The sequence below is a fragment of the Pagrus major genome, chromosome 9 (assembly GCF_040436345.1).
Source record: "Pagrus major chromosome 9, Pma_NU_1.0".
Lineage (NCBI taxonomy): Eukaryota > Metazoa > Chordata > Actinopteri > Spariformes > Sparidae > Pagrus > Pagrus major.
The window spans coordinates 6,183,043-6,255,131 of NC_133223.1; the positions used below are offsets into that span (position 1 = coordinate 6,183,043).

General features: G+C 42.0%; 5 protein-coding genes and 1 long non-coding RNA gene across 6 annotated transcripts; 3 read left to right on the plus strand and 3 right to left on the minus strand.

Moving 5' to 3' along the window:
* Nucleotides 1–10,002: 10,002 nt before the first annotated feature.
* Nucleotides 10,003–11,211, plus strand: LOC141002453 (trace amine-associated receptor 13c-like). The gene is made up of 2 exons (XM_073473793.1): nt 10,003–10,178; nt 10,395–11,211. The coding sequence occupies exons 1-2, from the start codon at nt 10,003–10,005 to the stop codon at nt 11,209–11,211; spliced, it is 993 nt and encodes a 330-aa protein (XP_073329894.1).
* Nucleotides 11,212–19,927: 8,716 nt separating this feature from the next.
* Nucleotides 19,928–21,422, plus strand: LOC141002455 (trace amine-associated receptor 13c-like). The gene is made up of 2 exons (XM_073473796.1): nt 19,928–20,100; nt 20,603–21,422. Exons 1-2 carry the CDS (start codon nt 19,928–19,930, stop codon nt 21,420–21,422), a joined length of 993 nt encoding a protein of 330 aa, XP_073329897.1.
* Nucleotides 21,423–31,612: 10,190 nt separating this feature from the next.
* Nucleotides 31,613–33,076, plus strand: LOC141002454 (trace amine-associated receptor 13c-like). Its single transcript, XM_073473794.1, has 2 exons — nt 31,613–31,785; nt 32,257–33,076. Exons 1-2 carry the CDS (start codon nt 31,613–31,615, stop codon nt 33,074–33,076), a joined length of 993 nt encoding a protein of 330 aa, XP_073329895.1.
* A 6,228-nt stretch (nt 33,077–39,304) lies between these two features.
* LOC141002587 (trace amine-associated receptor 13c-like) lies at nt 39,305–40,746 on the minus strand. Its single transcript, XM_073473943.1, has 2 exons — nt 40,586–40,746; nt 39,305–40,124 (listed from the first exon to the last, which is right to left on the minus strand). Exons 1-2 carry the CDS (start codon nt 40,744–40,746, stop codon nt 39,305–39,307), a joined length of 981 nt encoding a protein of 326 aa, XP_073330044.1.
* Nucleotides 40,747–52,045: 11,299 nt separating this feature from the next.
* Nucleotides 52,046–53,255, minus strand: LOC141002470 (uncharacterized). The gene is made up of 3 exons (XR_012179631.1): nt 53,167–53,255; nt 52,999–53,079; nt 52,046–52,254 (listed from the first exon to the last, which is right to left on the minus strand). It is a non-coding gene; the product is annotated as an uncharacterized lncRNA (long non-coding RNA).
* Nucleotides 53,256–55,909: 2,654 nt separating this feature from the next.
* On the minus strand, nt 55,910–57,177 carry LOC141002458 (trace amine-associated receptor 13c-like). The gene is made up of 2 exons (XM_073473798.1): nt 57,008–57,177; nt 55,910–56,729 (listed from the first exon to the last, which is right to left on the minus strand). Exons 1-2 carry the CDS (start codon nt 57,175–57,177, stop codon nt 55,910–55,912), a joined length of 990 nt encoding a protein of 329 aa, XP_073329899.1.
* Nucleotides 57,178–72,089: the final 14,912 nt, after the last annotated feature.

Here is a 72,089-nt window from a genome sequence, read left to right on the forward strand (position 1 = left end):
AACCCCTGATGATAGGCCTGACACCCAGAGGCCTGCATGAATGGGCCAGGATTCCAGTTGGACCTATAAATGCTCCAGTGGCCTTTCAACGTTGCATGGATGAGTGTTTAGAGGCAAGATCTGTATCCCATATTTGGATGATGTAAAGAAAGTATTGCAGAGACTGAGGCAGTATGGAATCAAACTAAAGTCAAGTAAATGTGAGTTATTCAAAACCTAAATATGCTACCTTGGGAGAATAGTATCAACAGAAGGAAAGAAAATGGACTGCACTGACCCTCCTGAAAGAAAAAAAACAGTTTGTGAGTTGAGACTATTAAGTAACTATTAAGCTACTATCGCTAATACATAAAGGACTTTTCTTGCATTGCCAGCCCCCTTTATGAGCTCATGAAGGCACCTGTTCGCAAAGCTCACAGCCACCAGGAAGTAAGTCACACAAAGCAGGAAATTGAAAAGTGCTACCATCTCACACAAAGATTAAGTGGACTGACTCACACCAACAGATTCTTGAGCAACTCATAGACTGTCTAATTCAACCACCTGGCCTGGCATTCCCAGATTTTCCCCAGCCGTTTTTGTCCTTCATACAGACACTTTTAACATGGGGCTAAGAGCTGGGCTGCATCAGAAACAAAGTGAAAAGCGTACAGAAAAAAACACCTTCACTTTGAAGTGGAATTCCTTGCTCTCAAGTGGGAAAATACAGAAAGATTCCATGACTATTTGTATTACGCCCCCCTTTTTTACAGTTAACAGTGACAAAAGTCCCTTAACTTACATGCTGTCCACTGCTAAGTTTAACGCCATGGGTAGGACATGGGTAGCAGAAATAGCCGACTTTAATTTTATGATAAAATACAGCCCTGGCAAAGACTACATAGAAACTGATAGTTTGTCTAGAATGCCAGTTGACATTGAGAAGTTGATGGGTGTGTGCATGGAGGATATGTCTTATGATGCAGTGGGAACGACTGCCCAGGCAGTGGAAACACAGCCAGAGTCAAATGCCTCATGGTCTATGGCCATATATGTTAAAAGTCTGCTTGATGCCTGAAATACCTCAGTCGCCCCTTTAAAGCCAGTACAAATACAGCAGGTTTAGAAAGACTACTCATATATTGGCCCAGTTTTACAGTGTAAGTAGTCTGGAGTAAGATCCCTATGCCACAAACTGAAAAAATTCAGTGCACGGAGCCGTTGTCTCCTCCGGGAATGGGATAAATTGGAGATGGGTTAAAGTGGAGCCCTTGGGGAAAGACAAACTCAAACCCACAGCTTTAAAGGAGCTACACAATCAGATGGGGCACCAAGGCACTGACAGGACAGTATCACTGATTAAAGACTGTTTTTTTCTGGCCTTACATGCAGCGTGAAATAGAGCAGTATGTATTGAGCTGTACTGATCTGAAATAGAAAAAACCCAGCCATGAGACAAGGGCCCCTATTACAAACATTGTGACAACCCAGCCTTTCGAAACTTGTGTCAGTGGACTTCAGTCCACCTTGATAAGTGCAAAGATGGCTATGAGTATATTCTGGTCATTGTAGGTCATTTCACACTTTTTGCTCAGTTGTACCCTACAACATCAAAGTCTAGAATAACAGTAGCCGATGAAATATTCAATGACTATGCCCTGAAATTTGGATTTCCTTAGCGCATTCACCACAATCAGGAAGTTGAGTTTCGAGAATGAGCTATTCTAGCAACTGAGAAAACATTGCATTGTGGCTGGATCGAGGACTACCCCTTACCATCCGCAGGGGAAGAGCCAAGTGGAACGCTTCAATCAAAACATTGATGCAGATGCTTAAGACTCTAACGGAAGACAAGATGTCTTGGAATGTTTGCTTATAACTGCACATGTACAGAAGTCCCTGTTGTGGTTGAGGAGTTGGTTCTCAGGTAGGGTCTGGTCACACTGGAAGATTAGGAAGGCAAGGTTAATGTGCTGGCGAGTGAACACAAGAAGGCTTTCTAAATACATGAACTCAAGAGATACTGAGAGCGATCAATTACCACTGGAGCTGGCAACATAACCTGCCACCGTGCAGAGAGAAGATCTGGGTATAAGTGCAGTTGCGATTATACTCAATGCGCTGCAGGTGTGTGGACCGGCACAGCTCCGACCAGCAACAAAGTCACACCCAGCCTCACCAAGCACCTCTGAAACAAAAAGCACAAAACACAGACCACAAACAAGCCACCACAAAGTCCAAATCATAACAGTCACAGGCTTTTCCCCATTTTTACCTACTGTATGACTGCTCTCCAAGACTACACATTGATATACACTTCAACTTACCCAATGAACCTAGAAGTTGCAGTCAGCGTGACTATGTTGAAAAGTGGTACCAAGGAATGCAAGATGCTTATGTTAATGCAAAAGAGAATGCCCACAAATCTGCTCACAGAAACATGAGGAATTATGATAGCAAGTTACCTAGGCGACTGGGTGTTAGTCCGAAACATGACCCCACGGGGTGGACCTGGAAAATTGTGAAATCAAGGAGAAGACATCATTTATACTGAGGTTCAACAAGTAGGAGAGGATATCCCCATCTACGAGTTGAGACCTGAACATGATAAAGGAAAGTCCAGGATCCTGCATTGAAACCTCCTTTTACCATGCAGTCATCTGATACTGGAAGCCGAGTTGCACCTACCTGTGAAAACAAAAAGGAAAACTGCTGTTACAGAAAAGGGAGAGCGGATTCAGAGGAAGAGGATGATGAGGTTGATTACTGTCTTGTGCCACCTCAGCTCATGGTTCCACCATCGGAACCAGTAGTAGAGACCTCTGTAATGGCAAATGTGATTGAACCAGACACAAACAAACCTACAATAGAACCACCTCAAATGTAAAACAGTGATGATGACTTACCGGAAATCCAGGATGCTGAAGAGGACTCCACACCTGATACTGAGGAGGAGACATCGCTTGCCTCAGTGGATGACACACAGGAAGATGAGCTGGAGACCTCAACTGCCTTAGAGACAGGGTAGGCCAACAAAAATCCTCAGGTATGACAAAATCAGAACTCCATTCTGCTACAGTCTTGCTGTATGTAAGGCCTTAAACATGGACACAGCCAGTGCAGACATACTATAACCAGCACCTTTATTTGTATGTAATGTGAACTGAACTGGACAGTTGAAATGGACTGAGACAAACCTGAATGCATCAAAAGAGTTCCAGTCTGTAACAGGGGTTTCAAACATGTTTAACTGCATTTCAGTGCTTAAGGTTAAAAGGTCATGATGTTGAGGACACCATCTAATTTCTAAGAAAGTGACAGAATAACACACATTATGTTGACTGATAGTTACAGCAGAGTGCAGTATTTTTGTTTTTCATGTGTTTTTTCATGTGTCATGTGCAAATGTCATTCTAATACCACTAGCAGTAAATGGAGCTGTAGCATGTATACGCAGTCTTGAGACTATTTATCTTCCAGTTTGGTTAAGTTTTGTGTGTATTATGTAGGCTACAGTATAACGTATCTTGTGTTTAGTGTAATGCTAGCCTTCCTGAGATGTTACATGAAGCACATAAGAAATGCACATAAGAAATACACTGGCTCAGTATGCATCAAGTATTAACAACACTTTATTGGTTTTGTTTGGTTTAGCGTAGTGCAAAAATAGTGCAAAACAATGCAAAAACAGTCGAGTTTAGGGGTCACAAAGTTCTTTCTTTGGCTTCAATTAGCAACTAAACAGCCCTTTTCAGCTGATAAAAGTGCTCCACTGCTAAAAGAGACTGCTCCAGAGACTACTTGCACACTGTGCACACCTTAGAGGAACACATCATTGTATGCGGCTTTCTGAGAAAGTATTACAATGCCTTTTCATAAGGGAAGGCCTCAGGATGTGGTCCTCCTAAGACCCGGCAATTCATTTTTGTCCTCTGTGGGGGACATGAGTCTGAGACCTCTAATTCAAGTATCATTAATATAATCTATCTGAATGCTACTGTCCCTTTAAGAGCAGGTCAATGGGCTCTCATTTAATGGCCCAGTTGTGGGGGAGGGGGCCAACACAACACAGCCATTGTCTTTTCAAAATGGCGGGAATTTCATCTTCCACATTTTATGGCAACAAGAGAGGTAAGTCATCACTTTTTTACAGATATAATGTTTCTGTTGCCAAAAATCAAGTTGTTTCTTTAAAATAAATGTATTGTCTTCCATTTAGTAAGATTTTTAAAAAGTCACATTAATTTTAACCCTTTCAAAACACAACTTTTATTCAATGTCCTCTGTAGTGGACATCAGGACTTACTAACGTCCATTTGTGATACAGCAGGGAGCAGAGGGCTAAGTGAGGCAGAGAGGATTTTGTTAAGAATTGTGGAAAGAGATTCTGATCTAGAGCTGTCTGAAGATGAGGTGGAGCAGGGCCAAAGAGAGGAGGAAGATGAAAGTTCAGAGGAGGATACTGCAACTGTTGAGGAAGATGAGCCTGAGCCAGGGAAAAGTGATGATACACATCGTGTGTTATGGATCAAGAGCAATGTGTAAGCTAGAGTATTGAAGTTTATTGCTATTACAGTGTGTAGAAAGGGAAATGAAAGCAGTTCTAGTTCACACTGTTGATCACACGCGCACGCACACACACACACACACACACACACACACACACACACAGTTAAAATCTTGGCTTGGCAAATTATTGACCCTGTTGATACACATCTGCTACAAGTACATTCAACTTATACCTCTCCTTTCTTTATCACTCCAGTTTCAACCCCATTGTCGAAGAGAGTAATTGTAATGGAAATGCCGGACCCAACCATCAGAATTGGAAGCCCACTGACTACTTCCAACAATACATTGATGACCAAGTTTTCAAAGACATGTCAGAATACACAAACGACCGCGAGGTGTTCATCACTGGAGGAAGTCTAAAGACCACACCAGAGGAGCTGAAAACATTCTTTGGCATGTCTATGTACATGGCATGCCTGGGATACCCTCGGGTCCGGATGTACTGGGCAACAAAGACAAGGGTCCCAGTTATACCTGATGCAATGAGTCGTGACAGATTCTTTAAAATAAGACAGTCACTCAAAGTAACCAATGACCTTGATGTCTCTGATGAGGAGAAGAAGAGTGACCCCCTCTGGAAGGTGAGGCCACTCTTAAACAGAGTGCAGCAAGGCTGCCTCAATCTGCCCAGGCCAGAAACGGCCTGTGTAGACGAACAGATGATTCCATTCACAGGCCGGTGTCCTGTGCGGCAGTTTGTCCCAGGGAAGCCAAACCCCACAGGACTCAAAGTATTTGTCCTTGCCAGTCCCAATGGTCTGGTACTGGATTTTGAAGTGTACAAGGGCAAGAACACCTTCAGTGACCAGCAACTTGGTATCGGAGGAAATGCAGTCATTCGGATGACACAGTCTCTTCCAAGAGGAAAACGCCTGTACTTTGACAGGTATTTCACCTCCATCAAGCTACTGGATGGCTTGAAAGCAAATGGTCTCCTGGGAACAGGGACCATTATGAAGAATAGAATCCCTGCACCATGCAAATCGAAGATCACAAATGACAGAAAACTACAAAATCAGGGAAGAGGTAAATCTGAAATGGTTGTCAGAAAACCATCTGAGGTTGCTGTGACAAAATGGCAGGATAATAAAGCAGTCCTGATGGCCTCCACTGTCCATGGGATAGAGCTGTCCTGTCCTGGCTGCCTTGAGTGTGGTGGTACAATTGGCACTGTTTCTGAAGTATAAGTGAAGCTCCTGAAGGTGGTCTCTGAAAGTGGCCACATACCTGGCGTCTAGTAGTAATAAGTTATCTGCATTAAACTAAATCTTAATTACACGTATAGATTACTTTTCACAAATTAGCACTTACTCTGCATATGCTTGTTGTTGACATCCGTTGAAACAGCTGAACAGGGACAGATGACAGGCCGTCTGCAGTGAATGTTGACAATTTCACTGATGCATGGGTTCAACCGCAGAGGCTGTCAATCAGTCTCACACTACGTGATACATGAAAACTTGACAGAAGTTCCCCAAACTTGAAAATATTATTTGAAGATCAAGTTCTGGCAACTTAGAATCATAATAGTCATAACAACGTAATGTTTCAAGTCCCTTTGATGACATTTTTTTTTGTTGACACAACATTATGTGCATGACACAACATTAAATTTTATGTATTGTTGACAAAAATTTAAAATCCCTTTTTACAGTGTGGCCAGGTGACCTTTACCTTCAATTTCTTCTTATTATTAATTGCACCCTAAAAGCTCAGCCGGGCATACAGGTGACATGTGCACACCACAGCCTATATGTGACCTATTGCCATTTCCATCGTCATTTTTTCTGATTTTGGGAGAGAGTGACTGGGGAAGACATGCAGCATAGAGCCACCACATGGTTCTTCATCCTGGGCCAATGACAAGGACATAGTCCCTGCTTGAACAACACAGGCAGAGCCATGCAATACATCCTTATGCTGCACACCAACAACATCGGATTCCACAACAGAGCTACACTAGGCTCATCAGTGGGCCCACCATGCAACAGCCACCAGTGTGCTTGAACTGCCAGAAAACCCTTGAAAAACCTACTAATGAGCGGCTGGGTGGAGAGATAGTGTCAATACAATAGAGAACTACAGATGTTACTCTCCTTCAGGTTGTGATTAGGGGTTGTGATTCCCTCTTCTTTGGGGAATTTATTGTTTTTCTTCGTTGCATGTAATTTTAGTATGTAATTTACATGCATGTAAAAACTGTTCATAAAACTGCCATTGTGTATTGTTAATATCATTGTGTGAGATAAATGGAATGCCAGATTGTGATTTAATCTTATAATTGGTCCTGTTGCTTTTTCTTTTTATCAGCTGACTTGCTCAAAATTGAAATAGGTCTATGTGGTAAACATGAAGGCTCTAGAAATTCTTTCACAAGCATTCCAAGCTGGTGTTTGACAGTTTTCTTGTGTTTAAGTGGATGGTTGAGTGTCATGTTTCTTTTGCGATGATTAATAGGAGATAACGCATCCACTCACATTTGCTTCAAAAGTCTTCCATAACAAAATTGGTGAAACATCTAAAAACAAAAAAAATAAATAAATTTCATCTGAGTCAACAAAAATGTTTTCTTGTGAGCAATTAGGATCAAGCCTCCAGTTTTCTTTCTTTCCTCAAGCAGCATCAGTGAAACAATGACAATGGGAAATGGTTAGAGAGCATAATGTTGTGTTTTTTGGCATTATGCACTCAAGACACAAGTTTTCCATCCAGTGTATATATTGTCAACTTTAGAATGAAATGAGTACTTTCTCCCTGCATTTGAAATTCTCCACACATCAAACAATTTTGTATTGTTGATATGTGATTTCAGGAAATTGGAAGCATTAGATGCTGCCACTCTTTTAGTAAATGATCTAAATAAGTAACCAGGACTACAATTCAATCAATTTATTACATTTATAGTAGTAAAATGGAGGATTGAGGTAAAGATTTTCCTAAATAAATTGTGGTTCATCCCAGTTTGGCCCATAAATGTCCAGCAATGTAATTGGTGTGGGTTGTATATCACCTGTAACCAAAAATATATCTCCCCTATATCCCTGTATATCTGCAAGCCTAGTTTTTGTTTCACACTTTGAATGGTGCATCTGACTTATGCATATGGCTGTAATTTTACCATGTTTAAAATTTTTCAAGCCCCAAAGTTCATGTCTACGAGGTCCTTGAAAAGTCTCCAGCTTGTGTAAATTGTCATACTGTAAGTTTTCATACTTTCTATTTGAATGTCCACATCTGATTGTTATTCAAGGTCAGGGGTCTGCCTATAACAAAGAAGCTAACACTGAATCAAAGAATTAATGTCACATTTCTCAAAATTTCATGTCTTTTGATATTTATAGAATCTAAAAAAATTCTGCAGGAAAAAAAACTTGAAAATAAGAAAAAAAAGAAAATCATTGAATTATGGTTTAGTTTGCTGATTTTTTTCAAAAGATTTTTTTTTTAATTTGCCTGTGTAAAAATGAATGGGCTATAGCTATAAGGAAAAAAAACAAAAAACTTTCTAATCACTCTTCGTGGCTATTTGAGTAGAGATTTCTGAGTTCATGAGGTGCACTTGAATGCACAATGACGTCCCTGTCTGCACCCATGTGCCTCTCCATACAAAGCCATGTAGTTTACGATATGCACATAAATGCATCTTGTCATGTCCTGGCACGTCCGTTTGTGAGTGTGGTAGCCCCAACACACACAGAGGTGCAAGGGCCCCAAGGGTTTGCAGTTTAAATTAACATTATATTTTACTTTATGTACAAATTAAAAAAGGATATTTCCTGTTTTTGTTGCCACAAACAAGGCTGGAAATTGAACGGCGGTCTGAAACACCCAAGTTTTTGCTTTCAAGTTTATAGAAAATTTGTTTTGTAAATACTTGTCTTAGTCTTGTGGTCAAAAACATTGATCTGAAGCAAAATTCTGAGGCCTTTCTGTAAATAGTGTTGTAAATATAGCAATTTATGATCCCATATCAATTTCAGGCTTAAATCAACAACGGAAACGAATACAGATTATTTGGTTCGCCTGAACACAAACAGATAATGGTGTACTTGCTCATCCCTAGTTTGCAGAGACTGACTCAATCAACAGCTGCCATGAAGATGACCCAGAAAACACTGTCCTCAGTGCTGTCTGAAGTGCTGGACTCCCACACCTTGTACTGGCCTTTTATAGGGAGTTATGAGGGGAGTGTTGGAGGCATGGGTACCCCCTGTCTGCAAGGATAAAGTGCCCTGACCCAGCACTCTTGCGTCAAGTGAGACCAGTTTTCTCTCAGCAGCAGGTGATAGTTTGCGTTTTCTTCCTGATGATTGCAGTGACACAAGAGGCCATGCTACAAAGCAAATTTGAATCACACAACTTTCTATAATCACCTCAATTGATCGTTCAGGTTGCTGTATGTATATTTTTGAGCCAGCAGATTTGGTCACCTTTTCAGAAGACCTATAATTAATTTAGATATGAAGCAAACTTCATGAATGTTTTTTGTGACAAGTAGTATGTGTTCCACTCATTCCATCACCGAAAATTGAGAGCTGTAGAATCCATTGGAAGTCAAGACTGACATGTTCTTTACAAGTGGACGTAAACTTTTCACCATGACTGTATGCCAGGTGAGCAATTCTCATTTGATTAAATAAGCACCATCTTTGGGTTCTTTCTATCTACTATCTAGTTCTATGATATTTATTCACAATATCTTCTTCTTTGTCTTGTTTTATTGTGTCCTATCTCCATATGCTCTTACCATAGTTTCATCATCTGTTATATTCTTCATATGCATTCTCCATACTGTGACATATGTTCCACAATGGTTTGGGACAAATACATGTCCTGTTACACTCCTAATATTCAGATCATTCTTTTTAATGCAGTAATTCAAGTTAGGCAATTTAAATGCTAAACAAATAAATCAAATTCAGTTTCAAAGTCGGACAGGCACCTGGTTTAGCTCAGTTGATCATGGCTCAGAAATAGCTTCGGCTGAGACAGTTTGGCTTGGCAAATTCAGACCAAGCAATTACTTTTGACGCCGCTGTTACTTCAGAGTGTATACACATGCAGCTCATGGGCCAAAGTTGAGGCTTTTTAGCTTTCATTAGCCTCATTTCATGAAATAGGCCTCCTTCCAAAGTTGTGAAAATTTTAGGCAAGTTTTTATCAATTTTACAATTTTGGGCAGGAGTTTTCAGAAACAGGGCTGTCAGCACTCAAACACATTTACAAGAGCAGGAGATTCTTCATCTATCATTTTCCTGATGGTATGCAGAGGCCACACCTTTCCACAGCCTTTTTTTCTGTGGGTGATACTGTAGAGGAGGGTGGACTGAAAATGAAACGATAGCTGTAGTTGAGGGAAAAAAGGGGGTGAGGGGGAGAAGAGATAAATCAGTTGTTTGACAGAACATACAGCCAGAGGTCAGCAGCCTCTCCTCTCATCCTTTTTCTTCAATGATGGAAACACTGGAAGAAACTGAACTCTGCTTTCCACAACTCCTCAACACATCCTGTAGGAGGGCAAAGCGCCCACACACTGAGGCTGTGCTGATTTACATTCTGCTGTCCTTCATCTCTCTGCTGACTGCAACTCTCAACCTGCTGGTCATCATCTCTATCTCCCACTTCAAGTAGCAAATTATTTAATCAATTCATGAAAGTGACAGACATATAAATTAAAGGTTCACAGAAAGAGAATATAAAGTGTCAGATCTGGCTATGTGTTGATTCATGATTATAAACTCTGCTTTTACATTTTACTCATGGATTATGTCTGATAATATTATAATGGAATAGAAATTGATACTACAAAAAATAATACATATGATGCCCCTCTTTCAATACAGGCAGCTCCACACCCCAACCAACCTCCTCCTCCTCTCTCTGGCTGTCGCAGATTGCTCAATGGGTCTCCTCATGTCTTTCCAGATCCTTCTCACAGACGGCTGCTGGTTTCTTGGTGACCTCATGTGTGCTTTGTTCTGTGTTTTAGACTTCATTATTACCTCTGCTTCAGTAGGAACCATGGTGCTCATATCAGCTGACCGCTATGTGGCTATTTGTGACCCTCTGCATTACTCCACTAAAATCCCTGTGAGAGTAGTGACACTCTGTACTTGCCTTTGTTGGGTCTGCTCTGTTCTATACAACAGCCTAATAATGATGGATAACTTAAAAAAACAAGGCAGGTATAATTCCTGTGCTGGAGAGTGTGTGATTGTCATTCACTACATTGCAGGAGTTGTTGACCTTATTTTGACCTTTTTTGGTCCTGTCACTGTCATTGTAGTTCTGTATATGAGAGTTTTTGTGGTGGCTGTGTCTCAGGCTCGTGCCATGCGGTCCTACATTACAGCTGTCACACTTCAGAGCTCAGAGACTGTTTCTGCCAAGAAATCAGAGTTGAAAGCAGCCAGGACTCTTGGTGTTGTTGTAGTTGTGTTTCTGTCATGCCATTGTCCATATTACTGTTCCTCTCTCGTAGGTCAGAACACCTTGTTTAGTGTTACATCTGTGCCCTTAGAGACGTGGCTCTTCTATTTCAACTCTTGCCTAAACCCAGTGATCTATGCTTTTTGCTATCCGTGGTTTCGAAAATCCATTAAGTTTATTGTAACATTAAAGATACTTCAGTCTGACTCCTGTGAAGCCAACTTACTGTAGAGACTGTGTAAGCAGTGCGATGTATAAATGTCTACCACTTCTATTGTATGTATATGTATTTAATGAAGAACATGTTACATAAATCTACTGAAAGTGTGATTATGTCATCTTATTTCTCTTAATTTGTTTTTATATACAGTAACCTCAATATCATGTACTACCTTTGACTGGTCCCCGTGTTAATGGAGCCTGTGTAATATGCAAAAATACAGTTTATTGTTGGAGAGTCAGAGTGTTCAGTTTTAACTGAAGAAAAAGCCTTCACATTTACACTGAAGAAAGGATAATTGCAACAATTATTGTGCTCAATGTGACTCTCTCTCAATGTGAGTCATGTGACTCTGATGGAGACACATCACATTGAATCACACTGAATAAACCTATATTGTCTTAATCCATGTGCTCCAGTATACTTTGGACTTGTTCCTGCCCTCTTACATTCCAGACTATATATCTATTGATTTATACTTTGCTGATGTTTTTCCTGATTTGAATACCCTTCTCTGAGAGTACCAGACACGCATTCAGCTTAATGTGCAGTGGCTGGAGTGCATTTTTAAAAAAATAGTTTGTGAATATATATAGTTTTGAATTGATCAGCATTTGTTCAAAACACATTATTTACAATGTCCTAGCCATTCTTCTTAGGTACAACCAAACAACAAACAATGATTAGGGTTCTATGTACTGGGTAGGAGGAGCTTGGGTGGGAGAAATACTTTCTCCAATGTTTTTTCCCACATTGAATTTTAAAATCATAGTTGCTGATATAATCAAAAATGTCTATATAAAGTTGACTATAACTATCTAGTTCAACCAAAGATAGTCTGGCTAAAGGAGCCAATGGAATCTGAAGCTGTATGGTTGGCTCTTTCATGGTGCAATACAGAGCTGAAGCCTTCCAGTTTCCCTCATCGGACCATATTTCATAAAAAAATATTTATGGTAGTGAATGGAGTCAGACAAATAATTGTATAATCCCGCCTGAATTGTGCCATGAATACATGTATGATGTTTGTCAACTTAAAAGATATTTTTTTCAACTTGAGGAAGTCTATCAAAAAGTCATAAAACTAATGAAATTTAAGAATGTGAAAATACATAAATTTAAAGACTTCATATCCAACAATCATGTTAGTCACATTGTCTTGTTTAAAGGTCACATTGATAACGTTTTTGTGTAGACAAATATTTTTTTCATAATAACACATCTACAGAGATTGTGGAAAGCTGCAGAATAGAAGTATCCCTTTCCTTAAAAACATTATTATGACTGTGAATTAATAATTTTGTGTTGTTGGGTCCAAAATGATTGTTTTGTTTATCTCTGTGTAAGAATTCTGACAGTTGGTTCAACCCTCTAACAAGGTTGATCAGCAAATAGTATAATGCCGTTGGAATCACATGGTATCTGTGTTTTATCAGTTTGTGGAGGAAAACAAGTTAAAAATGGCTGATTTCTACAAGATGCACTCAGCATACCTTACTTCCATGTTAGCTAGCTAGCGTTAGCGACATTAACGTTAGATAGGGTTAACGTGCACGATGTAAGTGTTTGCAACCAGTGACGTCAGCTAGTTAGCATTAGCAATTTTAGCATTAGCAATTTTAGCTACAACAAACTGGCAACTACTTAAGGGGGCAGATGAGTCAAACAATAGCGGTGTTGTGAAGTGAATGGAAGTGTCTTTTTGCTGTCTGTCTGTGGTCAGCGTGATGCTGTCACAGCTGTGCAAGATGCAATCAGGAAACTTTACAGTTGTGTATTTGACATAAAAATGAAGGCTGGGTAACACTTTACAATAAGGTACAAAAAATGTGAGTAGTTGGGAATGACCTGAGTTAATGAACCATTAATGAGTAATTCTGAAATAACTGTGATTTCAGGAGTATATAGCAGATAATGATGAGTTACTGGAGCACAGACTGGGAGATAATATATTAATGAATCATTAGGTAATGATTAGTTCATAAATATCCGTAACTCTTGATTCACTTTCAACCAGCCCCTGAGTGAAATGAACTAGTGACGACTCATTATTCCTAATTACTGAATCATGACTTACTCTTTTTGTGTACCCTCAAGTAAAGTAAACCATCATACTGAGTAATAAACCAATAAAGACTCATTAGTTATTAATTACTTAATTCATATATGCCTTTACCCACTTAGTCATTATTATTTTATTTTTTAGAATCCTACTATCTCTGGTCTGTTATTAAAGAACTAAATGAGAACTCCCAGGAAATACTCAGTACCTAATCATTAAGTAATGAGAGACTAGTCAGTAACTTCTCGGTATTAAGTATCATTTTAAATGAAGGTACACAAAAAGAAAAGAAACATGATGATATGTGATCAGGAATTAGTAAGTAACTCAGCCATTAACTCATCATTATCTACTTTATAGTCCTGAAATAACAGTTATTGAGGAATTACTCATTAACTATCAAGTCATTCCTGATTCATTCTTTACTCGCTCCACCGTAACTACTAACTTTTTTGTGTAACTTACTGTAAAGTGTTACCGAGTGTAAACATGTTGACAGCCTACTGGTGTGATCGCATTATGGTCTCTGGTTTAAAATATCATCATTTTAAAACTTATTAAAGTAATTATATTAGTAGTCAACATTACTGGTCCTCGTTTTTTTCCCCCACATGCTGTCCCATGTCAACATGTGTTTTCATGTCTGGCAAGAGTTAGCTGGCTCAATGACTGCTGGTAGATTTCAGCAGGGACTTTCTCAACGACCTGACTGTACAATAAGTATCACGATGTCTCCTTGGTTCGCTTGGCTAGCAAAACCATAAAAAGGCACACCAAAGACTGTCCCGATATTTATAGTACATGTTGAAAAGAACCCTTCCCAGTACCTGCAGGCCATTATAGAGATAACTCCGAAAACAGCCCAAACTCATTTGGGGCATGCAGAGTCCCCTTACACCATGATGCCCTCAACACCAACCAAAAACAACAAGTATCCCAATCTTAACTCAATCTACTGTCAAAGTTTGGGTCAAATGTTTTTCTTCCTGCACTCTGAAACATGAAATCCAGGCACTGACCAGTCCTTCCTGACACACATGTGAAGCTCAATTACAAAGGATTGTGGAAAACAAGGACTGTTCATCCTACTGAGTAAAAATTAGCTTAAAGCACCCATGAAAATAGTGTGTCTTTTCTGAATCTGACTGGAATTCGGACTTCATGTGTATTTGCATGTGCTGCTACCTGCAAGGGAGCTTGTGCGTGACACGATGTGTTGTAACTCTCTAAAGCTCTTTTTTTGTGCTTAGTTTGTGACTGGTTTGCCACACCTGGGCTTTTCATGTGTCAGAGATCTTCCCTGGAGGTAAAAGTCATCAGTGACAATTCGAATAGAACTGTCAAACTCTTTCCAGCCCTCCTACATTCCAGACGACGTCTCTTGATTTGAATTGAACATTTGAGGTTAAAGATTTTTTCTTTTGTGTTGTGCAATTTGATTGACACACCACATGTCCAACCAGTTATCAAACACTCACACGAAATGTGTTTTTAAAAAGTAAATATAGACACAACACAGACTCTCTATTCAGAACCAAACCAATGATGACTCATTTGACCTTAAACCCAAACAGTATCTATAAATACTAATTAATATGTTGGCAGATCTTTACAATGACGCCATGCCAGTACTGTATTTTCTATGCTGTATTATACATTATATGTTTTAAGACTTACATTCAATATTAGGCACTTTAAGCTCAATTTCTTCATGACGAGTTACATAAAACAGTTTAGTTTAGATTCTCACACATGCTAAATAAATAAGCGTAATAATATCTCATAATGGCAGTAATTAGGCACCTGACATTGTCAAGTTGTACTCACATCCTGCATCGGCAGCTGTCACTTAATTACAGAGTATTTGTTAACTGGAATGTCCCCTGACAGAAGCTACTTTGGGATGACAAAAGGCCAAAAGAATCCGTGAGAATTTCTTTGTTCTGCTGGGGAGTAAACAAGATTGAGGACATGTATAAAGAGAGAGTCGGGGGACAAGGACACAGAGAGACTAGGTGGACAAATCAGTGATAGTGCAGACGCATCCAGTGAAACTTCTCCTCAAACATAGAGCTGCTTGGCATCCTTGGTTAAATGTCAACATATGCTCAGTGTTGGTTTGGAAAATTACAGGCAACAGGCTGTATATTTTTTCAAAAACCTACAGTGTCAGTATGATGTTTGGACTCACTTTTACAAGGTTACAGAGTAAATTTATTGTCATTTCTTAAAACACAAGGGTTTAAAAGTCCTAAGAGTCTTTTGCGCTACATCTATTTTGGATAAAGGAGTGTTGGTAATCAATTGGAGAGTCTCACAGCCTGGGGAATGAAGCTGCTCTGTAGTCTGGTGGTATGACAACAGAGACTTCTGTACCTTTTTCCAGATGGCAGCAGGGTGAACAGACTGTGGCTGGGGTGGGTGATATCATTGATGCTCTGTAGATGGTACCAGTGATGTTCTGGTGGTTTTAATCAGCCGCTGTAGAGCCTTCCTGTCCTGGGCTGTGATGAACCATGCCAGTTTGTGATGTTTCCAGTCAGGATGCTTTCTATTGCTCGTCTTTAAAAGTTGACCAGAATCTGGTTCCAGCCTTTTTTGTGCTTTTTTAACCAGGGTGGTGATGTGTGATCACATGGATGGAGGTAAGAGACGTAAAGGGAGAGACAGACAGGAGGAATAACCCAAAACAGGACAGATGTGACAATTTAGCTTTCATCTACAGTGAAATATTTTATCTCTGTTAAGCATTAAAGTTGCAGCAGAGTTGAGGCGGGTACATGGGTCATTGATAACCATTAAGCATCTGTGTGACTGCACGTATTTATTCACAATGGAAATCTATACATTTTAATATTCAGGTAAAAATATTAATTAAATTAATATAAATTTTAAACTCTTGTTTTAAAAAATGAATACATTGGCTGTGTAAGTACAATTACTTAGTACTGTACTTAAGTACAATTTGAGATACTTACTTACTTGAGTATTTCTGTTATTTGCTACTTCTTACTTCCATTCCATTTATTTGATAACTTTAGTCATGAGTTACTTTGCGGATTGTATGCTACACCAAAGTAGTGCAATTTTAAATTAATTTATTCAGATAAAATATTCAGATATTCAGACAAAAAAAACACAGATCCCGATAATAAGAGAAAGCTAAATATCAAATAATCAGTCAATCTGTAGTATGCAGTGTATACATATAAGTAAAATTTACATTTACTCATACTTTTGGTAAATTCATTGCCAGAAAATTACTTCTGATACTTAAGTACATTCAATATCAGATATTTAAAGACTTTGACTCAAGTACTATTCACTCATAACATTTTAACATGAGAGCTTTACTTTTACTTTTACTTTTAAGTATGACCTTTGAGTACTTCTTACAACACTGCCTAACAACATGTACGTATTCATGCCATAATATAGCCTCCAAAAAAGACAGTCATGTTACACAATTTAAAATATGATGTAACATTTGTATACATACATACATGTATGTATACAAACTTGTCACATGTGACAAGCAGTGACACAGAAGTGGTTTAGAAAAGACAAAAAAATGTTTTGAAATGACTACTGAAATTAAAGTAACATTAAAATAATGATTTCAAGTGACAACTTCAGACTGGATGGATTAATTAATCAATTCATTATTTAATGTAATAAACCTTTTTAAGTTTAAACTTTTCTGGCTTATACCAGGGGTACTCAATTAGAAACTCAAAAGGTCCACTCACCAAATTTCCAATCTGTCCAGGGTCCGGAACAGTGACGGTGTAATTCCAAAATTAGAACTCCGAACAAAAAAAAGCAGTAAATCCACAAAGAACATTTGAACTATGCACAAAGGATGATGTGTTCTGTCCACATCAGTGTGAAAAGTGACACTTGTTTTGTGCCACCAGTTCTTTAAACTTGGGCACAAAAGGTGTGAGGGCCAGGCTTAAACACTGGTGTAAGTGTTCATTAGTGAGTGTACTCCTGTATTTGTTCTTCACCGTAGTCATCATTGAAAAGGCTGACTCACAAGAGTATGTTGAAGGGAAGATGGTGAGAATGTTCAGGGCCATTTTCTGCAAGACGGGGACACCTGCTGCAGGGACCATCTTCATCCAAAAGGTTGCAGGGTCACAAAGAGATTCCCGCAGTGCAAGGTTTTCCTGAAGCTCAATCAGCTCTGATTGAAGAGAAGCAGCACTAGCCCATGGTCAGACCTTCAGGGCTTCAATCGAGAATTCTGTGATATTTTTCACCAGGAATGGATTTTCAATGCACAGTAAGACCTGTTTTCCCAGAGGGAAATCTCCAAACCGGGTTTCAAAATTTTAAATTAGTTTGTCCAGGAATTCCACATAACTGTGATGCTGTGTTCCTGAAGCTTGACTTTTCAGTTTTGGGAAGTGAAGCAGGCCCTCCTCCTGTATGTCATTTTTGAATATTTCCAGTTTCCTTTGAAAGGCACGGATAGCTGACATGAGGTTACACACTGTGTTATTTTTGCCCTGAAGTTTCAAATTCAGATCATTGAGATGGCAAGTAATGTCTGATAGAAATGCAGCAATTTCCATTTTTTCCTTGTTTTGCAGGAATTCCAGAAATGGTTTTGCTTTTGGACTCTTCTGATTCAACAGAAACGTTTCTAGGTCTTTCTGTAGTGTCCAAAATCGCTCCAGTACTTTGCCTTTACTGAGCCACCTGACATTGTTGTGTAGAAGCAAATCATCAAATTCTGCATTAACCTCTGTGAGGAATGTGCGCAGCAAGCAATGCTGCAGAGCAGATGATGCCCTCAACAAATTGACGAGTCTCATTACTGTTGTCATGATTTCTGAGTACTCCTTTCCAAGGCTGGCACACAAAACCATCTGATGAATGACACAGTGGCATGCTATGAGGTCAGAGTGATGAACCTTTAAGCGGGACACTAATCCCCTCTCTCTCCCAGTCATACTTGGGGCTCCATCAGTAGCAATGGAAACAACATGCTTCAGGTCTATCTCTCGGTCTCTCAACATCTCCATCACTGCTTCATAAATGTCATCCCCTCTTGTATGCCCATGAAGGTTTGTGAGGCCTAACACATCTTCGAAGAATTCCCCCTTCTCTTCATCAAAAAATCTGACAAACACCAGAAGTTGGGCATTACCTGTGTTGTCTGTGGATTCATCCAAAGCCAATGAAATGCATTTAGCCTTTTTAACAGCAGATTTCATTTGGTCCAATAAATCATCAGCAAGGATTTCAGTTCGTCTTACTGCAGTGGAATCAGAGGGGTATTTGATTTATTTTTTGAATGATGTCATCTTTTTGAGTTCCCTCAAACAGAGCGATTGCTACTTCATTCATGCACTCCTTCACGATTTCCGCGTCAGTGAATGTTTTTTTGTGCTTGCCCAAGACCCATGCCACTCGCAGTGAGGCTTCAGTTCCACGCTCCTGTTGTGTGGCTGACCTGACTATCATAGTGCGTGTTGCTTAGTATGATGCTTACATTTGGCTTATTTTTCTGGTCCTTACCTTGGAGTTTTGTGGGTAATTCTGCTCGAAGTGGCCATGCTTTGTTTCATAATGACGTTTTACGTTTCCACTTTTGACCAGGGCAACTGTCTCATTACAGATTAAACACATTGGTTTCACAAATGCATATTTGTCGGTCCACTCTGTCTTAAATTCACAATTTTCGGAATCCACCTTTCGCTTTTTGTCAAGTTTGGAGCACGGCATGATTTTTGCTTTACTAAAGAAACAGGTACCGTTAGCAAATCTGACCGTGTTGTTGTAGCTTATGATGACCTGTGTGACCGCGGTGAAGTTAGTTTTAAGTTGGATATTCGATAGGTTTACCCGGAGCGAAGAAGACGGTCAAATATCCAACTTAAAACTAACTTCACTGCGGTACTGCGGAGGAGTACTGCAGTGACGGAAGGAAAAAAAAGCACTCACGGCCACAATGAGTTGTCATAGTGATGTTAAACAACAGCTGATAGGACATTTGGATTGGGCACGGGGTAGATACGTGATTGGAAACACATCCAGAAATCACACGGCAATGAAATCTTGCTTGGATCGCTATGAAAAAAATTGGATATTTATTTATGTCTCAGTCCGAATTTCATTGCGTTTGGGTCCGGATCCGGACCGGAGTCCACCAATTGAGTACCCCTGGCTTAGGTGGTCCACGCTGTGGAGCTCTCTAGGGACCAGATGGGATTGACTGCAAAGATATCCACCTCCAACCACACACTGTCTGTCCACAGTGTGGCAACACTGCACAAATCCACGTGAGAGGTGCACACAAATTAAAGTCTAAATGTGATCAATAAGCTGTGATAAAATTGTTGATCCCCTTCCCGACATATATTACTCCACATGTTTAATAGAGTAATGCCAGTTGGAATGGCAGCTTTCTCTGTTGCAAATAAGGCAGAGAGGACATCAAAGGGCCTGAACACCCACACAGGTGTTTTCAGTTATTCTATATATCTATATATATATTATAACTATATCTAATTATTGCATCACAGAATCAAAGCAATGACCTTTGGTTATGGGAAAAGGAGGAGGGGTGAGATAAATCAGCTTTATTATGGAGAAAACTGGTCAGAAAGCTGGCAGAGCTCATCAGCCTCTCTTCTCCTTTTCTCTCTCTGATAATGGAGACGCTGGAACGACCTGATCTCTGCTTTCCACTGCAACTTAACGCCTCCTGCAAGAAGCCAACACAGCATCATGCTGACACCATTTTCAGTTACATCCTGCTGTCTTGCATCTCTGTACTCACTATCGCTTTAAACCTGCTGGTCATCATCTCTATCTCCCACTTCAGGCATAAAGACAAACTCATAATCTGAAATATTTTTACTTAGTATCAGCACAGGATTTTACACAAGTTGTTTCTGGGACAATAGGGATATTGTTATATTATGGTATTTTATGAAACACAACATTTTGAGTTTTGAACAGCTTACATGTATTGCATTTAGCATTTAACATACTTGTATAGTATTACTAGTACTCCTCCTACAACAACTACTAATAACTCTGCAACCCTGACTGCACTGATGACATGAACGTTGGAATCCAGTTTGACTGCATATTCTCTGACCGTCATCTCCCCACACATACAGTAGAAGCAAATAGCAAAACTGTTATTGAATCTATTGTCATGTCAGGGATGTTGTTGAGCACATGCTAACTATTTAAAAGTGATACTTAATGTTCTATTCTGTGTTGTAACTGGAAATATTCATACTGTGACAGACAGGAATATTTTTATGACTTCCAAAACTGCTACATACACGTTCATTGACGGTCATCTTTTTCTCCAGGCAGCTCCACACCACCACCAACTTCCTCCTCCTCTCCCTGGCTGTCTCAGACTTCCTTGTCGGCCTCCTGTTGATGCCTGTTCACATCCTTCTTATAGGGGGCTGCTGGTTTTTGGGGAGCTTTGTATGTGGACTGTTTTACTATGCCTCTTTTCTCCTTACATCTGCCTCAGTAGGAAACATGGTGCTCATATCTGTTGACCGTTATGTGGCCATATGTGACCCTTTGTGTTACCTTACCAAAGTCACTCAGAAAAGAGTTCAAATCTGTGTTTGTCTGTGTTGGGCCTGTTCTGCATTGTATAATGGTCTGATATTGATGGACTACCTTGAACAGCCAGAAAGATATAATTCCTGCTATGGAGAGTGCATAGTTGTAATTAGCTCTATAACAGGAGCTGTAGATGTCATGTTGACGTTTGTTGGCCCAATTGTTGTCATCATAGTTCTGTATATGAGAGTATTTGTGGTGGCTGTGTCTCAGGCTCGAGCCATGCGGTCTCATATTGCAGTTGTCAAACTGCAGGGTTTAGTTAGTGCAACCGCTAAGAAGTCTGAGATGAAAGCAGCCAGGACTCTTGGTGTTGTCGTGGTTGTGTTTCTTATATGTTTCTGTCCGTATTTTATTCCATCCATTGCAGGCCAGGACATGTCAACCAGTGTGGCATTTCAAATGTATGGGGTCTGGCTACTTAATTCTAACTCCTGTCTAAATCCAGTGGTCTATGCTTTTTTCTACCCCTGGTTTAGAAAATCTATCAAACTCATTGTTTCATTTCAGATACTGCAGCCTGACTCCTGTAATGCCAACATACTGTAGCGATATCTTCAAACATGTCTGTAGTATATCTGTTCTAAGATGACCTCCAGCTATCTTAGTGCTCAAGGAACAAAGAATAAAAAGTGGAAAAAAACAACAACTTGGTGAAACTAAGCGATTGAAGAGTGTGCTCATAATTAGTCTGTGTTTTAGTACAAAACTTTTTCTTTAACAGATAAGAGCAGATTCTTCCAGCATTTCTTCACCAGCATGTTTTTCATATGCAACAGTTTTTTATAAAAGTGGAAATTGTTCTTGTAATTGGGTCACTAAAATGTCACAACTTTAAAAGGTCCACTTTGTAATAAAGTTGATTTGATTTGAGTCTCATTCCCATCTTGTCAAATACTGATGCTTTGGGAGGACGACTGATCCGACCTTCTATCCCAAAGTGTCAGTATTTGACGAGTTGGAAATGAGAATCAAAAATCATCTTTATTATGAAATAGAGCTCTTAATCAGCTGCCTAACAACAAAAAAAAGCTAAAATACCCTAAACTCGTATGTTTTTTATGCAGTTAATGTATTCCAAGTATGTGAACTTCAATTAAAATTGTTTGCACTTCCTGTTGTTGAAGTTGCCACCATTGTTTTATAATATATATTAAGTTATAATATCATTTGGAATACTTACTTTGTTAAAATATTAATATGTCCACGTCATTAAAAATTGTTAATTACACTATTACCCACAACCCAAATGAGTTTCCACTGTGTCCGTATTTTGGTTGATTAAATATTGTATGAATACACTTTTTAAACAGCTACTCAGATAATTTCTGTTATATTATATTGTTATATATACATAATAAACCACAAATGCCAACACATTCTGACCAATCACCATGAATCACCAGGACTATTTAAGAGTAATATCAATAGCCGGTGCTGTCCAAGAGAACTGTAATTAGTGCTGCTATTTATACTGCGATCGATTTTTGTCAGATTGGAATAAAGTCTCTCATTTCCTTCGCGTTATACGTTACATGATAAAATTGGCCAGATATTTGCTTAAATGCAGGTGTGATGTGATCACAAGCAGCAGATTTAAATTACACAATGCAACAAAAACAAAACAAAATTATAGAGTCGTAAATGTTGAAATGTCAGTTGGTTCATGAAAGTATGCCCACCTTCAACCTGAGCAGGGTTATTTAACTTTTTGGTAACACTTTACATTAATGTACGCAACAATGTGAGTAGTGACTGAGGAGCAAGTAAGGAATGAATCAGGAACAACTTGATAGTTAATTCATCGTTAATGAGTAATTCCTCAATTACTGTGATTGGAGGACTAAATTGTAGATAATGATAAGTTACTGGAGAACAGACAGATAATATAATAATGAATCAATAGGTAATGATTAGTTCATAAATATCTGTGAATCGACATACTGACCTTAGTTGGGTACACTGGTAGGCAGGTTTGGTTATTAGCAATTAATAATTACTAAAAGTAATTATCAAAAAAAGAGTAATACAAATTATTAATATAAATTAATACTTATGGAGCACCACCCTGGAATCAGGGACCAATAACCAAATGGGAAAACATTCTCAAATGAAGGATGTTTACTTTAAATTTAAAGGAACAGTGAAGGAAATGAATCCGAGCACTGACCGTCACAAACAACTGTGACCAAAATACACAAATAATCACAGACAACTGCTCTGTACAATAGAATGTATTTATTAATAGCAAAGTAGATCAATAATCTGTCAAACTTCAATTAATTAATATCTATTATCCAACTACAGCTACAGTAACTATAAAACCAAACACTAAAGCAACTCAAGCAACAAACACACAAGCATCTGATGTGTGTGTGTGGGAGATAACATCACACAAGTGTTCAAGATGGCGGACATGGGTAGGTGACGCCAGGGGCTGGTCAGTGGAGGCGACCGCACAGGGTTTGAACAAAATAATGGTGGAATGGCGCCTGCCCACCTTACACGTGCCTTTAACCATGGTGTGGTTTGGACAGAGCTGAACTCTGAGGTTCTGAATACGGTGTACGTGCTACCACAACACGAGTGTCTGAGTGAACAATGGTTTGGAGACACAGTTAACTCCAAGCGATCTCGTCACCGGAGGTGTCTGTGGATGTGTGTACGTGTGTGTGTGTGTGTTTGTGCAGGTTAGTAGAGAGGAGAAAGGGGGAGAAGAAAAAAAGCTAACGCTTGGAGTGTAGCAAGGAGGAGGAACCTACTGTGGAGAGACACAATACTCACCTTTCTATCACTTAGCCGATGAGCAAAGTCGGGCTTCATCACCTTCCATTGGTCATTGTCTCAGATATAAAATGTGCCTCATTGTGCGCTCAAATGGCGGTAAAGCTTACACTTGGTTCTGCAAAGTGGAAAAGCGCCAATCAACTCAGGGTGACTACAAAGAAAAGGCAAACAGCAATCACAATGTTTTACAGTGTAAAACAGCAGCAAATCGGACTCGACGGTCCACAAAATCCACAAATAATTGCAGCTTAAAGTATACAATACATGCTATAAATTTCTAGGATCTGCCCAGACGCTAAATTACACCTCACTTGTGATTGCATGGGTGGTGATTCGCGTGTGTCTAATGCCTCTTGTTCCTCAGCGTGAAGAAATGGCATGTTCCGCTGTCGTGTCCAACCAGCGGGCTGACAGTGGCTGTTCTCTGCATCGTAGCAGAGGAAACACAGAGTTGTCGCAGGAAAAAAGTGGGGTTCAGCAGCGGTCCACTTCTTTCTGGGTGAGATTCTCCTCACTTCTTCAGGGTTTGAAGGCTGGATTAAGCAGCATCTCCCCCTCCGATCTAAAACGTGTTTGTTAAGCACAAAGCAGTCTGTAGCTTGTCCAGCGAGGTTGAGGCCTGCAGCCTAGGCAAGGTAAGATCTGCATGTTTGGGCGCACCCTTTCAGTAGCCCCATTCGCACTGCCCTTTGCATGCAGGAATCATGCGCTGATTCTTTGTGAAAGTTTCAGATGCGGAGAGGGGGGACAGTTAGGCTGCGGCTCTGATGCGCCCCCGGAGGTAGTATCAGAGCCACAACAGTGGCGAGCTGGCGTCTAAGTGAATGGATAAGCTGGAGGCGCGGAGTGGGGCCGTGTCGATCTGATGGTGTTCTCAGTCTGACAGCTAAACAGATCCTTCACTCATCAAATAAAAGAGAAATGACCCGCAAAGCAACATTGCAGGACCAATCAACAGTAAAGTGGGAACTGGTAGTGTCTTCGGCAACGTACATGAGGAAAAAACCCGTACATGCTTTCTGCCCTAATGTATCAAAATATTCAAGCTAAAATTAAATCACACTCATTGCTATAGCCCGATGAAGAAAACCAGCGACCAAATATGCACACAGAAAAATAGACAAACTACTGATGACAGAGGGTGAGAGAACTGCTCGGTGACATTTTGAAGCAAAAAAGCTTGACTCCCCGGGTATGAAAATACCTGGATCTTCCTTGTTGTGCGCCCCATAGAGTGTGCACACTACAGACTTCTGCTGAACAGGCCGCATAACTTGAATGGGGATGAAATAATTTAATTGTGCAGCTCTTCTAGATTTTCTAAATTTTATTGGACCGAAGGGCTCCATTTATGACCAGTTGTGATACTCAAAAAAAATTATTCAGCGTTTTACAGGTCGTGTCTTTCACAATGTAAGCTTGTTGGAAGGTGTCTTTTTGCAATAGTATGTGGCTGCAAACCCGGAGACCTGCACAATCAGACCCCCACACTTGTGGACCCACACGTTCAGACCCCTTATGCTTTTTCGACAGTGCCACCTAGTGGTTGACTTTAAAATTGCAACTGCACAGCCTTGACCCGCACTGTGGTTTTTTGACAGGGCAAAATCCAAACAAAACGCCAAGATCTAATTGTTTGTGAAGCTTGGAACACTTTTAAACTTTTTTTGGAAGACTTTTAAAAGGGTTAGGGTTATATTGTCCATATATCTGTAACTATTAGCATACAAGACAGGTGGCGCTGTAGCAAAAGACCAAGGGGTCTGAATGTGCGGGTCCACATGTGCGGGGGTCTGACTGTGCAGGTCTCCGGGTCTGCAGACATATGCTTCTCTCTTTTTGGGCTGCAGTGCATCATGTGACGATGTAATTACATGGTTTGGCCACTGCAAAAAACTGGTTTCAAAGCCTGGCACTCCTCCTGGGGCCTTGAGTCAAATAAGTAATCTGATATGAAACATTTTCAGAAAGATGACAGACTGATATGGACACACCTCTAATGTTATTGTCTTCATTTGATTGGACAGAGCTAGACGTGGGGGCTCACACCTAACTTGTGGTCGTATGAGATGGGAATGGCATGAAATGATGAAAAAGAGGGAACGCAAAAGTAGTCTTTCTAGCCATGAGAACTGAGCCCACTGAGAGCATATGCAGGATTTTATTTCATATCTGCACTTCTTTTGACTTTGCTGTTTCCCCTCCCTTGCTCTTTTTAATAATTATGATTTACTTTATTTTTTCAGCTGAATGACTAGCAGCTGGTCTTTGCTTTGTCGTTTGAGATTGGAATAGCTGAAGAGGGTATCTCAGGAGATTCTGCTCCAATGTCATGTCATTGAGAGAAATTTGTATCAGAACCAAGTGTCACCAACAGTGATAGTAGTAATGTGTTAGGCTGGATTCAGACCAAATCCAGTGGTGCATCAAAAATGTAGGTCTTCCCATTTATTTTAATCAGGGTAGTCCATTTTGGCTGCCATGGTGGTGGGGGGCATCAGTGAAAAACCCTGAAACCGACTATTTTTTCGAGAAACAGCCAATCGCATAGGCTGTCCATTAGTCTTGCTGCATGAATGACTGAGTTTAACGTCATGTGTCATGTATATTTACTCAGTCTGGCTTTGTATACACTTTTTTAAATCTGTGGATGCAGACAATCACTGTAGGACTGGCGTTACGCTCAGTTGGTAGAGTGTTGACCCAAAAGCGGACAATGAGGCAGGGAGTTGAGTACAAAGTAATTTATTGACTTCACAAGGAATTAGCCTGGGACTCTCCACATCTTCAACTGCTGAGTCCCCATCTGGGAGTGTGTGAGGTGTGGAGAGCTGGATGGCTGGAGCTGGAAACACTGGTAGTAGGAGTGCAGGTGAACACAGTGAGCAACACAAAAATACTAGTCTTGCTGAACAGCGATCTAGCTGGAGCCATGTACTGTATTCTAAGTGACAAATCATCTGGCAACAGGTAGCGTGAAAAGCAGGGCTTATCAGCAGGCGCTGATTGCCAACCTGCTGCAGATGAGCGTGTGTCAGCAGCTCTGGTAAGTGGACAGCTCAACCCAGCCTCTCAATGCACCTCTGCAAGCACAAAAGAAAAAGAAATCACAGATCAAAGAGATCACAGGAAGAGACGGGCTTGAGCTGTGAGACGTGAAAAGTGGGATGCTCAGGTAAGGAGGAGGGCATCTTGAGATGGAAGGCAGCGGGGTTGATTGATTTCTCCACCTTAAATGGACCAACGAAATGTGGAGTCAGCTTGTAGGACTCCACCTGAAGAGGAAGATCCCGGGTATTGATATTGGGGAGCAGGGATACGGTGACGATCCACAATAGTGAGAATGGCGGTGTGTCCATGAGAGAGAGGAAGATCAGTGACAAAATCCATTGCTATGTGTGACCAGGGACGACTGGGGACAGGCAGAGGCCTGAGGAGACCAGTGGGGGGACGAGATGATTTGCTCTGGGCGTACACAACACATGCAGCCACAAACTCACCCACTTCCTTAGCTTAGACCACCAGAAGTGCTGACGAAGAAACCGCAATGTCCGCTGGGCTCCGGGGTGGCAGGTAAACCTACATGAATGGCCCCACTGTAATACTTGGGATTGGACCTCCTCCGTCACGAAGAGGTGATTTGGTGGACCTGTACCAGGGTTGGGGTGATTGCGTTGGGCCTCTCGCACTGTGGTTTCTACCAGGTAGCGGCTCCAATGATCAGGGGAAAAGGCATGATGGGCTCAGGGTCAGCAGGAGGTGTGTCAGAGGAGAAAAGGTGAGAAAGGGCATTAGGTCTGCCATTCCTGGAGCCGGGACGGTATGAAAGGGTGTAGTTAAAATGGCTTAGGAATAGTGATCAGCAGGTCTGGTGGGAATTTAGTCTCCTGGCAGAGCACAGGTAAGCAAGTTTCTTGTGGTCTGTCCAAATGAGGAATGGCTCCAGGGTCCCCTCCAGCCAGTGTCGCCACTCCTGTATCGCCGAAACTACAGCCAGGAAATCTCTATTTCCCACGTCATAGTTTCTTTCCACAGGGGAGAGACGTTGGGAGAAAAAGACACAGGGATGAGCTTGTGTAGAAACATTGCGCTGGGAGAGAATGGCCCCTACACCTGAATCTGAGGCGTCCACCTCCACCACAAACTGGAGAGCCAGATCGGGATGTTGAAGGACCGGAGCGTGAGTGAACAGGGCCTTTAGCTTCTTGAAGGCTGTGTCAGCACTGGGAGACCAGGTGAAAGGTGAAACAGTGGAGGTAAGCTGAGTGAGGGAGCCGCGACTCAGCTGTAGTCACGGCTGAATCGCCGGTAAAAGTTGGCAAATCCCAGGAAAAGTTGTAGCTGTTTTCGGGTGGAAGGTGTGGGCCGCTCCTAAATGGGCCGGATCTTGGCGGGGTCTGGCTGAAGCCTCCCCTGAGCTATGATGAAGCCCAAAAAGCTGACTTCAGCAGAGTGGAACTCACACTTCTCCGGTTTTACATAAAGTTTATTGTCCAAGAGTTGTTGGAGCACCAGCCTCACCTGCTCGATGTGTTCATCTAGTGTCCTGGAGAATATTAGGATATCGTCCAAGTAGACAAACACAAAATGATTTAACATGTCGCGAAGAATGTCATTTATGGGAGCCTGGAACACAGCTGGGGCATTTGAGAGACTGAAAGGCATCACCTGATGCTCAAAGTGTCCGATGGGGGTGTTGAATGCCGTCTTCCACTCATCCCTCTCCCGAATGCGAACCAGGTGGTAGGCATTCTGAAGGTCCAGTTTGTTGAAAATCCAGGCGTGACAGGATGGGTCGATCAGGGGTAGTGGATATTTATTTTTAACTGTGATGTCAGTTAGTCCTTGGTAACCGATACAGGGCAAAGACTCCCATCCTTCTTCCCCACAAAGAAGAAGCCAGCCCCGAGGGGGGACGAGGAGGACCGGATTAATCCAGAAGCCAGATAATTGTTTACGTACTCCTCCACTGACTCTCTCTCGGTGCGTGACAGGTTGTTCAGGCGGTTGGAAGGAAGAGGAAAATCAGGGAGCAGATCAATGGCACAGTCACATGGGCGGTGAGGTGGCAGAGACAAGGCTCGTTTTTTGCTGAACACTGTGGCTAGATCGTGGTAAACCGGTGTCAAAAAATGCTCCAGCTGGAAATGGAGGCGGAACACCAGTTTATGTGGGGGTTGTGTAATCGTAACCAGGGGAGACCCAGGATGACTGGAGAGGAGGGAGACGAGATGACGTAGAGCTGGAGACACTCCCGATGATTTCCCGAAATGATGAGGGTTATGGGTGCAGTGCAATGAATGACGGTAGCCAGGTGCCGCCCATCTAGTGCATTCACAGTCTTGGGGAGGTTGAGGGTTTCAATGGGGATTAGTGACTGTTCAACCAGGGAGGAGTCAATGAAACTGTCATCCGCGCCGGAGTCCACAAAAACATGAGTGGGTAGTGACTCACGTGACCTCTGGAGAGATGCTGGGAGGTTGATACGTGCTAAAGGGATGGGAATGGAGGTTGTCTGGCTCACCAATATGCCATTGTTCACTGGCGAGCCGGAGGCGAGGTAATGTCCGGGCTGTCCACAGTAAATGCAGAGTTGTCTGTTGACCCTGCGTTGACCTTCCTCTAGCTAGCTAGTCTGAGGCTAGCGGACGCCCTCTCTCTCTCTGTCTCTCCCTCAGCCGATCATCTAGGCGGATAACAAGCGATATGAGCTGTTCGAGGGATGCTGGTTTCTCTCTAGATGCTAGCTCGTACTGTAAACTCTCTGAAAGTCCTCTCTTAAATACGTTTACGATCAAAAACCCTCCTCATCTCAGTAACAAATGTGACATGAGACTTGAAGGCCACTGAACCCGCCTCCCACAATGCTGTTTCCCACTGTGCTGCCTTTCCTCTCAATAAATTCATTGTATAAGCGATCTTAGCCTTATCTGAGGTACAACTGGTAGGTTGTAAATTGAAAATGTGAGCACTGAAGCAAAAAACTACCACGTGAACCTAGATCTCCAGAGTAATGTTCTGGTGGGGGAACGGGTCTTTGGCCAGGGGAGAAAAGGGTCGGGCTGAGCTCGTAGCAGGAGGATCACTCACAGTCGCAGGTGTAGTAGGTGAAGAGGCAGGCGGTTGGGAGGTGAGCAGGTTGACTTGATGACCAATCTGGGAAACGTTGGCGTTTAAGGTTTGGAGTGATATCCATGATTCTGTTACACTCGGTTGAGAGAGTATAGACCCAAAAGCGGACAATGAGGAAGGGAGTTGAGTACAAAGTAATTTATTGACTTCACAAGGAATTGGCAGGTGAAGATGTGGAGAGTCCCAGGCCGAGTCCCCGTCTGGGAGTGTGTGGGTGGAGGAGAGGTAGCTCACGGTGGCGCTGGTGGAAGCGCGGTGAGCTGAGGCTCCGGTGAGCACAGGGTAATTCTGTTGGCTGCCGAGGTGCGGAGAGCTGGATGGCTGGAGCTGGAAACACTGGTAGTAGGAGTGCAGGTGAACACTGGATGCAGAGAAAACACAAGAAATATTAGATCTCCAGGAGAGCAACACGAAAATACTAGAAGTCTTACTGAACAACGATCTATCCGGAGTCATGTACTGCATCTAAGTGACGAAATCATCTGGCAGCAGGTAGCGTGAAAAGCAGGGCTTATCAGCAGGCACTGATTGCCAACCTGCTGCAGGTGAGTGTGTGACAGCAGCTCCAGTAAGTGGACAGCCACGCCCAGCCTCTCAATGCACCTCTGCAAGCACAACAGAAAAAGAAACTTGTTTCTGGGCTGTCTTCATAAAAGGTGTCGGCGTGTAGTTTGGTGATAAAAGAATCTGCGGAGGCCAGGCTGGGTGGAATGATAAAGCAATCTTTATTGAAACAGATTTCAAGCCTGCGTCCGAACCAGTGCGGCCACACCCGCTGTTCCCAATGTCTGACAAAGTTCTGCCTAAAGCTTTGCCCTCTGCTCTACCAGAAATCCTCTCGAACCTTCGATCTAGGAAATCTACAAGTAACCACCTAACTTTCTCTGTACGCGCGGGCCTTTTTAGATCTCTTTCGCCTGCACCTACCTACTTCTTCTAATTGGTCACTTTGGTGGATTGAGGGTCCATCTATCCAATAGGCAAAAGAGGAGTTGATCTGCCTCCGGCCCCTTTGGAATGTCTCATCTTCTATAAGTTACCACTTTGTTAATGTTTTTATTTCAGTTGTTTCTATTTTGTCATATTTTAGGGCACAGTTTCTTTCTACACCAGATGTTATTTTGGCATTGTTCAGTTGACAAGGTGTTGCAGCTGTGGATGCATTTGCGTGCATTTGTTAAGCAGTCAACACTGTTGTGCATTTTATGCTGAGTGTTTTGCATTACCAAGTCTGCAGTAGCCTAGGATATGCCCTTTCTTGTTCCAGTATGCATTTTTTAAATGACCCTTTTACTTGCCGGGCAGATTGTTTTTTCATAAAAAAAAGTGTATAAACTGAACATATTATATTGAAACTTGGGTGAGATCTGATTTGAAAAGCAAAAAAAAAAAAAAAAAAAGCAGGCTTCACGACTCACATGTGCTACTCATGCAGGTGGCCCATGCTTTAGGTATACAGGAAGTGGGTTCTCTTCTGTGATGGCACAATCACACTGTTGCTAATTTAAAGGGCTCCATATCAGTTGATAACATAATAACATGTCTATTTTCTTTCTTTATTTAATTTAAGAAACATTACATTTTTTTCCTGCTTTGGATTTTGTTATAGTATTATAGTCCACAAATTTAATCCACAAGGTTCAACTCTCCATAAAGCCATAGTAACTATATCTAATTATTGCATCACAGAATCAAAGCAATGTCCGTTGGTTATGGGAAAAGGAGGAGGAGTGAGATAAATCAGCTTTATTATGGAGAAAACTTTGGTCAGAAAGCTGCCAGAGCTCATCAGCCTCCCTTCTCCTTTTCTCTCTCTGATAATGGAGATGCTGGAACGACCTGATCTCTGCTTTCCACAGCAACTTAACGCCTCCTGCAAGAAGCCAATTCAGCATCGTGCTGACACCATTTTCCTTTACATCCTGCTGTCTTGCATCTCTGTACTCACTGTAGCTCTAAACCTGCTGGTCATCATCTCTATCTCCCACTTCAGGCATGAAGACAAACTCATAATCTGAAATATTTTTTTTAGGGATATTGTTACATTATGGCATTTTATGAAACACAACATTTTGAGTTTTGAACAGTTAACATGTATTGCATTTAGCATTTAACATACTTGTATAGTATTACTAGTACTCCTCCTAGAACAACTACTAATAACTCTGCAACCCTGAATGCATTGATGACATGAATGTTGGAATCCAATTTGACTGCATATTCTCTGACCGTCATCTCCTCTACTATAGACACACATACAGTAGAATGCAGAACTGTTATTGAATCTATTGTTATGTCAGGGATATTTTTGAGCACATGCTACCTATTTGAAAATTATACTTAATGTTCTATACTGTGTTGTAACTGGAAATATTTGACTATTCATATTGTGACAGACAGGAATATTTTTTTGACTTCCAAAACTGCTACATACACGTTCATTGACAATCTTCTTTTTCTCCAGGCAGCTCCACACCACCACCAACTTCCTCCTCCTCTCCCTGGCTGTCTCAGACTTCCTTGTCGGCCTCCTGTTGATGCCTGTTCAAATCCTTCTTATAGGAGGCTGCTGGTTTTTGGGGAGCTTTGTATGTGGACTGTTTTACTATGCCTCTTTTCTCCTTACATCTGCCTCAGTAGGAAACATGGTGCTCATATCCGTTGACCGTTATGTGGCCATATGTGACCCTTTGTGTTACCTTACCAAAGTCACTCAGAAAAGAGTTCAAATCTGTGTTTGTCTGTGTTGGGCCTGTTCTGCGTTGTATAATGGTCTGATATTGATTGACTTCCTTGAAAAGCCAGAAAGATATAATTCCTGCTATGGAGAGTGCATAGTTGTAATTGGCTCTATAACAGGAGCTGTAGATGTCATGTTGACGTTTGTTGGCCCCATTGTTGTCATCATAGTTCTGTATATGAGAGTATTTGTGGTGGCTGTGTCTCAGGCTCGAGCCATGCGGTCTCATATTGCAGTTGTCAAACTGCAGGGTTCAGTTAGTGCAACTGCTAAGAAGTCTGAGATGAAAGCAGCCATGACTCTTGGTGTTGTCGTGGTTGTGTTTCTTATATGTTTCTGTCCGTATTTTTATCCGTCCCTTGCAGGCCAGGACATGTCAACCAGTGTGGCATTTTCAATTTTTGGGGTCTGGCTACTTTATTGTAACTCCTGTCTAAATCCAGTGGTCTATGCTTTTTTCTACCCCTGGTTTAGAAAATCTATCAAACTCATTGTTTCATTTCAGATACTGCAGCCTGACTCCTGTAATGCGAACATACTGTAGCGATATCTTCAAACATGTCTGTAGTATATCTGTGCTAAAATGACTAATGACCAGCTATCTTAGTACTAAAGGAACAAACACACTTTTTAAACAGCTACTCAGCTAGTTTCTGTTATATTATATTGCTATATATATAGCAAATACCAACACATTCTGAGCCATCACCATGATTCAACGGACTATTTAGGAGTAATATGAACAGCCGGTGCTGTCCAAGAGAACTGTAATTAATGCTGCTATTTATACTGCCATCAGTTTTTTTCAGATTGGAATAAAGTCTCTCATTTTCTGCCATGGCAGTCCTTCGTGTTATATGTTACATGATAAAATTGGCCAGATATTTGCTTAAATGCAGTGTGATCACAAGCAGCAGATTTAAATTACACAATGCAACACATTCCCAATTCGGGTGAAGACAGGGAGTTAAAAAACAAAAATATAGAGACGTAAATGTTGAAATGCCAATTGGTTCATGAAGTCTGCCCACCTTCAACCTGAGCAAGGTTATTTAACTTTTTGGTAACACTTTACATTAATGTACGCAAAAATGTGAGTAGTGACTGAGGAGCAAGTAAGGACTGAATCAGGAACAACTTGATAGTTATTTAATTGTTAATGAGTAATTCCTCAATTACTGTGATTGGAGGACTAAATTGTAGGTAATGATAAGTTACTGGAGAACGGACAGATAATATAATAATGAATCAATAGGTAATGATTAGTTCATAAATATCTGTGAATCGACATACTGACCTTAGTTGGGTACACTGGTAGGCAGGTTTGGTTATTAGCAATTAATAATTACTAAAAGTAATTATCAAAAATATTAATTCAAATTATTAATATAAATGAATACTTATGGAGCACCACCCTGGAATTAGGGACCAATAACCAAACAGGAAAACAGTCTCAAATTAAGAATGTTTACATTACATTTAAAGGAACAGTAAAGGAAATGACAACTGAAACAACTGTTACCACAATACACAAATAATCACAGACAACTGCTCTGTACAATATAATATAATTTATGTATAATTAGCAAAGTAGATCAATAATCAGTAAAACTTCAATTAATAAATATCTATTATCCAACTACAGCTACAGTAACTATGAAACCAAACACTAACGCAATTCAAGCAACAAACACGCAAGCATGTGATGTGTGTGTGGGAGATAACGTCACGTGTGTGTAAGTGTTCAAGATGGCGGACATGGGTAGGTGACACCAGGGGCTGGTCAGTGGAGGCGACCGCACAAGGTTTGAACAAAACAATGACGGAACGGCACCTCTTGACCTAACACATGCCTTTAACCACGGTGTGGTTTGGACAGAGCTGAACTCAGAGGTTCTGAATATGGTGTACGTGCTACCACAACACGAGTGTCTGAGTGAACAATGTTTTGGAGACGCCATTAACTCCAAGCGATCTGTTCACCAGAGGTGTCTGTGGATGTGTGTAATCATGAGCCCATTCTCAGCATCATCATCTGTGTGGAAGTTTCAGATGCGGAGAGGGGGGACAGTTTCGCTGCGGCTCTGATGTGTTCTGATGGATAAGCTGGAGGTGCGGCTCTGATGGTGTTCACAGTCTGACAGCTAAACTGATATTTCACTCATCAAATAAAAGGGAAATGATCCGCAAAGCAACGTCACAAGACCAAACAACAGTAATGTGGTAACTGGCAGTGTCTTTGGCAACTTTATATGAGGAAATAAAATACTGCAGTTATACGTGGAAAAAAAGCCTCTGTCATCCTATCTGTCCTACTGACTCTTTGTCACACTTCTGCCCAAAAAACAGCGCCTGTGTCACGGTCCTACTTTGGCAGTCAGGGTTTTTGTTGTTTTTTGTGCTTTCCCCATCTGTCCTCCCTCCTCCCTTCCCTCTGCTCCTTTTTCCCTGTGTGTGTGTGTGTCTGTACCTGTGGGCGTGGCAGCAGTGTCGGCAGCAGCGGAGAGGCGCACCTGCAAGTCATCATCCTCTGCTATATAACCCTGGTCTCATCTCCACTCTGACGCCAGATTGTCCCCCCTGCCACCCAAGGGGGTAAGAAGAAGCGACGTGCCACCTAGTGTGCTGTCCTCGTAGGGGGCTGTCAGGCCCAGTCAGACGCCTGCTTCCTTCACCCCCTCTGAAAGATGTTCTGTTCCCGTCAAGTTCACAGAGGTTGTTCCGGGCCCCTCAAGAGGCGTGCAGAGGCCGTGCCAGCACTCGCAGTTCACAGCCAGGTGAAGAGGAGGAAGGTCAGACTTAGCACCGCGGCTGCACGACCCACTGCCCAGCGGGGCAAAGCAGCGAGACCACCGTTAGGTCTGCTAGCAGAGCTGGCTCAACAGTGGCATGCATGTGTCGAACTGGGTGTGGAAAATCAGAGGTTACAGGCTCCAGTTCGCGTCCACCCCACCCAGATTCAACATGGTTTTGCAATTGAGGGCGCAAGGGGAAAAAGCTTGTATTTTGCAGGAGGAAATCAACTCTCTGCAGAACAAATGAGCTATCCCAATAGTACCGCCAGAAGAGAGACAGTGCGATTTCTATTCAAGGTATTTTCTGGTCCCAAAGAAAGGCAGGGGTCTGCGACCCATATTGGACCTGTGTGCTCTGAACAAATACATGAGACAGTACAAGTTCAGGATGTTGACGCACACAGCTCTGATACGATTTGTGCGCCCAGGCGATTGGTTTATATCCATGGACCTGAAGGACGCATATTTTCACATCCCTATTTATCCCCTGCACAGAAAATATCTTCGATTTGCCTTCCAGGGCATAACATACGAGTATATGGTGCTCCCGTTTGGCCTTTCATTAAGTCCACAGGTGTTTGTAAAATGCACCGAGGCTACCATTGCCCTCCTAAGAGTGGGCGGAATGCGCTTAGCGACATACATAGACGATTGGCTTCTAGCCTCACAATCTCCGGAACAAATTCAGGCTCACACTAGACTGCTCACGTTACATCTGGCCGCCCTGGGTTTCACAGTGAACTGGAAAAAGAGTATTTTGATCCCAACTCAGAACATCACATTCATCGGTCTGTCTCTGGACCGCATTCAGAGCGCGTCTGTCAGCGGAGAGGGTGGGAGCCTTTCAGGCTCGTCTGACACTTTTTCGCAGAGGGATGAGGCTATAGTTCAGAATTTGTCTCAGACTGCTGGGGCTAATGGCATCAACCTTGACAGTCATTCCGCTTGGCCAATTGCACATGAGACCTTTTCAGCGGTGGGTGGCGTCGCTCAATCTAAACCCGACGCGCCACAGACATCGCCAGGTCTCAATCCCCATGCCATGCGTCCATGCTTTGCGCCCTTGGAGACGCACAACTTTTCTGACGGCAGGAGTTACCATGGGAACGATCCCGTCCAGAAAGGTTATTACTACAGATGCCTCTTGAACGGGCTGGGGAGCCACTTACAAGGGCAGGATAATAACATCCTATAATAATAATAACTTACAAGGGCAGGATAATAACAGGAACCTTTTTGAGAGGGGAGCATGTTCTGGTCAGAACGGACAATACCACGGTAGTGGCATATATCAACAGACAGGGAGGGCTGCGTTCACATCATCTGCACATGCTGGCACACAGATTGATAATGTGGAGAAGCTCACACCTATTATCACTGAGAGCCACCCACATGCCGGGAGTATTGAACCTGGGGGCGGACTTACTGTCCAGGGGCAACCCTCGCTACAAGGATTGGAAACTCCACAGCGAGGTGGTGGCTCAGATTTGGGAGAGATACGGCCAAGCAAAGGTAGATCTCTTTGCGTCAGAAGAGAACGCTCAGTGCCGTCTGTTTTACTCCCTCACAGGCCAGAGCACTCCGATGTGGTTTGATGCCTTGGCGCACGAGTGGCCTCGTGTCCTTCTGCATTATGCGCCTATGTTGACAAGATGGCTGGATTCAGGAAATCAGAGCAGCTATTTGTGTCATGGGCTACGTTACACTTGGGGAAGCCTCTTATGAAACAGCGTTTGTCACACTGGATTGTGGAGGCTATTGCCTTGGCCTATGATAGCAAGGGGTTGCGACCCCCTGCAGGGCTGCGTGCTCGTTCCACTCGTGGTATGGCTGCGTCGTGGGCACTGTTTCAGGGTGTTTCTATTGAAGAGAGATGTGTGGCTGCCAGCTGGGCTACGCCTCACACTTTCTCTTGATTCTATAAATTGGATGTTACTTCACCCACACTGTCTCACACAGTTTTGCGTGTGGGATTTGGCGGTGTATTAATGACTGGTCTTCGAGGTAAGCTTGTCTGGCAATACGGGAGTCTCTATATCCCATAGTGAGATACCGAAAACGAATGTTGAAAGAGAACTTTAGGTTAAGAAATTAACCCCAGTTCTCTGAAACATGAGTGAGTTATCTCACCAGACCACCCTCCTTGCCTGGATCGAGGAAGAGGTGTGCTTGCTCAGACTGAATAGATGACGTTACGCCCAGTTTTTATAAGGAGGAGGAAGTCCCTCCTCCAGGGAGCAAACATCACGTCTGTCTGCCATTCAGGACTGGCGTAGTGGAAAATAGCTTCTGGGGACAAGCACAGGGAGCGTGTCCCATAGTGAGATACCTCACTCATGTTTCAGAGAACCGGGGTTATTTTCTTAACCTAAAGATATATGTTGGGTCAGGATCTCAATCACAACACATTATAACTGCATCCATATGATTATTAACAGTCGGCCAATACATGTTTAGATTAACAGGTGGACACCAGGGGGGAAAACGCTGAAAAAAAAACACACAGATGTCAACATCGAGACTTCCTGAATGAATGACACACTGGTGCGGCTTTATGCCGGAGCTGCTTGGTTCAGTGTGAACAAACAAATGCAGAGAAATGGTGAGCCTTCGCTGCGGAGATAATGCAGAGTCTCTGTGTGAAAAGGGCTAATAACTGCTGCACAGTTTAAAGCTACTGCTTCCAACAATGCATTACATGGGTCTGCCGTGAGTTGTAGACATGCAGCTGTACTTAAACTCTGCAGATATCATGGTTGTTGCACCAGAAGTGTGGTGTGTTCAGGTTCACTTTCAGCCAATGGTAGAAGAGAGCTTTGAATCTGGAGAAATGTAACAACCAGGTGTGACTTACTGGACCACTAGAGTTGGCACACTTTCCATTGTTTACATGCAGGCCTCTCCATTGTCAGGACCATGTGGTGAGGTCCCAACACAAGTTTCTTCATGAGTTGTTCCTTAACTATTAACCAGCCACTGAGTGGTGTGAAGTTCTGTATTTTCAGGATTAAGGATTAGTAATGAAGATTTTATTCTTATTGCGACTCATATTGACTTGCTTATTGATCCAATATTTTATGACACACTTTTTTGTGTCAGAGAGGAGGATGCTGTCCAAGTTACATGTCATCTTGGACAATGGCTCTCATCCACTCCATGATGTGGTGGTCAGCGACAGGAGTACATTCAGCACTAGATTGATCCCACCAAGATGCACCACAGAGCGCAACAGGAAATCATTCCTGCCTGTGGCTATCAAGCTGTTTAATTCCTCGCTCTGAGTGTGGCATTATTGCTCTGTATATATGTACATTTCTTGTATTTTTGTTTTGTTTTTGTTGATATTGATATTATTATTTCTGCATATTCTGAACTTTGAATGGGAGCAGCTGTAACACAAACAGTTACCCCTCGGGGATAATAAAGTATTTCTGATTCTGATTTTATTGAGACAATTTAATATATTATTCAATTTGATTAACACATTCACAAAAAGAACAAAATGCAGTTTTAGAGCAAAAGCAAGTCACTATATAACTGTGTTTCACTTGAAATAAAAAAAGGTGCCAGTAGTCTGAAGCAGCTGCAAAACATTTACCAGTATTTCAAGCAGATAATGGAGAATATTTATTGTTGGAATAATGAAATACAGTGAATTTCCCTCCTGTACCCTGAAACCAGGCCCCCAATCAGAGCCGGTGTCTGGTTATCATTCCTGTAGGATACAAGTCTTTGTGTTGCCATTAAAAAAAAATTCACAAGGTTTCCACCCAACAATAGTAATTTTGTCGCTCTGATGGACTGTATAACATAGACAAATGTATAGGTTATGTAAACAGTCATTTTCTCCATGTTAAATTAAAGTGTCCTGACATGAGAATGTGTAAATTCAGTGTACGGATAACAAAATGAAAAATAATTCCCCTTTTACAGAGAGAATGTTTTTGGTCAATCCATCTTTCTTTCTCCATCTTTCTCTACATTATGTTGGCTTCAGATGAGCCAGGCTTCAGTGTCTGAAGTGTAACAATGCGTTTAATTGATTTTCTGAACCAGGGGTAGAAAAAGGCATAGATCAAAGGGTTTAGACTGGAGTTTAAATACATCAGCCAAATTACACTATCTGCAGAATACGCTTCTAATGAGGTGTTCTTAGCTGCAACAGTGAAACAGTAATATGGAGATGAGCACAGAAGAAACACAACTACAACAACGCCAAGAGTCCTGGCTGCTTTTATCTCTGATTTCTTAGCAGTTATTGTCCTTGAATGCTGGAATGTGACAGCTGCATTGCGAGCGCGCATGGCACGAGCATGAGACACAGCCACCATAAACACTCTCATATACAGAACCATGATGATGCTAAAGGGGCCAACAAAGGTCACAACAAAGTCAAAAGCTCCTTCAACATTATTAATTACAACTACACACTCTCCGTAGCAGGAACTATATCTGCCTGGTTGTTTCCAGAAATCCCTCAGTAACCAACTGTTGTGGAAAGCAGAAAATATCCAACACAGACAAATGCAGAGTTGAACTCTTTTCAGAGTGACTTTGGTGGAGTAAAACATGGGTTCACAGATAGCAACATAGCGGTCAACTGATATGAGCACCATGTTTCCTACTGAAACGCTTATAATAAGGCAAGCTAAAAAATTAATCACACCACAAATAAAGTCACCCAGGATCCAACATCCTTGGAAGAGCAGGATTTCAACTGGCATCTGCAGGAAACCTACAATGAAGTCTGAGACAGCCAGAGAGAGGACGAGGAGGTTGGTGGTGGTGTGGAGCTGCCTGAAATGGGAAAATATCAACACTGAACACACTGTTACATGCAGAAGGTATAGAAATATGTTGTTGTTGTTAGCAGTTATGATACTAGAAGAATTAACTGTTCAGTATTTTGCAGACAGATAATAATCTGCAAATAACCATTATGGACTGGATAGGCGAAGGTTTGTGGAGCAACCTGAAGAGTGTTAAAACATTTGTAATCATTTTACATTTTTCCTAGCTATCTCAAAATCAGCATCGTAGATACCATTAGCTTTTTAAGTAATAATGATACATACACCATGTAGCAATGTAAAACAAAACAACAAAGGAAGAAGAAAAGGCAAATACTGACAAAACTATGTACTACAAAATCTACTTACTGCATGTTTTCAACAGAGAAATAACTAACATTATGCTGTCTAGCTGTAATTTGTAATCAAAAAACATTTTATAGGCCATTCAGAAAAGTTTATCTCTGCCTGAAGTGGTAGATAGAGATGATAACCAGCAGGTTAAGAACTACAGTTAGCAGAGTGATGCAGGACAGCAGATTGTATATGAGAGTTGCCTCCAAGTGAGAGCGGTTCCTCTTCCTGCAGGAGGTGTTGAGTTGGGAAAGGCAGAGTTCATCTTCTTTCATGGCCTTCTTTATCAGAGAGAGAGAAAGAGAGAGGAAGCTGCAAAATTCTGGCAGCTTTCTGACCAGAGCTCTTTGTCATAAGTCTAATTTATATCTATCTTTCCTCCTCTCCCATATGCAAATTCAATGTATTCAGAAGGCCAAAGACAATTGTGTCATACTCTAGCTCCCAATACTTCTGAACCTAGTCAGGCACAGTAAAATATAAAAGAAAACAAAATATGAAAAGCAAACAAAGAGACAAAGTGACCACATACTGCCTTTCTGGCCTCGTGCTCTTACCACAGTACAACTAAAGGTGTCACTACATACAGTCATCAGCTGATTGGAATGCAGCATATGAAAACAGCAGTATGCTCCTTAGATATTAGTTAATGGCACGAAACAAGAGTTACGTATGTAGCTAAGGTTCTATGAATTCTGGATGACCACCAGAGAAGGTATGTAATACCTGTGTGGCGATGCTACGAGGGTAAATTTGAGAACTTGATAGAATTTGATAGCCAACAACGCCACCTAGGGGAATTTCACCCCCAGGAAATCTAAGTATATCACTATATCTTCTAATCTACCAAAAGGACACACAGGTTAAAAGACACTGGCTCTGACGTGATTCCACAAAATACAAATTTTATTCTTGATAATGTTTCTTTCTTTCTTTTAGAAAAGACAATACAGGTTTCCAGTAAAATCAATAATCAAAACAATTAATATTGTGCAATCCGGAAGGGGCCACTTTTAAACGTTGATTAAGTTGTCGATAAGGTGCTAGGTACAGGGCTGAGGGCTCACCGGGCAGAGATGACTTGCTGATAGGGAGAAGGGAAGGGTCCTTATGCTACACCACACGTGAAAACCACACACATTGTTCACACCCAAGTGCACTACTGTACAGGAAAGTGAGGGGGGGACTGCCACCACCAGGGTCAGCCAGTGTCTTGCACCAGTGGCACCACCAGCTCCTGTCCAAAAGAGAGAGACAACTATTAGGCCAGGCAATAAGGTGGGGAACTTGCACAATATGATGAGCCCAGAATACACACACACACTGGATTCTAAATATCACTCGCACACATACACACACACACTTGAACCCGTGGTTTGATCAATTTAGACAAACGAAACCAAAAGAGACAAAAACAACTTAGCGAAAGAGCACAACAGCACACTATATAACAATTTCTCCACCAATCAGTGGAAGGCACAACTTTTAAAACAGGGTTCACTGTACCAGGCAAAAGGCCTGCACACACTCATACACACTCACAAAATAAACAAAACAAACAAAACAATTATTAGGCACTAAAATGGCAACAAGAGCTTTGAAAAAAAATGGAAAAAAAACAACCCAGACAGAACAGCAGTAGGAGGCCCATGCAAGGTGTAGGGGCCCGCTTCGTCAGATGAGCGGCTGGCGGGACGTGGAGGCTTCAGGGCTCCGGCACAGGAGGGGTACACCACAACGATGCAGCTTTAACGTAGGAATCGAATGCCATGCAATGCACGGAAAAGTATGCGCCGACTTCGAGGCCACGCTCCCCCACTTCCGACCTCGATCGGCAAAACACCGCTGACAATGTGAAATGGAGACGAACTCAATTTAACCCAAAGAAGCAAACGCTGTGCGGCGCATGGAACACCGCACACACACACACACCGCCAGGACATCGATCCCCCCACTCAACCTCCAGCCAGATGACAGGCTGACTCTGCTGAAGGTATGAAAAAGTACCAAACTGGCCTGTTGTGCCTCACCGCTGAATGAATGCCGCCACAGCCACGCCAGACCAAGCCACGCTGCAGACGCCGAAGTCTACTACTGAGAAGAGGTAGGAGGACGCGCACCTGAATCAGATGATCCTCACCCGCATATCATTTTCAGGGCGCCGCCCCCGTAATCAAAGTGAAAGAGGCTGGAGAAAGGCGTAGCGCATTTTGTGGCTGCGGCAGCTAGTCGCGGCATTTCCGGTGGCAGCTCCAGCTGCCGGATGAGTGGCCGCGGCAGCTGCCACCACCGCAGCAGCTGCCTCGGACGCTAGTGGCCACGGTGCCCCACTGCCGGGCCAGCAGCCACTATCCGGACGAGCTGCCGGGCCAGCAGCCACTATCCGGACGAGCTGCCGGCCAGCAGCCACTATCCGGACGAGCTGCTGTGCCAGCAGCCACTATCCGGACGAGCTGCCGGGCCAGCAGCCACTATCCGGACGAGCTGCCGGGGCAGCAGCCACTACTGAGGCAGCTGCCTCGTAGGTTATAGTGTCAGCTGCCGATGTCGACGCAGCAGCCGCTACTGAGGCAGCCTCGACATCGGCAGCTGACACTATTGCTACCGCTGTTGAGGCAGCTGCCGAGGGCAACTGACGGTAGTCTTCAGGTGTTCCCACAGCTGCCAGTGAGTTGCCATGGCAACTGCCACTGTTTTACCTACACTAAAGCTGTGCCCTTTATGTTTTTTAATTTATCATCATTTCATTTGGCACAATGAATATCTAACAGATGCAGGTTCGCGATTGAACTGCTCTGCAACTGATGAGTTGATGTCTGTTCGGAGGCTGGGGCAGATATTCAGACTCCTAAGCCTCTCTTCTGGACGTTTCTGGTTTTTCTGGTGGAATCTGTCATAGAGTGAATATCTCTCTGTTGTGCCTGTGATAGGATGTGTTGCTGCCATTCTGTCACCATCGAGACTTCCCTGTAGTGGGAGTGGGAACCTCAGGTTCTTAACCCACTTCATGTCCATCTGCAATTCCTCATTGACAGCCAGCTTGATGTTGTCAGGGGTTGGACCACACAGTCTTCCATCATGTTGCTTGAAATACAGTTGTCTTGTCCGGTTGTTTGTATGCCGAGCAACTTGTCCAGCCACATCTGAAATGTAGCATGTGGGGAACTGTTTAAAACTCAGCAGCCCATCAGCGTGGTCCCTGGCTGACTCCGTCCAGAATAGGAAATTTAGATAGTATACAACTCTGTGCATACATGAAAAATGAAGGACACCACCTAAAGAATAGAAAAGATCATATAACATAATGCTGTTATAGGAAGGAAAAACAAATAAATCCAAAAAATATATCCAAAAATTTCTCACCACCAGCTTTCTGTAGTTTCCAAAATAGCTTGGGGTATATGTCTTTGAAGTTCAGCAGTTCCTCAAGCCTGATAATCAGATCTGCAACGGTGCCCTCTGCTGACACACCTAAGGCATTACAAGCATCTTGTAGTTCTTTTTTTTTGAGGCTATAAGTTGAAAAGACAAAAAAGAGACCCATTATGTCACTGGTGTGGTGGGGTGTTGGACCCTAGTCCAAGGAGTGAGTGGACAACAGGAGTATATATACTGGCTTGATTACAGATGGGATAACATATGAGGTGGGTGTGGCTGACTGGCAGGAGTGGAGCAGTGGTGGGGTGAGTGCAAATTAACCTGAGAGCCAGGAAGGAAAAGAGAAAACTAAGGGGGAAAACACTGTGATCCTGACACATTACACACACACAGTATGTCATATAACATATTGTTGCAAAAAACAAAATAAAACCCACAACCTTAGGAATACGGATGACATAGAATTTAGGCCTATGTCTACAGATACAGTATACTGACAGACAAGCAATATTAACACGAAGTGTACCTTCTTTGAATCAAGTAGATCCAGAATGATGTCCTCATTTATCTCTTTGAGGGGATGCTTGGTTTCAGCATCGGGGTTTTTTTTCATGGCCTTTCTGAACTCTGTTTTGGGTAGAGTCTTTCCCACTCTGGTGTGCTCTCCCATCCACAGTGCCAAAGTGGAGTGTCCAACAGAGTCGTGGTATGGGTTGGCCACAGATGTTCCTATTAATAAAACATATAGTATTTTTCGTAGTTTACATTAGTTCCAAGATTTGTTTGTCGCCAAGCTTATGTCAAAGTGTAAGGTTGATACCGTTGTTTTTTCACACTTTTCAAAATTTATGATAGTATAAAGCACTGGCCATATGTAGTCCATACCTGATATGAGTCCTTCTGCTATCAGTGACCTGTCCAAGTCTGACCATGCCTTCACTATATCCACTTCAAAGTCTTCCTCAGAAACAGTATCTGGATCTGGCCTTTTAAATGTGCCAACTGCAAATGAAGTTTTGCACAGAATTACAAAAGCATAGCACCAACACAAACATTCATAGAGAAACATAGAGTCACCAATAACTTCACATATGAAATTCCAAAAATTATTAAACATTTGCCACTGCAACCTTCTGAAATAAAAAATAAATTATTTAATCACTGCCCACCTGACATACTTGGTACAGGCACACATTTGTATCTTTAAGTCGGTTGTGAGAATCTACATCATAAATGTAATGTTACCATGGATTAAAACATATTGGAAAAATATTCTTAAGTGGGATATCAAAGGCCAGTTTCCAGTTGGCGTCAGCCACGACCACAGCTGGATGGTGCCCACACTGGTAGCAGGAAAACTGAAACTTGAAATTAGTGAGCGATAAAAAGTGATGAAATGCTTTTCTCACTGTTTTGTGATGGTATCGGTTGTCATTTAACAATGACATAGTGTCCAGCATACGTCCACTGGTTGTCTTGTTCTGTAATGAATCAACATACAAATATGATATCTGTTATCAATTACTCGCTGACATAAATGCTGGCTGAAATTTTTTGGCCTAAATGTTTTTATGATTTCCTTACCGCCAAACCAGAAAGCAAAAGCTCACACAATGGCAATGTCAAGAGGACGCGGTTATTGAAGTTGTGAAAACCAGTGGTATATTCCTGGAACCTCACAACGTTAGTGCATGCTGGGCACTGTTTTACAGCTACAGAGACACCTGTTAATTGAAAGAAAAGTAGTTTAAAGTTTAATTATATATAGCACTGTACATTATTTGCCATAGCACATGTCATTTAAAACAAATATGAATGTGATGTCATATGATGGGTACATTCTTGCAAAAGCATAGAATAACATTTTTTATAGACTTACCTTTCTGGACATAATTAATCCCATACACCACAGCTTGCGTGGTTACTGTGTTGGAGGGATTCAGAGCTGGAGGGGTGGGACCAGGACAGTACGGACAAGTGTTTTCTGTGGGGACAAAACACGGTGGTGGTGGTTGCTGCTCCTTAGTCCTCAGCTCCACAGGCAAATCCTGTAGGAATGGGATGCGCTTGTGTGTCATGAAGTAGGTAGGTTGTTGTTCACAGCTGATGCTGGTTTCAACAATGTGACTTTCCAGGTCATCAATATCTTGTGTCTGAATGTCCAATGTTTCCATTAAAGTGCCTGGGGACTCTTGAAAAATCCACCACATGGCCATCATGCGGTGGATACACCGGTGTGAAGTCCCAGTCCCCCGACACTGACAGTTCCATTGTCCCGCAACTGTGTCAAACGTGACTATAGTCCTTCTGAACTGACACCAGTTGTCTGTCTGTGATGTGAAGACTGAGAAGAAAACCCACCGTTTGGAGTATCCCTCATCTTCAAAAATAACTGGAAAAACACTGTCCAATCCAAGTTTGTTTGCATCCAGGTTGAGGTTTTCGCATTGACACCCCATTCTGAGGACATCAATCCCTTACTCAACATGTCCTTGAGGGAGGCAGATGTGAGGACAGCTGGCTTTGCATATGACTTGGCATTCTTTGTTCTCTCCAAGTGTTTGCATTCCTTTCCAGGATTTCCTGAGGACCATGCAATTTGCATGCATTTCATGCAATTTGGAATCTCACAGTCAATTTTTGGTGGGTTAGTGGACTTGATTACATGCACCGGCAAAACAGGGCTGTGGTCATACTTTGGTGTGACATAAATCCCATTTCTTACGTCAATGCAAATCATGGGGGCAATGTCCAAGCAATGTACATCTTTGATATGTCTTTTTAGATTTTTTTGGGAACTTAGCTCAGATGTACAGTGGGGACATGACACCTTTTCTGGTTTACTGTCCAAGTTGTCTGCAGGGTCTTCTGTGACATTGTCAGCTTTTCATTTTAAAGCCTTTGTTTTTTATTTGGCAGATAAGACAAAGACACAGTTGTTATTGTGAAACATTAAAGTACTTATAAAAGATCTTTAAACCACAATACAAAAGCCACTGTATTTCTGCTCTGAGACTAGCTCTAGAGTATATTTGTTTTTTGCCACACCCAGGGAGCTGCAATCGAAGACATTACTGAGGAGGACACACCACTGATGACCATCAGACTAAACAATTGCAAAATTATGAAACAACAATTTAAAGTGAAATATTTCTTAGATATAAAGGCAGAAACATATAGTCATCTTCCTGGGGGCTGACTGAGGGACTGAAGTAAGCACCCACAGATTTAACCTTGTTAAAAATGTAATTCAACTCTGCCAGGACACAAAAATATGCTCCTTTCTGGACACACATCATAGCTTTTATATGCTGTGTGGTGTTTTTAGCATTACCTGCATCAAACTCAACAATTTGGCACTTTCTGAAAAAAATCTGTAATAAAACATAATGACAAATACTAATATTTTACTGTCATTTAATACCTCGTTTTTTGCTTGATGCAATACCTGCAGGAAACAAATGGAAAGAAATTGTGGTAAACATTAGGATTATATAATTGTATAGTTCATAAAATTAAAGTAGACTTTAAATACAAAGAAAAAAACAGAAAATTGAGAAAATCGATATAGCTACAGTTATTGATTTATATCTTTGTATGTATTTTCTTTTGCAAATTTTGGGAAACGGTAAAACTCTAGACAGATTATGGCTTTCACATAATATAAGGATTACAGCCTCTTCCACACAGTGAGCCAAACAGCTTATTAAGGGGACTAAAAATGTCAGGTATTCAGCCAGTGATGCTTACACACATATCAGCTACTGAATTGATTGAGGGGGGGGCTTAAATGTTTCATGAAATAGCATGGCCGTGAAAAAGTTTTAAAATTGCAATATGGACAATGGTAGTGGCTTCTGGATGCTTGTGTTTTGTCCTTGCAGAAGCAGGCCACCACAAATTTCTCTGAAAAAAAAATGGGTCAAAAACAAAAAACAAACAAAAAAAGAATATATATTTTCAATAAATGTAATCACGTCCTACACCTTTATTGTTCAGCTGTACTACATACCTTGATTGTTTTCCACAAAGTACATTGCATCTGCAAGATGGTTTTTGCAAAGATGATTCTTATTTGCCAGTTCCTTTTTTTGACAGAAGACACATTCAGACCCACCACAGGCCAAAAACGATGCTACATCGGAGAACATCTGATGTGAACCTATCAAAACAAATAACAAAGGTGACAAAATCAGAGCCCCCGGGCTCAAACTTTATAACACTATAAGTACATGAGAAAGTGTTTTTTGTAGGTTTAAGTAAATCTTTCTGCTGTGTTTCACAGAGATTTATCTCACTAATTCCTTTTATTTACTTATAAGCCCAACTCACCTTCCATTTTCCAAACTCATTGAAAAAAGTTGAGAGTCTGTGGAAACATTAAAGTTAAAGTCATTGGCCAATGAAATTAGACTTCAAATATTTGGTTTGTTGTGGAAAATATTTTTTGTTTACGTTTTTTTCTCATCACAGACCACATGCTTTTGAAAAATTCTCATGTTAATTATCACGATTAAATTACCTACCAAAGTTTCTTCAGTCCTCAGGGCAAGTCCGTGATTTGCAACGGCGGAGATGACAACTGAACGTCTTAAGGGATGTCAAGTTGACAAGATGGCTGGCAGTGACACACCTTTTCTGACACTGTTGACACCCCCAGGGGACAGCTTCTTGTCACCGTGATTTACAGTTTGCAACTTAAAATCAACACAAAATACAACAGCACAAACAGTTATGCTCAATGGAAATCAATGGAAGCTCATTATTAACATGTTGACACGTTTTAAAATAAAAATACATTTCTGACCATTTTGATTGTTTACTTACGTTAACTTTGATCCTCTTTGTCTCCTGCCGTCTCTATCCCGAAAATGGTTAGGAACAACGTATTGTGTAGGTCTTACATCGCTCTTTTCCAGTGTGTGGCCTTGTCAAGTTTGAAGAATTTTTAATGTACTTGTGTGTGCCTAATGTACTACTTAGCACTTTCATGCACAACATGTATCAAAATTACCTGTATTCATGTAATGTTATATATGCCTGAATGTTCCTTTTCTTTAGGCTATATTTGAAACTATGTTACTATATACATCTTTTCAATTTCCAAAAATCTTTATTTTTCATTACTTTATTTATTAAAAGGCTAAAAAATTGGGGTGTGGGGGGATTTTATGCCTTTAATGATAGTGCACCTTGGAGAGAGAGACAGGAGATGGAGAGAGGGGGGAGAGACACACAGTACAGGGACGTCCGATGCGAGACTCGAACCGGGGCCTCTGCAGTGAGGGCTATAGTCCCTTCAATACATATGAGGCACCTACTTATCTCACTGCGCCATCTCTTTGACATATATGTATGAAAAAATGAGTCATGACCCATGTATTTAGAGCGATTTCAAACAAGAAACAAGAGATTCAAAGTGTTTATTGTCATGTACAGCAAGAAAAAACAAGTTTCTCTGTGCAATTAATTTTTTTCTTTGCTGTCCACACTGATGCCGAGTTATAAAATAGAATAAAAAAAGAAATTACAATAAATAAAGAATACAAATCTTATTTGTATACAAAAGTGAAGTGTCTGATGTTAGCAATGCAATGTGCAAAATGTACAGTGATGAGGGAGTCCGTGGTTGTGACTCCTGTTATCTGTTCAGGATTATGATGAAAGAGGGGATGAAAGAGTTTTTCAGCCTTGATGTTCTGCATTTCACACTTCTGTAGGCTACCTCCGGCCTGAGGGTGGAAGTGTGAACAGTCTGTGATGTGGGTGGGTGGGGTTGTAGTCTTGAAGCAGGTGGGAACAGTGCTCTTGCTGGGGGAGAGGTTCAGGTGTTGTGGCCCTAGACCTCCTGGTGTTCTGCTTATCTGGGTCTGAAAAATATTACATAAATAAATAAAAAAACATAAAGGGCATAGCTTTAGTGTAGGTAAAACAGTGGCAGTTGCACCCACTGGCAGCTGTGAGAACACCTAAAGGTGTAACCGGCAAGTGCCGAAATACCGTCAGTTGCCGATGTCGAGGCTGCCTCAGTAGTGGCTGCTGCCCCGGCAGCTCGTCCGGATAGTGGCTGCTGGCCCGGCAGCTCGTACAGATAGTGGCTGCTGCCCTGGCAGCGGGGCACCGCGGCCACTAGCGTCCGAGGCAGCTGCCGCGGTGGTGCAGCTCGTCCGGACAGTAGCTCGTCCGGATAGTGGATGCTGCCCCGGCAGCTCGTATGGATAGTGGCTGCTGGCCCGGCAGCTCGTACGGATAGTGGCTGCTGCCCCGGCAGCGGAGCACCGCGGCCACTAGCGAGCGAGTCTGTTTTGGTTCAAATCTATCAAACGTGTACACTTATTTGTGTGTGTACAATGTGTCAAATCTGAATTGAATTATCAACATTACAAAATAAACATTAACCCATTGGTGATTAACAACTATATTTACCACAGCAGTACCAGCGTCACGCATTTTAACTGAAAGTTAAACTTTGGAGGTTTTATAGTCCCTTGAAGTTTAACATATCTGACGTTGGATGTTCAAATGAGTAAAAACCGAGTATAAACCCATTACTTAAATTTAAATGTCATGTCTGCGCCACTTGATGTCGCCATTTTCTCTTGCTTCCTCTTCTGTTTCGGGACTGAGCAGCGGTGCGCAAAGGATCTTGGGATATGTGAGGCCGCGAAGGATAGTAGCGGTGCGTCCTCCTAAATGAGGGTGGGGAAGGCTGCATTTGTGGGCTGCATGTGGAGCAGCCTTCGAATTTGGACAGCCTTCGCGCAGCGTTGTGACGTAATTGGCCTTCAAATGCGCCCTTCGTGGGCTGCAGCCCCTGAATTTGGACACAGCCATAGTACCAACAAAGTCACGTGTGACCTGGGTGAAGCAAGCAACTTGATATAGGGACCTGGTACCCAGCAGTCGTCTCCTACAGAATCTTCTCATCAAGACTCCAAGAGAAGGTGAACTCTGGCGGTCATTCAGAATTCATAGAACTTTTGTTACATATGTAACTCTCCTATTTCATTTTTCCTGAACGGCAGAGACATTATGCAATACAGATGAAACCTCTTAAAACTTCCCGTTCCTCCATGATGGGTTCATGTTCAGACCTGGAAGAGTCCGAGACTGGAATGAGATCCCCCACGATGACGTAGTGAACGCAGGGCCGAATTTTAAATGCCCCTAAGCGCCATGTGTGGAAACCAGTTGCTATGGTTTATCTATCCACCAGGAGGAGCTTCCATGATGGAAGCTGAAGCATTACATCAGCGTGAAATCAGCTGTTCTTACTGTATCATATACAGTATTTGCGTATGTGAGAGAATGCGATTCCCACACAGAGCATATTTAATGATCATTAGACTACCATACCATGACGTCATTAATATTATGCTTCAGCTTTTTGCTTTTCAACAGTACTGCATGAAAGTGAAAGTAATATGGCTGGGGAAGGAAAAAACTGCGTGTGCAGCACTTGTCTGAGCGGCTGACTGCGATAACAGTATCTGTGGTGATACCGGAACAAACTATTGTAGTGTAAGAAACGTTTTCTTCTTTGTTATTGTAGTTATATAAAAGTAATTTCTCATACTTTTAGATTACTGCTAGACTACGTGATCAGGTACATGTGAAAATCCAGGAGCAAACTTTTTTGCCACAGCGAAGGCTGAAGGCCAACAAACATGGATTGAAGCAGAATATTTTGTAAGGTAAAAACATGTTGTGGTTTTTTGATTTATTACATCAACCTTTTTTCAATATATTTTGAGTTTTGGACTTTTCAAATGCTCGGAAATGATTAGGAATGTTCAGATTACACGAGTCATAAGCAATCCTATGCAAACACAAAACATTTGCTAATTTTTTCCATATTTCCGCAAATGTGGAAGACACAGAGGGTTTTTGGTGAAGCAATTGTAACCATTTTTAAAGATTATAAAAGTGAATTACATATATAATAACTAATTAGATTAATAATGGAAGCTGGACCAGAATCAGAAGATACTAAATTCGACAGGAGCCACGGTATGAGCAACAATAAGGAGACAGACACGAGAATAACAGTTGAGTAGCCACCCTTATAATTTTTAACAAAATCCAAAATTACCCAAACATTTAGAAAAATAAGAAAGTAGTGTGCACACTAGAAAATAAAAAAAAAAAGTGTCCGTTGGGGCCCTTAAACAAGATAAAAAGTTGTTTCAGGTTTGTTTGTTTGAGTCACTGCAGTTCACCTGATTCCCAGGATCAAAGTAAGGCACTTTGGTCGTGTAGTGTAATGTCAGTGTGTAATGTTTGTGTGAATAGGTGTGTACGTGGATCTCCTCGGTGCCGAACTTTCTTCAGGGTACTTGGCTCGCCATCAGTTTCAGCAGGAAGTGTGTCCTGAACCACATTCAGTCCTCCAAAAAAAACCTGACCTATAGACAGGGTCAGATAATTAACATTCAACACCGTTCGTTCTCAGATGCATCATTAGGGATATTCTGTCAAAAGATGCACACCTTTACATCTAATTCCGACATGAATATTATTATCTTATCTCTATTCAAATCTCAAATCTTTGTTTTAGTTGTACAACATTCAGTCTTAAGTCTTAAGTATCATTTATGAGAACTAAACATTAAAGTGCTCACATATTTACCTGCTGTTCGTGTGAACAGGGTTTCAATAATAGCTATGGTAAGTAACCATTAACATTCAAAATATCATGTATCATAACCATATCAGAACCATGTGCAAATAAAATAACAGTACACATTCTGAGTAAAGACTTAGAGGTATTAAAGAAGTGTGCTCAATTTACTCTTACACTATATAGGCCTATTCGTGAAAGAGAAATGCACCAAAAATTACCCTCTTGTAACTTTAAGCTCAGTTGAAGTAACATAAATAAAATATTGTAACATTCATCACAACATATGAAATTACTCATTTTCCTTTTAAATTGGCATTAGGAAAATGTAAACACTTCCCCTTTAAATATATTCACATCAGCATGAAATGATAACCACAATGTAAACATGTTCAGAAATATTGCACCATTATTCACTTCAGTTCACTCTCATAACCTTAATATCACCAATGCTTTCTTTTAGCACTCGGATAAACAAGGGATAAAAGGGGAAAATAGCACCAGAGCAGCTAAAATGCACATTTCTCACCGTTGCTCTGTGTGTATCAAGGCGAAGCACGCCGGAGTCGGACTTCGTAACAGCTCTCTAGATGAAAGGCAAGTGGTTAGCCTGTTAGGCACAGAGGTAGCATTAGCATCGAAGACGACGGTAAGCGTCAACAAGCTGTTTTATCATCGGATAATTGACTCGTCTTACCGACGCAACTCCTCTCCTTTGCTCCGTCACTCAGCTCCGGACTCCAGTGGGTAAGTGCTCCACTCTCTTTTTCCTTTTTCACAGGTAAACTCCGGGGTTTCCTCCTGTTTTCTCTCCTCTTTTACATGCAGCGGCCCTCGCTTCTCTGGCTGAAGTCGGAAGGGACCGGGAAAATAGCGCGCTTTGCATTTCGCTTCGAGACGACAGGCTGAGCGTGGCTTGCGTAGCCTCTGATTGGCTGCTGAGACTAGGTACCCCCCCACGTGGGGCTACGTGAACTGTGTGGTGCATTTAATTGCAATGGGAAAATTAACACTTCAGCGACTGAACATTACAAATAAAGATAATATAAGAAAATATACAGTCTCTCTTCCTTTTGTTATAGCTGAATGTTTTTTACACCTGGCTACACAATGATTATATCTAGTCCCTTTTGAGTCCGCCATGAATGCTCCAGAGATCGTGGGATTTCCCAAACTGAATAAATACTGCACATATTAACACAAAACTGCTTAGCTAGCTCAAAGTTGTTATGACTAAAATACCTGCTGAAGAAGAATATTTTCCACGGAGAGATTTAGGTAGGCTAGTATGGCTAGTACATATCTGCAGACTTCATGTGAAGTAACTTTATAGGGTTAAAAATTCCAAAAGCTGAAATGTATGGAAAAAATATTGATGTAATCCTAAGTGCTGTAATCGTAACTGGACTTGTTTCAGTTTCTTGAAGATGTTTCACCTCTCATCCAAGAGGCTTCTTAAGTTCTAACTAACTGGAGGAGTCGTTAGGGCCACTTGTGTAACGACTCTGAAACTCAGAGCTCACGTGTACTTAACAATGGCGGAATGGCTCCTGCCGACCTAACACGTGCCTTTAACCACATTGTAGTTTGGACAGAGCTGAACTCTGAGGTTCTGAATTTGGTGTACTTGCTACCGCAACACAAGTGTCTGAGTGAACAAATAAACTCAAAGGTCACACATGTCATTAAAGACTCTGTTTCAGTGTGTGTTTAATCATTTTCACATGGCAAAACAAAGTTTACTCTCAGATTTACGCACGCACCTGACAACGTGGTCTATCTGTAATCTAACAGCATGAGAAATTACATTTATATAACTACAATAATACACAAGAAAAAAAATGTTTTCGGCTCTTATGCTATAATAGTTTGTCCCGTTGTTGTTAAATCATTAATTCCCCAGCCATATTACTTTGCTGTTGAAAAAGGCAAAGACTGCCAAACTCAAGCCTAAAGCCTCTTGGGAAGAACAGAGGGGTTGGGCGGGGCCACATAGTGACCCCAGACCCATCAGAATTCCAACGCAAGCAGACCCTGGCAACTGACAGGGCATGCAGATCACCAACCCTCTTATCAGATGCAGTAGCATGGAGAAAAACATTTTTACCAGACAGCCATGTGAGGTTAGCCTGTTCAAGTGGCTCAATAAAAATATATTATAAAAGTCCTCCCTTGCAAAAAGATAAGTATACAGTATGCAAATATTATACATTATGCATACAGTTAAATAATGTTCATGAATTATCAAGGTTTCAAGAACAGCTATATCCTTTGCCAACCATGATGAATCACATTAATTTAATGCTATCACAAAAGTTTACATAATTCTGCTCTTAAATTGTGGAAAGCCTACACATTTGTGAGTAGTAGGACAATATCACCCATATTTTACTACCTGAATGAAACAATTCCAAACAATATCTAGACAGTACAACTATAATGGTTTTCAAGAAAAATGAGGCCTCTCCAAACTAACGTGGGGGCCTTGGATGAAACCATGTTTCCAGCTTTTCAGTCATGATTAGGAAGCGTCAAAAATCTCAATGTTCTGCTCACTATAGAATAAACTACTAGGCGTCTATCAAATTGGATGTAATGACTTAATGAACAAGCCAGCGATTTCAGACACAGAAACTTAGTACATTGTGTCAGTTCAGGACAAGCAGACCCATTTCATTCATGCTTCATCATCAGTGGCTCAATCACATCAGCTGATGAGCAACCAGAAAATATTTCCTTATCTTTTGAATGTTTTGGTGTTCTCCTGCAGCCATCGTGAATTTCATATATTATTATTAATTCCAAACAACAGACATCCAGTAATATTTGACTTCCCTCAGTTTGACTTCCCTCAGTTTCTCGTCACTGTTCAGTATTATACTTTTCCTCTGGTAACTATTTATTTATATTATATAATGTATTTATATATAAAACAGTTTCTTTCAGTATATATTTCAGTATATAAAATAAAACATGACCACATGTTATGTTATATATAATATCATGATAATTTGAAAAATATGGTTCTGTTCTTTTGATGAAGTCAAGAGACTATGAAATCAAAGTAAGCTAGGTTTTGGTTTTCAAATAGAAAATACACAATCATTTAATTAATTAATGCATGCTTTTTTCACATTGGATATTCTGTTTAAACATTAATATGTTTATGCTTCAATGATTATTACTGAAGTATCTTAATCACAAGCCACATGAACTGTTGAGGTTTCACACATGAATGTCAGTGTTTATCTCTGTATGTATGTCCATGAGGAAATCTGACTAGAAGAGTCCAACATTGATCAACAGTTTAATGTATACATACATACACAGTATACAATTAAAGAACATCAACAATTTTTCATGATTTGCTCAAGAATAGCACAATTAATTATCATTCCTCTCCCATTAAAAAACGTTAGTTTGAAAACCCTTACATGTTATCATATTATTATAGCATCACGTGACCCAGGCTTCAGTACCTTAAGTGTCAGAATGTGTCGAATAGATTTTCTGAACCAGGGGTAGAAAAAGGCATATATGACAGGGTTCAAACAGGAGTTAAAATGTGCCAGCCAGATTTCAAAGGGTACAGATGAAGCATCGACTGATGTATCTTCACCTACCAGACTGGGGTAATAGTATGGACAGAAACACAACAAAAACACAACTAGGACAATACCAAGAGTCCTTGCCGCTTTCAACTCTGTTTTCTTCACAGTTACTGTCCCTGAACGTTGGGCTGTTACAGCTGCAATATGAGACCGCATGGCACGTGCCTGAGACACAGCCACCACAAATACTCTCATATACAGAATTATGATGATGGCAATGGGTATAATAAAGGTGAAAACAAGGTCAATAATCCCTGCTATGTAATTGATTACAACCACACACTCTCCAAAACAGGAGTTGGATTTTCCAGGTTTTTCCAAGTGATCATGTAAAAGGAGAATCCTGAACAGAACAGAACAAACCCAACTCAAACAAACACAGATTTGTGCTCTTCTTGTAGTGACTTTGGTGGGGTATTGCAGAGGCTCACATATAGCTATATAGCGGTCAATTGATATGAGCACCATGTTGGCTACTGAGGCAGAGGTAATGATATAGTCCACAACATAATACATAGTGCACAGAATGTCACCAAGAAACCAGCAGGACTCTATGTAGATGATTTCAACTGGCATCAGCACGAGGCCCACAAGGAGGTCTGAGACAGCCAGAGAGAGGAGGAGGAGGTTGGTAGGGGTATGGAGCTGCCTGGAGAAGGAGAATATCATCACTTTACATATTTTAGCCACAAAGTCATAACAAATGATTTAATTTGTTCTTTAAATGTAATAATGCAGCAACGTGTCTAAATGAAAAGAGGCAATGGCAATAAAGACATTACACACTGTAAATTATCAACAAACAGACACAAAATAGCTGTGTGCGTGAGAGACGGCAGAGACAGTATAGTGTGTCACAACTATATCAGAATAAAACAATTTAAAAGTTATTATATTTATGAAAACACTTTAGATGATTATATCTGCCTGAAGTGGGAGATGGAGATGATGACCAGCAGGTTTAGAGACACGGTGATCAGAGAAATGGAGGAAAGAAGAACATAAATGAGCATGGCTTCAGTGCGAGGATGTGTAGGTTTCTCGCAAGATGAGTTTAGCTGTGGAAAGCAGAGTTCTGTTCCATCCAATGACTCCATCACCAAAGAGGAGAAGTTCTGCCAAGTTCCGGCAGCTCTCTGTCCAAAACACTGTCACACAGCTCTTTTATAACTATTGTCCCTGTGCCTTCTTCACACTAGAGCTCATGTTTTCTCACAGTTCACATAGCGACTGATGTCCCTCCTCCCTCACATCATGCTCTTTCTGTATTGTGTACCTACACTTGTTTTTATGCCTCCATGCCGTCAATAGCTGTGGCTAGAGGTATTATGTTTTGGGGTTGTCCATACATGCATCCCATTCTTGTGTAGGCGATATCTCAAGAGGGCCTCAGGGAATATCTTCAAATTTGTTCACTTAAACTGGTGGATAAACTGATCAGATATTGGTGGTCGAAGGTGACTGTGAGCTCACAAAACACATTTTTGACCATTACTCAACAATTCATATAATGATTATGACAACATTTTACACAAATATCTCATAGTGATGATACTTTATTTTCAAAAGGTCAAAGGTCAACTTCACAATGACATCATAATATTAGGCAAAACATGTTCTAGTCATCAATTAATGCCATAGCTCAAGAACAGCAACTTGACTATTGTGCGGAGTCATATATTTGTAGTGTTTTAGTATTGTAGTGTAATTGTATCTGTGTGCTTAGTGTATTTTGCCAGCATATTTTGCACTTTTTCCCCCGTATTGTCTTTTTTGTTACCTTAACAGCAAAGAAAAGATACCACCCTGCACGGCCTAAAGGCTGTAAGACAGAGAAAGAGCCAGATAGTCTGCCACAACCACCTACCAGCTTTCCCCCCAGAAGGAACCCTGGTGTCCACCTCTGTCCTCTTAAAGAATACACATGTATATTAAGGTTAAATAAAAGTAATCTTATTGATATTTATTTACTCTTGTCTCTATTTACATATATGGTATTGACGTAATCCAAATGTAGCAGAAAGTAATCAAATTTTTACAGATTATGTTACGCATTTTCCCAGACGACTGGCTAATGATATTGTCAACAAAGGGGGAAGGTCCGACCAATTATCGCCAGTGAGATCGCAGTTGCATTGCGAACAGGAACATTTTTCAAACTAAGTTGAGGGACGAAAGTGTCGACGAGTTTGCTAGCCTACTTATTGTATTCGTTGGGTAATAGCTGAAAATTGATAGCTGTAATGTGGCTAGTCAATAAATGTCTTTGTCATAGTTAAGATGTTATTATGTGGTAAAGCTAACTAACTTCATAATTAGCTGCTTTCACACTGCGTTACTAGTGTGGCTTAATTAGTAGTAGGTATCCTGTCTCATCAATAGACAGGTAACATAGTCAAACTTCTTCCGACTTCATCTTTATTCTCATCTCCCAGGCCTTCCTCATTCAGGGCTGTGTGGTTTGTCCCATTTGTCCTAGTGGTGTTGCCTTACCTTGCTGTCCACTTGGTGAATTCGCTCAACCAATTATATTCGGGATACAATGGTGATTGGCATGCCCCCCAGGCCCGCCCCCTTGCTGACAAAAACCGCCCACTAAAAAAAATCACTCATCACCACGAGCATGGGAAAGTATTGCGAGTGGACTCTGCGCACGCTCGAGCTGTTTTTCTCCTCGCAGGCTACAATACTGCTCGAGGGGGCAGAGATGCAGGATACAAAATAGCTCGCGAGTGCTTTGAAAGCGCTCAGAAAAAAAAATGCGCACGCGGATGTTTGATTTGCGCGCGCGCGGATCCAATTTGCTCGCGCGCGGTTTATGTAAGTATTCTATCCCCATACATCTAGCGGTGCTTACATCGACCTGTAGCAAGGGATCAACACCACCTGATGCCTCCAGATTGATCTGCCAGCCCTCCAGCTTGGTGGGATGTTAATGGAGACATCCTCCAAAGATGAATCACTTTCATGAACTGCATGCAACATCACTTCACCATGAAGGAATTCCCTTCCCTTCAACACTATGAGCAGGGGTGAAAGTAGATTTAAATTCTTGCCGGTACTATTACCAAAACCTTCATTGCCTCATATTGTTCTCTCTCTCGCTTCATGCATTTTAAAAACAGCAAAGTCAAAACCCAAACAAATAAAAACATTTCAATATTTTACTGTAGGCTACCTGTGTGGAGTAGGCAGAAATTAGAAACACTTGACAATATGATAAAATATTTCTTTTAATTATTAAGGTGCTGGCATGTATGAAACATTGATAAACATCCAGAATACTTTCTGCCGTGAACACGACTGATATTCAATAAACATAAAAATTGGAACATTTTAAAGTGTCTCTTTTAACAGGCTTATGTGAAAATTTCATAACTTGAAACATTTTCAACATCCTCATTTCATACCTGAACAGTTAACAAGTCTCTGTCTTTGGACTTTCTGACATACTAAGTATCACATAAATGATTAAGAACAGATGGTCATGAGCAAAAACTCAAAGTGGATCTACCCCTCATCAAAATACATCACCTAAAAGATTTTCCACAGAGGCCATCCCCATAGCAACCGCTCTGTTTCGGAAGTAGACGCGCATGCGCATTCACATTCAGGTACTGCTGAGCGAAATCTCTGGTCGTTAGCTCATAAGCAATTTTTTTTCAAGTTGTTCTGTGTCGTTGAAGTTGAATATAATAACATGAAACACAACTGTTTACTCTCCTACTGATTTTAATTGGGACATTTTACAACGAACGGAAAGACATTAAACGTAGTGCACGTTTCGAAGGCTGGGCGCAGAGGAGCCCACCAGGCTCTCTCCGAGGGCAGGGGGAGAGAAGCAGGGCAAGAGCCGTGAGGAAGAGAGGGAGATGTCCGGCCATGGCTCCGTCCAGCATGGACCAAAACTCAGCACGGATAGTTCAGAAACAATTCGGAATGAGTTAAAAGTAATTTATAAACAGACATAGTAGTGTTCAAGACTGCATATTGCTAGCGGATCTATTTTCTGACCCAAAGTGCGGCCGTGACTGGTTCTGAATGAGGGCTTCAGCAGGCAGCCGCTCTCCCCCCTCCTCCTGGTACTGCGTACCGCCACTGAATCTTTTAGTGGTACGCAGTACCGGACCGTACCGGCTTACTTTCACCCCTGACTATGAGGGAACAGCAATCAAGCTCACAACAATATGTGAATAACGTGATCAAATCAAATCAATTTTATTTATATAGCTAGCAATCGAAGTCGATAACTAATTAAAGGTTAAGTCAAAGAAGTAAGTTTTGAGTTTAGATTTTTAAAAGCGTCAATATAGCCAGATTGTCTGATGTCAGCTTGGAGGTTACCCAGGGGAAGGGGGCATGATAAGAAAAAGCCCTGCAGCCAGCTGACTTCTTCTTAACCCTGGGAACCGTCAGGAGCCCTGAATTTTGAGAGCGTAATGCACGAGGTGGAATATATGGTACACTGTAATGTGATCTGGTATGTATGACGAGGCAAGACCGTGTACAGATTTGTATGTCATCAGCAGCACCTTAAAGTCTGATCTTATATGAATTGGGAGCCAATGGAGTGAGGCTAGGATTGGTGTAATATGATCAAATTTTTTTTGTACGTGTTAAGACTCTATGTTGCACAGGTGGTAAAAAGCAATCTTGGTAATTTCTTTGATGTGCTGATCGAAAGAGGGTAGAATCAAATGTAACACCAAGATTCTTGACAATTGAACTTTGAGAAATAACACAGTTGTCAAGAGTTACCGTCACCTAATCAAAGTGGTGTCTCAGTCGAGCGGGGGGCAATGACCAGCATTTCAGTTTTATCCGAATTCAGGAGCAGGAGGTTTTTCCATTTCATTTGCATACAAGCAGGTCTCAAATTTCGTGATTTGAGATTTATCATCAACTTTTATGGGCACATACAGCTGAGTGTCATCTGCATAGCAGGCAAAATGTATTCCATAACTCTGAAATATATAAAGAGAAGAGCAAAGGGCCAAGAACAGAGTCCTCCATACTCCACATCAGTAAATATTAATGTAGTATTATTATAAGAAACACATTTTGTTCTTTCCGATAGGTAAGACTTTAGCCAAGCAAGAGCCAGGCCAGATATGCCAAATTGACTTTCAAGTTGGTATGCCAGTATGCCATGATCTATGGTATCAAATGCAGCGCTGAGATCTAGTAACAGAAGCACCAAGGTAGAGTTTGAGTCCAAAGTAAGTAGAATATCATTTACCACTTTGGTAAGTGCAGTTTCGGTGGAATGACTGATTGAAAAGGTTCCAGAAGACTATTTTGAAATACGTAGGTAGCCTGAAAGTTGCTGGGACACAACACTTTCCAAGACTTTATTATTTAGAGATCCTGGGTCAAGACGTGGTTGACAACACCAGTTCTGAGTGATAAATTAATCAGAATCAGAATCAGAAATACTTTATTATCCCCTAGGGGAAATTGTTTGTGTTACAGCTGCTCCCATTCAAAATTCAGAATATGCAGAAATAATAATAATTATGATAATATCAACAAAAACAAAACAAAAATACAAGAAATGTACATAAAAACAGAGCAATGATGCCACACTCAGAGAGAGGAATTAAACAGTTTGATAGCCACAGGCAGGAATGATTTCCTGTGGCGCTCTGTGGTGCATCTTGGTGGGATCAATCTAGTGCTGAATGTACTCCTGTGGCTGAACACCACATCATGGAGTGGATGAGAGCCATTATCCAAGATGACGTAACTTGGACAGCATCCTCCTCTCTGGCACCAGAGAGGAGGATGTCCAGCTCCACTCCCACAACGTCACTGACCTTTCAGATCAGGCTATTCAGTCTTTTTGCGTCCGCCACCCTCAGTCTGCTGCCCCAGCACATTATAGAGTATAGCACTGGCCACCACAGACTCATAAAACATCCCGAGCATAGTCCGGCAGATGTTGAATGACCTCAATCATCTCAGAAAATAGAGACGACTCTGTCCCTTCCTGTAGAGGGCATTTGTATTCTTAACCCAGTCCAGGTCATTATCAATGTAGACTCCCAGATACTTATAATCCTCCACAATGTCCACACTGACCCCCTGGATGGAAACAGGGGTCAATGGCACCTTGGTCCTCCTCAGGGTCATAACCAGTTCCTTGGTCTTTGTCACATTGAGCTGTAGATGGTCCCGCTCACACCATGTGACAAAGTTGTCCACAACAGTCCTGTACTGCACCTTCACTGATACATCCAACTATTGCTGAGTCATCCGAGAACTTCTGCAGATGACAGGTCTCTGTGCAGTAGTTGAAGTCCGTGGTGTAGAGGGTGAAGAGGAAGGGAGAGACGGACAGTCCCCTGTGGGGCCCCGGTGTTGCTGACCACTCTATCTGATACACAGTGTTGTAAGCGCACATACTGTGGTCTGCCAGTCAGATAGTCAATAATCCAGGTCACAAGGGGGGAATCCACCTGCATTGCTGTCAGCTTCTCACCCAGTAGAGCCGGGCAGATGGTGTTGAATGCACTGGAGAAGTAAAAAAACATGACTCTCACAGTGCTCGCTGGCTTGTCCAGGTGGGCGTAGACACGGTTAAGCAGGTATATGATGGCATCCTCAACTCTCTCCAGGGGCTTCATGATGTGAGGGTCAGTGCCACAGGTCTGTAGTCCTTGAAGCCACTGGGACGCGTCATCTTCGGCACAGGGACAAGGCAGGACATCTTCTACATCACAGGGACCCTCTGTAGATAAGAATATTTAAGAATATTTTTTCATTGTAGGTCCCAGTGCTGGCCATAGATCCTTCAACAACCTTGCCGGAAGGGGGTCCAGGACGCAGATAGTTGGTTTTGAGGTTGAGACTGGTTGAGACAATGTCTCAAGAGAGATACTTAAAGTGTTAAGAGCTAAGACTGAGAATCAGCAGAAGGATGTTTTAAAATCAACTTTGCCAAGGAAGTCAGAGATGAAGAGATTATTTTGATTCTAATCTCATCAATTTTATTGCAAAAGAAATCCAAGAAATCATTTGCGTTAAAGGGTGCACAGTTCAAAGACTGTGGTTTTTGAGTAAGTTTAGTCACAGTGTCGAATAGAAATCTAGGGTTGTGTTTAATATTGTTTATTAGGCCAGAGAAATATGCTGTTTTAGCGGCATTAAGAGCACGCTTATAAGTAAGTACACTATCACGCCATGCAAGATAGAAAACTTTAGATTTTCGCCATGCACATTCCATTTTCCTGCAGGCCTGCTTGAGATCTCTGGATTCATCAGTAAACCAGGGAGTAGATTTCTTTGGTCCTGTTGTCTTGGTAGAGACAGGTGCCACAGAGTCAAGGAGAGAAACAAGTACTGCGTTAACTTCATTGGTGAATTTTTCCACAGGTTCTGCCACTATGATTGCCAGGCTGATATGACGAGAAGTAAAAACATTTGTGTCACCGGTACAAGGACAGGCTGATGACGCTTCAAATAGTAATAAGAAAGTGGTCCAACACGGCAGAAGAGACAGAAGTGACATTCAGGGCTGACACATCTAATCCATGGGAAAAGATCAAGTATAGAATGTTACCACTGGAATGAGTAGGTTCATGAACAAGCTGAATGAAGCCAGAAATATCAAGAAGTGCCAGAAAAGCTTTACTTAGATGGTCAGAAGGCTTATTTAAGTGGATATTGAAATCCCAAATAATTAGGATGTTATGAGTAACAAGATCCGCAATAAATTCACCAAATTCTTCTAAGAATTGGGATTAAGGTCCTGGAGGTCTGTAGATTACCACCAGGTGAAGGCCAGTTCCCTAGACAAGGCCATTACTACCTGATGAAGATGGTTTTAAAACAATGAAGTAAAATTAATGTTCTGGTTGGAGGTTAAACTGAAAGTAGATTTATAGATTACAACAACACCTCTCCCCTGTTTAGCGGCCTGAGCAAAATGGGTGTAGTTATAGTCAGGAGGGGAGGCTTCATTTAATGGCAGAAAAAAATTAGGTTTCAGCCATGTTTCACATAAGCCAATCATGTCCAGCTTATGCTCAGTAATCAAATCATTAATCAGTAAGACTGTGGTGGACAGCGATCTAATATTAATGAAGCCAAATTTGAGGGTTTTGGGCTCATTGGAGCTGCAATTTCCAGTGGCAGGCTGTTCAGTGGAGCTCACTGTAGATAATTTATGAATTGGAACAAGGTACACCGACTCCAGTAGGATGAAGGCCGTCTGCTCTTAGCAGGTGGGGGCATGATAATGTCTGTCAATCGATGATGCACTCACAATTAATCTTTGACTCCCTCAGAGATAATCCCACTTCTGCGCATCCACTTTCCGTCATATCAAAAGTGTGTGTATATTTGGTTCAGCAACAGTTGCATCATGTTTTGATGTATTGAGGTTGCATCACAAAGGTTCAAGGGACATGATCTTATCAAAAAGTGTCTGTTTACCTTGACAAGTCATTTGTTTCTTCAGCAAAGGTTGCATCATGTGTTGTTGTGCAGACAATAACATTGTGTTGGAGTTGTTTTTTGTTTTTCTTGCAGTGATGTCATGATGTGACACTAATGAAAGCAGGTGTGAAAACTTTTCTCGCCAGAGAGGTACACATTCATTAGGAAAAAATAATGGGCTACACACTGAGAGCTGTTCAGTGTCCAGAGACAAATTAACTGTAATGTGTGTGTGTGTGTGTGTGTGTGTGTGTGTGTGTGTGTGTGTGTGTGTGTGTGTGTGTGTGTGTGTGTTGTGGAGCTGCTAATGGCCACAACACCCTCTGTGGTTATGAACAGTGAATGTGTATTTTCCAACCTGAGAAAAAAAACAAAACAAAAAAACTCAGGCAGATCAGCTGGTGCACTTTGAGTCAACTACAGTATCCACACTAACACTGTAAATATATTAATTAAATATGATCAGAAGTCTTGAGCCAAAAAGACTAAGTAGTCCTGATCATTCAAATCAAGAACTTTGTTAGCTGGAATGCAATTCCCACAAAGATAAAAATGAAGACTATAATAACAATGTATTCGGAAAAAAACTCACATTTAAATTAAAATATTTAATGAATGGATTATTTCACCATTTACCAGAAAAACTGGAAGAGTTCTTTTGATCTTGTCACAGATGGCACGATCATAACAATATGGGACTCCATATGTTGCTTTGCTGCACTACTTTACATTCATAGTTCATAATTTTGAATTAAGTTCACAGTGCTAAATATGAGGTAGTTCACCATATTTGCTTTGGTTTTTTTCTTTTAAATGAGCTGCTCCAAGCAATCCTTTTTCAATGGAGCCTCCTAACAATCCAAACCCAGCCACTATTGGGGGCGGTGTGGGTAACGTGTTATTAACAGCAATGTACTACTTTTAACATTAACAATTAAGGCATTACTAAAAGAATTTTGGTAATACTTTTATGTTTACGTTAAGTAACGTATTCCCACCCGACCTTGTCATTGATGAGGTGGGGGACTGCAGTCACATGACTTGACTTGAGTCGGCCACAAGTCACAAATTTTAGGACTCGAGGCTCATGGTATTCATGACTTGACCACTCAACTCTTCGGCACTACATGTTAAAACAATTTAATAATTTTGTTTTGCAGAAACAAAGAAAAGATGAGATAGCAAAATTTGAATGGATTATATCGCTGTCTGCTACCAGATAAAAGTTTTTATTCATTAAAAACTACCATTATAGTCTATATCTAATGGCACAAATAGCCTAAAACAGTATAACTGGAAGCAAATACACAAAATATACAACAGTTCTGCATGTTTGATGAGGCACATAAACTTCCAAGAGATCAGTCATCATATTTCATAGCTCCAAAACATGACACCAAATGAAAATAGGCAAAAATAGAATAGAATTTGATATAGGTAATCTTTCTTTATCTCTGGACCTTCTTGTAGTTGTCCTTCTAAAAAAAGGTTTTCATCAGTAATGTAATCCAAAATGTCATATTGAGCATTCATTATTGACAAGTGGATGAGTCTCTCCTGTGTAATGGTATTACGGAACCAGGTCTTCAGTCTGCACAGGGTTGAAAAAGAGTGTTCCAATGCCACAACAGAGAATGTGAGCAACAGGCAAAGTTTTATGAGCCTTTCCACCGCAGATGGCATACTTCAGGTTTGCAGCTGCAGGTCATAGAGGATGGACACCCTATTTACATCCACCTCTTTCCCCGTAAGCCACCTAGATAAAGGCCTGCTCTTTTTGTGAAGCGACGCTGCTTCACCTCTGAGCAAACCAGATTCAGGGCCTCAAACACCTCCCTTTTCCACACACTTGGATACCCTATAATATGAAGCCATCCAAGCAAGCTACAATAAATGCATTAATTGTTTTGTAGGCAGGTTTATCACCTCTCCACATCCAAAATAGGGACTGGTATAAGGCCTTTCTCTTTGCTGATTTGTTAATGATAACTGTTGTGACTCTGGGTTTGTCCACTGCGTATATCACTCATGAGATGCAGGACATTAAGAAAAAGTCAGGCAAGTTTGAGTGCCAGATCAGTCTTCAGAGGGTGAGTCAGAGACAAAGGGCGATGCTGATGCTGCAACAACCCCAACACCACCCACAGGTATGGCAGTGACATGACACGAATGTTGGATTGCATTCATAATGAATATAATTCATGCATTAATGCCGTTTTTCACCAACAAATACTGATTTCATTGTCTTATGTGTGTGACTAATGAATCTTTATCGTCTGATTTCAATATTATAACCAACAAAAACCTTATAAACTATGGCTTTGATGAAATGCTGTAGTTTTACAATCTGGTTTTTATCCTTTCACACAGGGAAAAGAACCACTCGAAGGAGAACCAGGGGGAGTGAGAGTGAAATTGAGAAGCTTCTCCTCCAGGCAGGAAGAAGCCGCCTCCACCTACTCCACCTCCACTCTAATAGGGTGATCTGATGTTCTGAAAAGCCTGCTTCTCTCACTGCAAAAAGATCGCCTCCCCAGCAGAAGGAGAATGTCAGATTCAAAATACTCAAACTTATTTATGAAGCCAGCACTTTAGGTTATGGAGGGGGGCAATCTTTGCAGGGAGTGACAGAGGTTTTTTTTCAACATTCATCTGATAACGTTTTGTTTATTGCATTGTCTCATATCTACACACACGCACGCACGCACGCACGCACACACACACACACACACACACACACACACACACACACCTGTCTATTGCCACTGTCCATCCATCTATCGTTCCATCCACCCGATGTTGAGGACACACTGTTGTTCTATAGACAATGCTTGTTTTCAAGAACTTCCAGGTAGATTGCAGGTAGAGTGTGATAATATGTATTTCAATGTTACAGCTGAAAATGATGACAGAAATAAAGAAATTTGCCGTTTTTTTCATATCACCATGATACAAATTAACTGGCAGTTTTCTACCAGGAAGGGACTTTTGGGTTTTTAGTCTATTCATCCTTTTTGTGTTTGTGACAGAGTGAAGGTAGCCTCTGTATTTGTTGTAATGTAACCTCTGTATTGTTGTGTCTAAAACCTCTGTAATTGTATTTTGATGTGTTCCAGTCAAGTAGGCGGTGCACAGCCTGTTTGACTGGACCGCCCATTAATGTAACTGTGTCTGTCTCAACAGGAACAGAGACCTGTAGTCAGGCCCTGAAGGAGGCCTGCACTGAGTAGCATATTGGAATCAGCTGGGTTGATTGTTAAATGGTGGGGCGGGGCTTCCACAGCTTATATAAGGCCCCAGTTCACAAGGAGCTCGCTCTTGCCAGGAGGGTGATGACCAGCCAGCTCTCCCCCTTTAAGTTTGTGTGTTTTTTTTTTCAGCCATTTTTCCCTTAGTTTGTATTTGGTTTTGCTCAGGCCTGGCCGCAATTAAAGTTTACTTTGTTTTGCACACCTGCCTCCTGCCTCTTCATGTCATCTGAAGGAGAGTTTACCTGACTTTCTCTTGAGCTACACTCCCACATGGTAACAAATGGTGGCAGTGGTGGGATGTGTGAAGTCTCCAGTGAGAAGTAGTCAGTAAAGCACCTGAGATGTCTGAACGAGGACGAGGGCGTGGCCGAGTTACCCGGAAAAACCCACTGGCAAAGTGGGGTGAGGAGCAAGTGGAGGAGAAGGCCATTGAGTTGGGAGAAGCGGAGGACACGGAACCGGGGCTGGCTGCTGGAGCCCAGGCATTGGAGGACTGGCAACAGGAGCAGGAGCCAGAAATGGAATATCCAGCAGTAAAGCAAAAGCTAAGTACTCCGCAGCCTTCACATGAGAGTATTGGTGTGGGACAACAATTCATGAATGAAATAAGAGAGTTCATGTACAGACAACAAAGAAATGAAAAACTGTTATTTGATGGACTGGAAGATTTAAAAGACATTGTTTATCGAAAACCCAGCCAAGACCGTGTGACTGATGACGCAGCTAATCCGCAGAATCCTTATGCCCTGCCTACTCCAGCGCAGCGCCGCCCGCTGCCCAGCCCCTGCATAGCGCCACCAGACCTCCACTCCTCCGGGCCAGACGTCGGTCCATCCGGGCCACAGCCTGGCCACCCGACAGTGCGGCCCATCGGCCGGTACGACGGGGCAAGGATCCCAACCTTCAGCGAGGGTGAGGATGTTGAAAGTTTTTTTATCCGCTTCGAGCGTATCGCCAGGACCTGGGGCTGGGGTCAAGAGGAGTGGGCAGCCCGGGTCGTCACCCTCCTCACCGGTAAAGCTTTGGAGGCCTATGCTGGCATGGACGAACAGCGGTCACACATCTATGAGGACATCAAAGCGGCTGTCCTTGCCAAATATAATGTTACAGAAGAGACCTATCGCCAACGATTCCGGTCAAGCATCGTACCAGTGGGAGAGACGGCGAGGGAGACCTACAACAGGTTGAAGGGACTCTACCGACGGTGGATGCGACCAGAGACCAAGACCACAGAGGAGATGGCCGAGACCTTGATCCTCGAGCAGTACCTGCGCGTTCTCCGCCCAGATGTTCGAACATGGGTAAAAGAACATCAGCCACAGACGGGGGAGGAGGCTGCAAGACTGGCCGAGAGGTACCTGGCGGCACACCGGGAACCACCTCGGCCCTACAAGGTGACTGTGGGGAGGGGTAAACCAGAGTGGTCAAAATATGATGAGGGTATAGCTAAGCAGGATGCAGGGGGTGGAGCAAGGCCCAATTTTAGTACCGGGGGGCTTATCTGCTTTAATTGCCAGCAACCAGGTCACAAGGCAGCCTTGTGTCCACTTAAAAAGCCTAAAGAGGCCAACATGTGCTATGTTCCTGAGCCCGAGCTTCAGCCCAGAGTGCAAACTTTTCAAGCTAAATCCCGATATACTACCTCAGTTCTTGTTAATGGGCAACCTGCTGAAGCACTGTTAGATACAGGTAGTTCCCAGACATTGGTGAAAGCTAAGTTTGTAGACAATTGGGCTTTGAACTCTGGGGACCTAGTGGGTTTGGGATGTGTACATGGGGATGAACGAATGTATCCTACTGCTAACGTGAATGTTGTGATCAAAGGTCAAGTGTATAGGATGAAGGTGGGTGTAGTGGGTCAACTGTCCCATGATGTTGTGTTGGGGGATGACTTACCGGTTCTGTCTAACCTTGTTCAGTCTGTTTCCGAGTCATGTGCTGTGGTTACTAGGTCTCAAGCCACAGGCTTGCAACCCCTTCCTAACCTCCATGCAGACCTTTTTGAAGGGGGTACAAAGGTTAAGAAGGGTAAAAAGCAGCGTCGTTGGGACAAGCATGTGGGGAAGGCCAGGGTGCAGGATCCAGTTCCAGTTTCTCCAGATCCAGAGACCACTTTGCTGGACCCACAGTGGCAAGTCCCTGACAACTTTAAGGAGCTGCAAAGATCAGATCCTTTGCTTCAACCTCTTTTTGCCAAGGTATGTGAGATAGATGGTGTACCGGTTAAACAAGCTACTCTTATTGGTGACAAATACATCCTCAAAGATAACCTCTTGTACATCGCAGACACGGAGATTCCCAGATTGGTTGTTCCTAAATCCTTCCATCAGCTAATTTTACATTTGGGACACCACATTCCATGGGCAGGACATCTGGGCCAACAGAAAAGCTATGATAGAATCAGTCAGAGGTTCTATTGGCCTAGACTCTATCAGGATGTTCAGGAGTACTGTAGAACATGTACAGAGTGTCAGCAAGTAGCACCAGTTCGCAAATCAGATCGAGGTCCTTTGCAACCCTTACCTATAATCGGCACACCATTCGAGCGCCTTGGTATGGATATCATCGGCCCTTTAGTGAAAAGCAGCTCGGGGCATCGATTTGCTCTGGTAATCTGTGATTATGCTACGAGGTATCCCGAAGTATATCCACTGCGCTCCATCCAGGTTAAGCATATAGTTCGGTGCCTGATCGATCTGATTTCCAGAGTTGGTGTTCCTACTGAAATAATTACAGACCAAGGTACTAATTTCATGTCCAAGCTTATGAAAACCTTGTACCAGCAGTTGGGCATCACAGGCATCAGAACTACACCATATCATCCACAAACTGATGGGTTGGTCGAGCGCTTTAATGGTACACTTAAAAGCATGCTAAGAAAGTTTGTGGATGAGACAGGGAGAGATTGGGATAGATGGATTCCTTTCCTCCTTTTTGCTTATAGAGAGGTTCCACAGGCCTCAACAGGGTTTTCTCCTTTTGAGTTGGTTTATGGCCGGCAGGTTAGGGGGCCCCTGGACGTACTCAGGGAGAGTTGGGTGGCGGGTGAGTCAGCCCAGTGCAGTATCGCCTCCTACATCCTCCAAATGCGGGACCAGCTGGAGAAGATGCGACATCTGGCCCAGGAGCACCTGCGGGAGGCACAAACCAAGCAGAAGGTGTGGTATGACATCCATGCTAGAGACAGAGAACTGAAACCAGGGCAGAAGGTGTTAGTACTGCTGCCTTCAGGCACCTGTAAGTTGCTTGCCAAATGGCAAGGGCCCTATGTTGTCACCAGAAAAGTTGGACCTGTAACATTTGAAATCTTGTGCCCAGATAAGAAGCGCCAGAAGCAGATCCTGCACGTTAACCTGCTGCGAGAGTTCAAGGAGAGAGACGTAACCTCAGCGGCAAAACCAGTGATGATGGTGCGTGTGGCAGAGGATGGAGATGAGGAACCGGACATGGAACCAGCTCGACCTCAAGGAGTGGCCGTGGAGTCACCTGAGCATCTGAGTAAGGAGCAACAAGCTCAGCTGACCCAGGTACAAGTGTCCTTCCCTTCGCTCTTCCAGGAGAGACCGGGTCACACAAAGGTCATCAGTCATGACGTTGTGTTGAAGGATTCAACACCAATCCGACAGAGACCTTACCGTGTTCCTGAGAGGATGGTGGAGCCACTGAAGAAGGAGGTCGCCACTATGTTAGAGATGGGGGTCATAGAGCCCTCAAGAAGTGAATGGTCCAGCCCTGTTCTTCTGGTTCCGAAAAAAGATGGAAGTCTTCGATTCTGCACCGACTTCCGTAAGTTAAACAGTGTTTCCTGTTTTGACTCTTATCCGATGCCCAGAATCGATGAACTGTTGGAAAGGTTAGGTAGAGCTAAATACATGACCACATTAGATCTATGCAAGGGGTACTGGCAGGTCCCACTTACCACTGCTTGTAGACCATACACAGCCTTCCGAACACCTACCGGCTTGTATCAGTATACAGTGATGCCATTTGGTCTGCACGGGGCACCTGCTACCTTTCAAAGACTCATGGACATTGTTTTAGCTGATTGTGGTCAGTATGCAGCCGCCTACCTAGATGATGTTATCATCTATAGCGAGTCTTGGCAGGAGCATTGCTGTCATCTTGAGCAGGTCCTCCGGAGACTTCAGGAAGCTGGATTAACCATCAACCAGAAGAAGTGCTCCTGGGCCCAGGAGGAGGTGACGTACCTGGGGTACTGCATCGGGCATGGAGAGATCAAGCCACTGGTGGAGAAGCTGGGGACGATCCGACGGATACCCAGACCGCAGACCAAAAGGCAAGTACGGTCTTTTCTTGGC

Coding starts and splice junctions, on each gene's coding strand:
- LOC141002453 (XM_073473793.1), top strand. CDS start 10,003: ATGATGGAAACACTGGAAGAAACTGAACTCTGCTTTCCACAACTCCTC. Junction 10,179..10,394: donor ATCTCTATCTCCCACTTCAA/GTAGCAAATTAT, acceptor CTTTCAATACAG/GCAGCTCCACACCCCAACCA.
- LOC141002455 (XM_073473796.1), top strand. CDS start 19,928: ATGGAGACGCTGGAACGACCTGATCTCTGCTTTCCACTGCAACTTAAC. Junction 20,101..20,602: donor ATCTCTATCTCCCACTTCAG/GCATAAAGACAA, acceptor CTTTTTCTCCAG/GCAGCTCCACACCACCACCA.
- LOC141002454 (XM_073473794.1), top strand. CDS start 31,613: ATGGAGATGCTGGAACGACCTGATCTCTGCTTTCCACAGCAACTTAAC. Junction 31,786..32,256: donor ATCTCTATCTCCCACTTCAG/GCATGAAGACAA, acceptor CTTTTTCTCCAG/GCAGCTCCACACCACCACCA.
- LOC141002587 (XM_073473943.1), bottom strand. CDS start 40,746: ATGAAAGAAGATGAACTCTGCCTTTCCCAACTCAACACCTCCTGCAGG. Junction 40,125..40,585: donor ATCTCTATCTACCACTTCAG/GCAGAGATAAAC, acceptor TTCCCATTTCAG/GCAGCTCCACACCACCACCA.
- LOC141002458 (XM_073473798.1), bottom strand. CDS start 57,177: ATGGAGTCATTGGATGGAACAGAACTCTGCTTTCCACAGCTAAACTCA. Junction 56,730..57,007: donor ATCTCCATCTCCCACTTCAG/GCAGATATAATC, acceptor CTCCTTCTCCAG/GCAGCTCCATACCCCTACCA.